Source organism: Sardina pilchardus, chromosome 23 (genome assembly GCF_963854185.1).
Source record: "Sardina pilchardus chromosome 23, fSarPil1.1, whole genome shotgun sequence".
NCBI lineage: Eukaryota > Metazoa > Chordata > Actinopteri > Clupeiformes > Clupeidae > Sardina > Sardina pilchardus.
Genome location: NC_085016.1, coordinates 13,702,091 through 13,773,448, shown reverse-complemented (window position 1 = coordinate 13,773,448; position 71,358 = coordinate 13,702,091). Strand labels below are relative to the sequence as shown.

The window sequence follows — 71,358 nt, the reverse complement described above, 5'->3', positions numbered from 1 at the left end:
TAACGGCGGAATAAGTGATCAGACATCAAGTGCAGGGTTAATTTTTCTTGGCATTTCCCCTCCCAGGCTCTGTACTTTTCTGTGTAAAATTAGGCTAAATGCAAATATGATGCATGATATTAAAACAAAATATCGTTGTTCAGTAGCCTGATAGTACCCACACTGTGTACAGCTGTTCACCTGCAGGTGCGCCTGAACATGAAGATGTGTCTGCTTAAATTACTTACTTTTATTCCACTCTATTTTACTTTTAGAGTCAGTACGGCCGTGTGTTGAATGTTTATATAGCGATCGCTTTTGGCCTCGCTGTCTTCGAGGTGAGAAACATGGAAACATGGTGGATGTGATATTAAAAACTACACTGCAGTAGGAGTCTTAAAGAGACCGACAACAACAATTTACATGAAAATAAACAAAAATAAAGCATTTTGTTTAATGAATGTAAACATATATTTTTTCAGCTCTTTGGCATTATCCCGGCTGCAGTGATCATACGCCAGCTAGTGAAGGAACAGTAGTCTGACGGACACTGAGGATAAACACTCAGAGCTCTCTCATCTTTGGCCAATCACCAGCACGAGAGAGACCACAGAACGTTCTCCAAAATATAGCCTACCATACAGCTAATGGCACACATGCAATTCAAAAATGAGTAAAAGGTCCACACACTAGCTCTCACTTGGTTTAGTTTATTAAGTAGAATTAAAGTCTGAAGAAGAGCTATGCGGCTCGAAACGTAACTTAAATTCTACTTAATAAACTAAACCAAGTGAGAGCAAGTGTGCTGCTGACCTTTTACTCATTTTTGGATCTTAACTTTTTTGGCTCCTGCACGTTTGTTTGGATGTGCACACCTTTTTTTCTCAACTAAACTGTAATTCAAGAAGAATACGCTTATCAAAAGTTCTGTGATTTTCTAAATAAATATGATAAGAATTAAACATGTACAAAGTTGTGTGATCTTATATTTTCACAGATCACCTTTTGCCATGTTCATTGTTCATGCTCATGTTTCTTCTGGGCAGCAGGTATGGGTGATTTATTGCTAATCTTGGTTTCTATGGTGCCCACAAAGACAAAAAGTGGCCCCTGATAGCAGAGAGGATATTACTTTTTCAGACACGCACATATAGTATGGAGACAGGCTGAACACACAGAGAAATGGAGGTGTTAGACAGTGCTGGTTCAGACCTCCATAGGACCCTTGGCAAAATCCTATAAGGGGCCCTCCTACCTGAACAATTTCTATACAGTCATGGCTGAAAGTGTTGCCACCCATACTACAGTTGACTAAAAAGTGGAATATAAATGTATCTTTTGAAAATTGATCTTAGTGCCTTAAGTAGTAAAATGAGGAAATATCCAACCTTTAAGGACACCAATTTTCTTTGTGAGTGACAGCGATGGAATCATGCATTATCTTTATACACGGATTATATGCAAGTTGGATACAAAGGAAGGACAACTCTGGTAAGAAATTATAAGCAAGGATTGAAATGACAAAAAAGTCACTATTGACATCTCGTATATGAAATGGCTTTATCACTTGATGTTTAGGACTTCATATGTACAAGCATAATACTATATGAAGTCAGCATAAGTCAAATCGCTCATGACATGAGAGATATGAACCTTTGATTTCAATTCTCTTAACTCAATTTTTGTTAGAAAATGTAAGATAACCTGCTATTTTCTATAGCTTAAAAATTATAATAATAACAATAATATCTAAAATCATACTGTATCATGACCTTAATATCGTGAATCGTCTCATATCGTGGATTGAGTGTATCGTTACATCCCTACGTTTAACTTTTTTTAGTCGCTCCAGTCGCCCAAGTTTTGACGCTGGTCGCTTTAGTCGCTTGTTCATTCAAAGTCAATTACTTCCGGCGATTTTGCAGCTTTGGTTGCTCTTGGCGTGAACGCAAGGTTAGATTATGTTCTCACAATCATGTCGACCATCAAATTTGTATGTAAATGTTGTGTCATAGCACATTAATGACCTTGTAATCTTGGTTAACTTTAATTTTTAGCAGTGTGCCAATGGTGAATTTGGATTCCTTGTAGGCCTACACCGTGTTCCAAAATATTATGCAAATTGAATTCAAGTGTCATAAACATTATTTTTTTGTGTGTGTATCAGGGGTCTAGATCATTCAAATCAATCTCAGACACCTGTGATAACTAGTTTGCCAGGTAAGCCCAATCAAAGGAAAACTACTTATGTTCCACATTATTAAGCAAGCCACAGGTTTCAAGCAATATGGGAAAGAAAAAGCATGAAATTCTGCACTACCTTGGACAAGGTACAGTATGAAATCATTGGATATTTCCTGAAATCGAATGCTTGATCATGGAACTGTGAAGAAATCTGTTGCTGATTCATAGCACAGGCAGATTGGTGCATAAAAAGGAAGGTTTCTGCCAAACAAATCCATAAGATTGAGAGAGCAACTGCTAAAAATGGCATTGCAAATCAGCAAACAGGCATTGAAGCTGCTGGTGCCTCTGGAGTCCCGTGAACCTCCAGGTGCAGGAGCAAGAAGTTTGCAAGTATTAACCCACTATCGGCCACTCCTAAACAATGCTCACAAGCAGAAACGGTTGCAGTGGGCTCAGGAATACACGAAGACTAATTTTCAAAGAGGTTTGAGTGGCATGCAACCCTAGATGGTCCAGATGGATGGTTGGTGAATGGCCACCATGTCCCAACAAGGCTGAGACGTTAGCAAGGAGGTGGTGGAGTCATGTTTTTAGGCCGGAATCATGGGGAGAGAGCTGGTAGGCCCCTTTAAGGCCTCTGATGGGGTGAAAATGAGAGTAGAGTTTCTGACTGACCACTTTCTTCCGTGGTACAAAAAGAAGAATCGTGCCTTCCGTACCAAAATCATCTTTATGCAAATGCTGCAAAGAATACCTCTGGGTCATTGGCTGCTATGGGCAGGAAAAGAGAATCTCATGGTGTGGCCAGCATCTTCCCCTGACCTCAACCCCTATTGAGAACCTTTGGAGCATCATCATGCAAAAGATTTACGAGGGTGGGAGGCAGTTCACATCCAAGCAGCTGCTCTGGGAGGCTGATCTAACATTCTGGCAGCTCTGGGACTCGGAGGCTATTCTGCAAAAACATTAAAGCATAAACTCTCCAAGAAATCACAAGTTCAATGGATGTATGAATTGTGTAAGTGATATCAATGAAGGGGTCCTATGATAACATGGAACTTGGCCTGTTAAGATGTTTTGGATTACAATATTTTTTTATTTAACCTATATTACCTCTGCAATGCTGCAAATTCAACAAATTACCATTTTTAGTTCTTTAACAGCTGAATAAGGCAATAATTCCAGGAAGACCCTGCAACTCAGTGCAGTTTTCGTTATTTGTATGCAGGTCAGTGAACTCAAACCCCCAAACCTATTTCAGTGACATCTAACTCAGGTCTTCAGGTAGGCTTTATGTTTGTGGTCAAATAAACACTGTATCACTTAACTTATGAACATGCAAGCTGTTCTCCAGTCATTCCTTTGTGTTCTGGACAATACTCCCCCCTTTTTTTAATTTATGAACTTGATTAACTTTCCATTCGCGGAGATGGCATGGTCATATTGGGGACAAGGTTGACCCCATTGTAATGGTAAAGACCGAGGCTTTAGCTGCCCCCATTGCCTCTGCTACAGTTACTGTGGTCACAGGGGTCTTCCTGTGCATTCACAAGAGCACCACAAAGAAGAAAACTAGTGCAAAAGTCAGTGCGACAGTTTGCATCCTCTTTCAAATGACACTGACAGTATCTCTGTGACCTTGAGAAACAGAGATGTATGTGAAAAATCACTGACACAATGAGAAAATGAGACACGAGACTGTGCCAGATTTGCATGGATACATCCCATCCACTATCAGTGGAGTTCATGCCACTCCCTGCTGCTCGTAGATATAGATACCCTAATGTCAGAACCAATCGAGCAAAACAATAGTTCATTCCCATGGCAATAACCCATTTAAATAAGATGTGGGGAAGGGTATGACAGGAGGAATATATGTTTGATTTAATTGTGACATCAGGCCTTAGGGATGCAATATGAATTTTTTCCCTGTATTCTATTTATTGATATGTGTATTTATGTGATAAATAGTGCTGTAGATGTCTGGTTCAATATGTGTTGTGGATTATGTGTCAACATGCCTGTACTGTACAACAAATTGCCTCTCAGGGACATTAAAGTTTTCTATAGGCCTATTCGGACGGGATTAGTTTTATGGGGTGACATCAGGTAAAGTAATAATTACCAGGTAATGTAGTCCCGTCCGGACGCGCCATGTCAGTAAACATAACGGAGTATGTTGGTGAAATTTACAGACACTTTTACCTTCCGTAAAACGGTCCGGAGAAATTACCTTAGGTAATATTAATCCCGTGCGAACGCGACCCTCTGTAAAGATGTCTGTAATATTTCGTCACATCCTGATTTGAAAACAATTCCACTCTGAATGAAAACATAACATGCTGTGCAGCACCTAGTAGGACGTTTGCTAGTTTAACCAACTTGTGTAGTCTTTGAAATCTGAAAATGCCGCACGCAACTGACGTAACGTATCACGTGCACGGCGACGAAGATGTGACGGCAGAACGTAAACGTATTTACTCCTCCCATGTCAAGTAAAATGACAGAGATGTCCCGTCCGAATTGGACATTTATAAGAGTTCATATGATAAACCTGCATTACTCTAGCCTGGATGCCAGACCGAAGTTTAGCCCCGCCTACATTCTTTTTCTGCAGGGAACTTCGGTCTGGCACTGCTCCGTTCAGCTGCTACTATTCGAGATACAGAGCTGTTCGGACCAATCACATTGTCAGGGCGGGCTTTACGTGATGATTGACAGATGAACAGCAGTGAATTTCACGGCTGCATGCGTCCTCGTTCGACGAGTTGGGTGTGAGACCGTGTTGGCTTAGGTTGATTTTGATCGCAACAGAAACGCTATGGCTATGAATACATAATTTGTTCATGCAGTTTAGCCTTTCGTTTATCTTAGCTATTGAAACGGAGGTTTTATCACGGATTCACACAACTATTTCTGAACACTTAGACCAACGTGGATATGTGGGAAAACTTCAGTTTCACTTTCACCAAGTTAAAACAGCATGTTTGGGTGATGTTGTTCCCGTTTGTTTAAAAATGTCTGTTTGCTCGTTGGGTTAACGACACACTTCCCCAGCTGCTCATTGCATACAGTTTGAAGGAATTATTTTTAAAAACGAGGGAGGATGTTTTCCATATAGCCTACCCTGCTACATATTTCGTTGTCTTAGATTTCGCAGATACTGACAGCCAATAACTTGTTCTGTTTGGTTTGGGCTATCCAATGAGTGCAGAGCTATCCCCCCCGCCCTGTATCAGTTGAATCACGCCCCATAATCGCAGCTGAATGGAGCAGTTTCAGACTCATATTCTGACAAGAAATGAGTATGACGTCGTCAGGCTAGCATTACTCTACATCCCCCTGTAAAATAAGTCCCGTCCGAATAGGCCTATTGACAGACTTTGCAAAGATTTTGAAAAGATTTTTGAAAGACTACAGTCTCAGACCCTCTCACATTTAAAGACAATTCATCGAGTTTCTAGTCACAGTCTAGTCACAGGCCAGTGTCAGATAAGGATTTAGCCAAGACTAGAGCCTTCAGACGCCACTGTTTCGTCTTCCATTCAGCAGCACTTCAACTAGAAAACTGAAGAAGCCGTGAGAATTTCCAAAAGTCGAACGTTCCACTTCTACTCTCTATGTCCACGGCAGATGCTGCTTTCCTACAGTAGTTACTGTTAATGCTCAACAACACACCTGTCTTACAGTAATACAGTATTTCCACAGTAGTTGACTGTGTTGTGGAAAAACAGTAGAATGCTGTTGCAAAATTGCTGTTAATTAACAGCAATTTTAATTGACCCTTGACCGCCGACACTTAAATCTGCAGACACAGAATGTTCTAGTCAAGTTCACCTGTTTTGCCTGATAAAGACCCAGTAGGGTCGAAACGTTGCATTTTTTTCATTAAACAGGAGCAATTTATCAGTGTTGCGGACATTACATTCCTTATAGTCGAGTTCACACCATGAAAGTTTAAGTGTTAAAATTTAAAGAGTAATTTACTGCAAAAAGTGTCTGGTAAACAAGTGTTGTAACCACTGACTGTATACTGTAACTGATGAGCCATTCTCTGCTGAATAAAAAGACTTGCACTGCGAGGAGAAAGTCAGAGAGAATTTTCCTTTCTTGGCACTCTCTCCTCTCGGCCAGAGTAAACTATACGTGTTGTGGTTCTTGTGTCTTACTGTCGGGAATATTTTCCTGACATGAACGCATAGCAGTATAGACTGAAAATCTTGAACAATTTCATTTAATGTTTTTTCTCTTCCTTTTTCATTTTGTTTAGTCTGTTTGCTCTTAATGCATTTGAGTCAGAGGTGGAATCTTGCGGTAAGTCACTGAACTTGAGGTGTCTAACGAGGCGTTAGAGAAACATGAGGGGACAATGACATTTTCTCTACAGAGAAGAATCGCTTTACATATTGCACCATAGGTTTCTTTGCACACAATGGAAAGCCCATTCTGATAAGGAGGAGCCAATGTGTTAAGATTAGCAATATATAGGCTTGCTTTGACTTCCTCCCAGGCTGAGTGTATCACGATGGCTGTTGTTAATGGATGTCTGAAATGTTTCTTCATTGGAAAAAACATCATAAACATAGTAAGTTTAATAGCCGAGTACTTCACAAGTATACATGTAACCAGTTTTACATAGTATTTCAACATCATCATGTCAGTTTAGAATAAACTACTAGTGTAATTAATAATTGAAATGTCTTATTTCATTTTCTGTTGTGTCTTTATAGATTCTTGGTTTTGTGACTTTTATATCAGCGATTGTGATGCAGTCCAAGGGGTCATCTGTGGATAATGGCGGGGTATATATGATTTTTCCTATTCTATTTCAGCTTTTTATAAATCTTAACTCCATAATACTCTCTTCATATCCGTTACCAGTTATCATGCTACTGAATAACATAAATAAATCCTTTGATACTTTTTAGGAATATGCCCATGGGGCCATGGCAAATCAATGGATAGGGGGTATAGGCATCTTGGTGGTGGCTAGTCTTGGTATCTATGGCGCCAGGAAAGAGAAGAAGTGGCCCTTGGTCTCAGTGAGGATGATGCATTTAAATCTGTACAACAATAATGATATAATAATTATATTTGTAAAACAATAATAGCAAAACAAGCAGAAACACATAAAACCTACAACAAACTTGCTACACTGAACATAAAACAACAAAAAAATCCTTTCCTTAGTATCTTACAGCGAGCGTAATTGGTGCTATACTGATGCTGATGGGAGGTGCAAGTTTTATCCAAATGAAAGCAATCGTGGTAAGTGCTACTATACATACAAATTATGTATTTACTATGGTAAGAGTTACGGTATTAAGTGTACACTGTTGTTTTTGTTTATTGTTATTGTATTAAGCAGATGCATATTCATTGTTGCTTGCTGTTTAATGTTGTTAGTGGCAATCATCATCATAATCATCATCATAATAAGTAAATCATATTTTAAGATTAGAATTAAATTCCAAATGACTGGAGATATAGGGCTGTATTTTGACTACTCTGAATGCATGGTGTGAAGCATATGGTTTAAGTACATGTAGGGCAAGTCCAATCTATTTTTGTTAGTTCAACGGCAGAATAAGCAATCAGAGATGAAGTGCAGGGTTAATTTTTCTCGGCATTTCCCCTCCCGGGCTCTGTACTTTTCTGTGTAAAATTACTACATTTAATTATGAGCAACAGCTAGCCTCCCTGTTTTGCCATAGCCTACCTCCATAAAAAGTATATTTCCAGTGGCATATTTTATTGCAATATTTCAATGTGGTGCAACTGTGTGCTTAAGGTGTGTTAAGATGTACAGTATGTGTATGTCTAATGTGTGCTGCAGATCTGCAAACTGTCGCTTTTCGTCAATTGGGTCATTCACATGAATCGCACAGAACCGGAGAGTTTCACAGAAATATATAGGCTTACATGTAGGAGGTTGCCATTTGTTTTGTGTACATTTCCTGTTATAAGGTAAATGTTTAAATCGCTAAAAAAATTTGTAGAACTAGGCTACTTCTTTCCGCGACATATCAACTAATTTCTAAACTTGCAGGACACATTGCCGTTACTAGTTGTAAATGGGTGGTTGCTATGGCCAAAAGCCAGTCGTTAGTTCTCTTTTTTTATGAACCTTAGCTTTGAAACATCGCTATTTTAATTGGCCTACAGTATATGCCATCCAACTAGCTAAAATCCACCACCGTCATGCGTCACATTCCAGTGTGATACGGCCAACAAATTGGATCTAGTTCATAGGTGTGCAAATAACATATGGTTAATGCACCCTCTACAGAATGCAGGACGCGCAGGGAATTCAACTAAGCAGTGGAATAAAAATTTAAAAAGTGTCATTCTTTTTATCCAATTATCCATTAATTATATATATATATATATATATATATATATATATAAACAGTTTTTTTAATATGCCTCCCGTGCCCATATTAAAATCACGACAAAAATTTAAATGGTCATTTGAAAAGCCCCTCACTCCTTACTACATAAAAACATAAGGCCTGAACATAGTCATGAACTAATTAACACATTTCAGACCTACACTGTCAAGAATGTGATTTAGAAACAGATGCATCACCTTAAATTAAATTAATTTTATTTCCGCTCTATTTTACTTTTACAGAGACAGCAGTACAGCTCACTTTACAGCAGTGTGTTTGACGCTTATATAGCGACAGCTTTTGGCCTCGCTGTCTTCGAGGTGAGAAAAATGGTGTGATATTAAATACTACACTGAAGTAGGAGTCTTAAAGAGACCAACAACAACAATTTACATGAAAATTAACAAAAATAAGGCATTTTGTTTAATGAATGTAAACATGTTTTTCAGCTCTTTGGCATTATCCTGGCTGCAGTGATCATACGTCAGCTAGTGAAGGAACAGTAGCCTGACGGACACTGAGGAGAAACAGTCAGAGCTCTCTCATCTTTGCCTAATCACCAGCAAGAGAGCAGAGACCTGGGCACAGAACATTCTCCAAAATATAGCCTACCATACAGCTAATGGCACACATGTAATTCAAGAAATAAAGAAGAATTAAGCTTATCCTAAGTTCTGATTTTTAAAATAAATATGATAAGAATTAGGCACGTACAAAGTTGTGTGATAATATATTTTAACAAATCACCTTTTGCCATGTTCAATGTTCATGCTCATGTTTCTTCAGGGCAGCAGGTATCAGGGTGATTTATTGTTAATCTTGGTTTCTATGGTGCCAACAAAGACAAAAATATAGCGGAGAGGATATTACTTTTTCAGACACACACACACACATACAGTATGGAGACAGACTGAACACACGGAGAAATGGAGGTGTTAGACAGTGCCGGTTCGGACCTCCATAGGGCCCTTGGCAAAATCCTATAAGGGGCCCTCCTACCTGAACTCTGAGGGACAAAATGTAACTATCTTATATATATTATGTGGCACTTCAGCGCTCAATACAATCATCCCACACCATTTTGGATATCTACGGAAGCACCTGTTTTTCCCCATAAAAGCTCTTCACAGCGATAAATGCCCAGTTTTAGGGTCTGGGCTGTTTGCCTTTGGTGCTTGCTGTACATATCCCTCTACAAAAAACTTTGTATAGCCTAAGTACAGTTCAGTTATAGTAGGCTACAGTGCAGTAGCTGTATTTTTTGTGTCCAAAGTACTCCATTCCTTGCATAAGAACTGTAAATATTTCCTCCAAAATGGCAAAGCTCAGTTTATGTTCATGTTATTTTTTGTAAGAATCTGGTTGTGCTAGTAGCCTACTGGCTGAGGCTGACTGTTCTTCACCTGTGTTACTGTGTACTGTATCTAGCAGGCTACTTGCCAAAAACATACTGAACTGGCTCTCCTGATTCCCCTCAATATGTTTTCAAACGTAGTCTATTTTAAACAATAATTTGAATACTTTCTATAGGCCTGATTTATGATCTATTGCCCCTGCAGCGAATCAAAGTTAAGAGCCTATACATTAGGCTACTTTCCATTTAGCATATGTTCAGTTTTAGGCTAAACCAACTAAACCTTGACTATTGTAAACATTGATTCTTTTCAAATATATCGGAAGAGTGAAATCACTGATTAGTTTCGTCGCATGTTTCTGCTGAAAAACTGCTAGTTTCATCCTGAATTGCAGGTTATCATGAGCGCATTTAAAGATGAGGTTTTTTTTTTTAAAAATGTAACCAGTCGCCCACATAAAAAACGGGACATGCAACTTTGTGAAGTACCGTGGGAAAGGCTGACCAGCAAGTCGCAGACTGTGCAGGAGATTCACTTCCCTAGGTAGACGTAGACTACTGTAGGCCAGCAACACGCGCAGGAAAGATGTGTGTGGACAAACCATGGAGTGAACACAAGTTTACCCGACTGCTGTTCCTGCTGTTCATTCTCACAAAGTTTCTTCTGTTTTACATGCCCTTAATGCTCATTTGGTTTCATGTTCATCTTCCTAATATGAGGCACTGTCGCTATTAGGGATGGGTATAATTAGGCCTAATCGACGATGTCGGAATGTGATATGCTGGTCTCAATAAATGTATAAGGGCAGCATATCATCTCAATGAACTTGTAGGCTACATCCATTGAGTCATTTTCTCAGCTCGTTGAGCATCGCATGTCCTCCATGCTAAATTCGAGTTGATGCTAGGTTGAAACTGAGCGCAATCTAAACGGAAACTCGCATTTAACTGAGAATGGCGTCAAATATTGCCCCTGCCTGGTAAAATGTTTCATTGTTGCCACACAGTGAAATTGATTTCATTGCTTCAAGACTCACACTACGCAACAAACACGTTGTGGTTTTGCATTTTCATTGCATTTTAAATTTAATACATAATTAATTTTAATATGAAAATATTAATGATTAATCGATAGTTGATCGTTAATTCTCCCGACGATCGACTAAGAAAATTTCACCGAATGCCCATCCCTAGTCGCTATAACTGTAGGCCTATAGTCTGTCACTTGCGGGGCCCTACACAACTTGCATAGTGTGTATAGGGAGAACCGGCCCTGATGTTAGACCCCTCCACACTCTCCCACCTCCTATCCAAGCCTATCCAAGAATTATATAAAAAACAGTAGTATAGCGCTGCACTCATTGGATATACCTAAATGTGCATGTTGGATACAAATGAAGGGAAGGACAACTCTGATAAGAAATTACAGTCAAGGATTGAAATGACAAAAAAAGTCACTATTGACATCTCGTATATGAAATGGCTTTATCACTTGATGTTTAGGACTTTATATGTACAAGCATAATACTACTGTATATGAAGTCAGCATAAGTCAAATCGCTCATGACATGAGAGATAGGAACCTTTGATTTCAATTCTCTTAACTCAATTTTTGTTAGAAAATGTAAGATAACCTGCTATTTTCTATAGCTTCAAAATTATAATAATAACAATAATATCTAAAATCATACTGTATCATGACCTTAATATCGTGAATCGTATCATATCGTGGATTGATTTCAATTCTGTTAACTCAATTTTTGTTAGAAAATGAAAGATAACCTGCTACTTTCTATAGCTTAAAAATGATAACAATAACAATAATATCTAAAATCATACTGTATCATGACCTTAATATCGTGAATCGTATCATATCGTGGATTGAGTGTATCGTTACATCCCTACGTTTAACTTTTTTTAGTCACTCCAGTCGCCCAAGTTTTGACACTGGTCGCTTTAGTCGCTTGTTCATTCAAAGTCAATTACTTCCGGCGATTTTGCAGCTTTGGTTGCTCTTGGCGTGAACGCAAGGTTAGATTATGTTCTCACAATCATGTCGACCATCACATTTTTATGTAAATGTTGTGTCATTGTACATTAATGACCTTGTAATCTTGGTTAACTTTAATTTTAGCAGTGTGCCAATGGTGAATTTGGATTCCTTGTACACCGTGTTCCAAATTATTATGCAAATTGGATTCAAGTGTCATAAACATTTATTTTTTTTGTGTATCAGGGGTCTAGATCATTCAAATCAATCTCAGACACCTGTGATAACTAGTTTGCCAGGTAAGCCCAATCAAAGGAAAACTACTTAAATAGGATGTTCCACATTGTTAAGCAAGCCACAGGTTTCAAGCAATATGAGAAAGAAAAAGGATCTCTGCTGCTGAAATTCTGCACTACCTTGGACAAGGTACAGTATGAAATCATTGGATATTTCCTGAAATCGAATGCTTGATCATGGAACTGTGAAGAAATCTGTTGCTGATTCATAGCACAGGCAGATTGGTGCATAAAAAGGAAGGTTTCTGCCAAACAAATCCATAAGATTGAGAGAGCAACTGCTAAAAATGCCATTGCAAATCAGCAAACAGGTATTGAAGCTGCTGGTGCCTCTGGAGTCCCGTGAACCTCCAGGTGCAGGAGCAAGAAGTTTGCAAGTATTAACCCACTATCGGCCACTCCTAAACAATGCTCACAAGCAGAAACGGTTGCAGTGGGCTCAGGAATACACGAAGACTAATTTTCAAAGAGGTTTGAGTGCCATGCAACCCTAGATGGTCCAGATGGATGGTTGGTGAATGGCCACCATGTCCCAACAAGGCTGAGACGTTAGCAAGGAGGTGGTGGAGTCATGTTTTTAGGCCGGAATCATGGGGAGAGAGCTGGTAGGCCCCTTTAAGGCCTCTGATGGGGTGAAAATGAGAGTAGAGTTTCTGACTGACCACTTTCTTCCGTGGTACAAAAAGAAGAATCGTGCCTTCCGTACCAAAATCATCTTTATGCATGACAAATGCTGCAAAGAATACCTCTGGGTCATTGGCTGCTATGGGCAGGAAAAGAAGAGAATCTCATGGTGTGGCCCCCATCTTCCCCTGACCTCAACTCTATTGAGAACCTTTGGAGCATCATCAAACAAAAGATCTACGAGGGTGGGAGGCAGTTCACATCCAAGCAGCTGCTCTGGGAGGCTGTTCTAACATTCTGGCAGCTCTGGGACTCGGAGGCTATTCTGCAAAGACATTAAAGCCAAAACTCTCCAAGAACTCACAAGTTCAATGGATGTATGAATTGTGTAAGTGATATCAATGAAGGGGTCCTATGATAACATGGAACTTGTCCTGTTAAGATGTTTTTGATTACAATAATTTATGAATTTATGATTAAAAATCGGATTCGACTGGCTTAGTTCACATTTGCACTGCGACAAACAATTGCAACGTAATTCTGAGTGATGGAAGTGATTGATTGATTGATTCAGCGCGTGCGCCAGGGCTACCAGCAAAACAAAAACCAACGTCAGACTCAAGTCATCATTTTATGGTGAAACATGGAAAACTGTAACATAAAGGGTGACAAGGTATTTGCGCCGCGGCTACGCATAATAAGTTGGAAAATATAAAAAATAAATCCACTTTCATCCATGACGACTTGGTTGTGTAGTACAACTCTACCTAATGAATCCAGGTGTGTGTAATTTATATCGGCTCTGAGCATTGCACACCAAGATCGGATGTGATCGGATGTGATCACTTGCAATATGCAATGAGAACAGTCAGTCAGAAAGATCAGGTTCTGATCGGATATGCAAGACATCCGATTTCGACTGCCAGTGTGAACTAAGCCTAACTCAGGTCTTCAGGTGGGCTTTATGTTTGTGGTCAAATAAACACTGTATCACTTAACTTATGAACATGCAAGCTGTTCTCCAGTCATTCCTTTGAGTTCTGGACAATACTCCCCCCCTTTTTTAATCTATGAACTTGATTAACTTTCCATTCGCGGAGATGGCATGGTCATATTGGGGACAAGGTTGACCCCATTGTAATGGTAAAGACCGAGGCTTTAGCTGCCCCCATTGCCTCTGCTACAGTTACTGTGGTCACAGGGGTCTTCCTGTGCATTCACAAGAGCACCACAAAGAAGAAAACTAGTGCAAAAGTCAGTGCAACAGTTTGCATCCTCTTTCAAATGACACTGACAGTATCTCTGTGACCTTGAGAAACAGAGATCTATGTGAAAAATCACTGACACAATGAGAAAATGAGACACGAGACTGTGCCAGATTTGCATGGATACATCCCATCCACTATCAGTGGAGTTCATGCCACTCCCTGCTGCTCGTAGATATAGATACCCTAATGTCAGAACCAATCGAGCAAAGCAATAATTCATGGCAATAACCCATTCTTCAACTACGGGACATTTTGAAGACTTCTTTTTCAGAAAATTCAACATCTTTCAATTACATTTTTTGTCATAGTTGAATTCCCTGCTCTATCTAGAAACATGCCCTAATAGTGGTCATGCTGATTTTACTTAAATAATATATGTTTTTGCCATTTAATTCCAAATGTTTAACTGTCATTTCCATCACACAACAAAACGTGTTTTCATGCAAAAATACCATAACATCTACTGTTCCAAATGTATTTTATTAAATATTACACACATATCTGCCCAAATACTAAATTGATTAATTTTCCAGAAATGCATGATGTATTATTTTTATATGATTATCTTGATATATACTGTGATGGTCATTTCCGCCACACACAAGTCATTTCCAAGTGTGGTGGAGATGACATAATGACAATACATAGCCAAATTTAATATTTAAAAGCATCACAATTTAAAAAAAAATGTCCATACCATATGTTATGTAATTATGTTTTCGTCTGCTATATTTGTTTAGTACTATGAAGCAAATAAACTGCGTTTTAGCGTGGGCAATGTCATTTCCACCTCAACCAAAAAGTGGTGGAAATGACAGTGACAGAAATGACATTTTGCCCCTTTTCATCTAAAATCTCATGATATCTAGCCTTTTGATGCAAGTTGTTAGACTTAGCATTAGATATACAAAAAAACACACAATATGGCCTTGAGCTTTTCCAGCTGCTTTTGACATCCATATGAAATATGAGCCGAGTGGAAATGACGCCAATAAAAATATTTTAATTTCCACTCATCTTTACCTGGATCTTTCTTCCTTGTATTAATATCTATGGAAGTTACCCTTTGTCCATCCATAAAACCCTCTGTGGCTTATCTATTACTGTAGTTAGTAGGTATAAAAATCATGATCTCAAGATTCTATTTTGTGCAGAGTGGTGGAAATGACAGTGAAACCATGGGACAGGGCTTCATCTTATGAAAAATATAAGAAAATGTGAATAAATATTGCAATATAGAATATGTATGATTGAAATAGACTGAATTTGGACTTGAATTCTACATTATTTCACAATTTGATTTAGAATTAAGAGAGGTTGAATACCCAAAGTCTGGCCTTGGGACAGGGGGAAAACAGTAAAAATGATGCATAAAAGACCTCATATTACTTAAAATAAGAATAATTGAGCTATGGTTATTTTTTTATAAGTTGCTCTTAGGGTGTAGTAAGTTTGACAAAAAGAAAAAATGTTTTTTTAGTTTTTTTTATTTCTTCCTGGGACATGAAAAGTCCCGTAGTTGAAGAATTTAAAAATAAGATGTGGGGAAGGGTATGACAGGAGGAATATATGTTTTATTTAATTGTGACATCAGGCCAGGGATGCAATATTAATTTTTTCCCTGTATTCTATTTATTGATATGTGTATTTATGTGATAAATAGTGCTGTAGATGTCTGGTTCAATATGTGTTGTGGATTATGTGTCAACATGCCTGTACAATTGCCTCTCAGGGACATTAAAGTCTAAGAGACCAAAGACAAGGTGCATGTTAGTTGGATCACAAGGACTGGGTAAGAGAATAGAGACAACAGTTACAATACAGTCTCATTTTGGCTGCATTTAGTGGGCAGAAACTACGGTGGCCGACAGGTGTGACCGACGTGCAACTTATGAAAACATGCATAGTATCCTGGATCCATGAAATAGCTGGCTTTTAAAAATAAAAAACATAATATCTATAGAAATTTAACATAGGCGTCAAATACTTATTCTCTCCTATTTTAAGGAAGAGCATTTATTTATTTACGATAAATTCTTCATTCACAAAGAAAATTGGAGTCCTTAAAGGTTGGATTTTCACTCATTTTGTTAATTAAGACATTAAGATCAACTTTCAAAAGATCATTTTACATTCCTCTTTTTAGTCAACGTTGGCATGGGCTCAACTACTTCAAATAAGTAGTTTGTCATGTAATCTGTAGTCAATAATAGATTACTTTTCAAAGTAATCTGACCCCACTCTGATTACACATCACCCATTCCAATTCTGTCAATAAATAACAGACCAAAAAGGACAAATCATAAGGGAAACTAGAAATGTGCATCTCCGGGGAGCTGCAAGAGTGGGCTTGCAAAATTCCTAACTGTGCTAACAATGCAAACTATGCTTATGTAGTGGACTGGAAATTAATGTGATCGAAATAAAGTAAAAAACATTTACATATCATATTTAGAGAAGAGAAACAGACACCCCTACAAATAAAAAGATATTATTATCTTACTCTTAGTTACGTATTGTCAATAGTCTATAAGGTAAAGTCCATTTCAATGAGATTTGATTTGTTTACTACCACACCTGTAGATGGCGCTATGCCAGTTAGTGATAGGGAAGCCCGGTTGTGACACAGAAATAAAGAAATCGTCAGAACATCTACACATAAACTTGTGTTCGGTTGTCTCTAATTCTATCACTCTATCACTTGGTAAACATGAAAATATGACATGAACTATGAAGTTAAAGTGAACTATAAAGTTTCAATGACGTGCAGAGATGGTTGTAGTGAAGTGAAACGTTTGTAGGGGAGAGCCGGGTCAATTGAAACGCGGGACGAAAGTAACACAGCGATTTCCTCGAAAACCATGCACATCTGAAATGTCATATGTTGTCAGTTTGTTCAACACACAAGACTTGCCAACCACGGGAAATCTCGTGCCATGACGTCATCGAATTCAAACGTTATCCCCGCAAACCTATTTTTGACACCGGCAAGTAAAATCTTATGTGCGGTAATTTTTTTGTGATCACAACTCGTGTTTATTGTTTCATGCAATGATCACATGACCATACGAGAGATGAATCATTACTGAAACATGTCTGAAAGTGTTAAATGTCAGCATTTTGAGGTTTAGAAGCAAAATATGTTTAAGTGTTAGTTAGCACTGTCGGGACGATTGAAACAGTTGTTTCAATCGTCCCGCAATATCAATGCAAAAAAAAAAAAAAATGTTTCAAAATAAAAGAGGAAGATCAATTGTGAATCCCTCAACAAGGCTTACAACGGGAAATAAGTAAATTAGATGGAAATGTAGTCATCAGCATGGTATAAAATGAAGAAATGTGAGTTTAATCGAAACGTGTATCTCGACATTGACGCACATGGAAAAATAAATTTTTTGACCTACTTACATTTTGAAGAATCAGGTGAAATTTTAGCCATGACAAGTACAGAAGTATGTTGTTAGGTATGTTTCATAAAAACTAGAGTGAAGTGAATGGTTTCTGTTTACAATATGCTGTTTCATTCGTCCCGCACATGTGTTTCAATTGACCCGACTGGGCGGGTCAATTGAAACAAATGACAACTTACGTTCAAAGTTAAAAAACAACGCGATCACTCAAGGTGTATATGAAATTACACTGGTAACTAAGAGAGGACACATGTGAGTTGTTGATCATATGACAAAATTATTTGTATCCCTTTCACCTGTTTTGAAAAAGACGTTAAACTGAAAAGTGTTTCAATTGACCCTGCTCTCCCCCAGTGTTTATATTTGGAGATTTCTGAATGCTAGCCACCGCGAATAACAGCTAATGTATTTGTACGGGAAAGATAACTAAACCATTGATATTAATGAGTAGAGGAGAGAAATTCTGAAGTCACTACAGTAATATGTAAGAGCATAATATAAGTGTGTTATTCGATGTGTGTTTAAGGTAAATGTAATTAGAATGTTAAGTGTAACAGGACATTTACCGTTCGTATCTGAACGAGGTTGATGGCACGTCACAGTTCTAAGATGGCAGCTCCAGTATTCTACACGTGTGCTATGTGTGATCCACCGAAATGGATTATGATCACCTAGTAGTGGTAAAAGTGTACTGTGAAGGTTATAAACCTAAATTTGAATGCATTATACATTTCTAGTTGAATGTTGGTAGCACTGTTCATTAGGTAAGTACACAGCAAATATATGAGTGTTAAAATGTCAGTGTCGGTGTTGAATGAAGAGTGTTGGTGTTATTTTAACACCACCCAGTTATAAAATAGCACTGCTAGTGTTGCATGTTACTAATTTACGTTGTCAAATCAGAGTGTTAGCAGTCCATGGTGTTAAGGCCGATTTAAGCCACACCCCTACGTAACGGTTGTGCAGGTGGACGTGATCAAGAGGAAAGAACTTTCTCCTGCGCCATTTTCTTTCGGGGAATATGCAAGACGGTAGAAGGTAAGTGTTCAATTTCACTGACTGAGTAGTCACACGCATGGTATTTGTTAATAATATAGTCTACATTAGCTTTATAATGTAATTGTAATCGTCTGTTTCGTATTAAATTCCACTTTCAGCTAGGGCAAATGACTATCTGATAACGTTAGGTAATAGCTAGCAGCTAGGTCATAGCAAAGATTTTAGCATGACTCAATACTCCCTAATAATGAACCTACTGTGTAACCGGGAATATATCGCTGGACTTTTAAAAATACAAAGTTATTAGGCTGTATTAGTTATGTCAGTGCAAGTTGCAATGTTCCGTTCCCGGTGGGCGGGAGTACCGCGTTAATGCTAAGCAAGCAGGCTAGCACTAGTTGAGTTAAAGTTAGCCACATTTGGTTGCTGCAATCGGCGATGGAGAAGCATTCATTATTGACCGGATTGGTCTGACTTGTGACCATAGGCTTGTGACATCAAACTATGCCCATATTTGTCTAAATAAATACACCATGACCTCGAAACGCATTACTTATGCGAATTGTAGAAAGACGTTGCGAATGCAGCTTAATAAACTACATCTCCCATCAACATTAGCGATTTCGCGCTATTTTGTGCACTCGCTGTCGTCGGAAACGAAAGGGGGAGATGAGGATCTTTGCTGAAGTGCTCGCGGTAAAAGCATGGCAATGTGGCTCGCAAAAAAGAATGGCAATATGGCTCGTAGCCCAGTGAAGGGAAATAGCCAAAACATTTGTGATGAACATGGACAAGTGAATGTTATCCTGCCTCAGCAGCTCGACTTGCATGCATGCTCATTTTCACTAAATACAATCTAAAGCACAATTCGAAAATAACATTTGCCCACTGACCATCAGTCAGATATTTCAAATAAATACAAATATATTTGATTAGGCTATGCTGGGTGTCATGGAAGTGAAAATGCTGATTTACTGCCTAATGCTACCACTACAAAATGTTTTAGTAGTAGCATTAGGCAGTATGGAGTCAGATCACCATGAACATATTTACATTTGCCAAATTTTGCAGGATACTTTATATACAGGCTAATTGCCTAGTACATTCAAATCTTGTTTCCTGTAATTGTTTCTTATTTCTCAGTCATCCTTAATATTTGAAACTGGTGCATTGACATGTTTAACTGTTTGCCTGACACTTGTGTATCTTATTATAGTTTTTAACAAAGAAATGCTGGTTCAAGTGGAGTGCAAGGGTGTCCTGAAATGGGTTCGAATACCAATGAAGGATGACTGCTACGATTACTTTCAGTTCATTCAAGAAGGTAGGTACATTTCTGTGTATAGGCCGCTCCTAAGTATTAGTTGCAGGGATGCAGGATTTTTTTTTTTTTTTTTTTTTTTAAACTACTGTATCAACAGCGGTTGTTGGGAAATTATATTAAGTGTTTTGGATCTCAGTTTCAGCTAAATTCAGCCTGCCAAATGAACCTGATGTGAACCTGAAGGACTCCTCAGGAGTTGATGTAGATGCTGACATTTTTGATGAGTTAGTGAGATCTGCTGCAGTATCTTTCAAAGTGTTTACTGAGGACTCTGGTAAGACATCCCCATTGGATTTTTATTCAGGGAATTTAGCAGACATTTTTGTCCAGAGTGACTTAAAATTAGTACATACATCTGTCAATAGGATTGGGACACTTTGGTTGCCAAAATATATTTTCCAATATATATTCCCCTTTCTCCCCTTAGCTGAGAAAGAGGTCTCTGAGGCTTCCTTCTGCTCAGATGAGGGATCATTCTCATCCATTGAGTCTGTGAGGTCATTCTCATCAGTTGAGTCTGTAAGTTCAGGCTCCACTGTGATCACAGAAAGCACCAAAGAACGGAGAAGGCGACTGTTAGAAGGACCACCTGACAGTAAAGCAGCAAAAGATGTAAGTTATTCTTAGGTTGTTGGTAGAATGTCAAACCATTTTCAAAATGCATAGCAAGTTTACATGCAACTTCTTTATTGCAGATGGTCTATGTAGCTCTACATCAAAAAAACAGGGGTGAAGACATATTCAAAGAGTACAATACGACCAAAGGCCTTTCTGATCAAACAAGAAGGAAACTCGTCAACATCCTGGTGGCAGATATGATTGAGAGTCATGGGTAAGTGACCAATAAAATTACAACCCCAATTCCAGAGAAGTTACGACGCTGTGTAACATTTTCATGAAAACAGAATGCTATGATTTGTAAATTATGTTAACCTTTTATTTAATCGTGAATAGTGCAAAGACCAACATATCAACTGTTGACAGAGAAAAATGTTGATTGTTTTTTTTTTTTTTTGGATTTTTATGGATTCTCTGAGTATTTTCATGATGAAAACATTATTCTTATATTGTTTCATTATTTGCCCACATCTTCACTTCTGAGAGACTCAGATGCTTTTTTAATAACTAATCATAGTGCCAGTTATCCTAATTAGTAGTTCCTCTATCATTAAAAAAAACGTTTCTTTTCTTAAAATATCCATTCTCTGTTCTCAACCTTTTACACCAGCCATGTTAAAGTTATTTGAGCTACATTTCAAACTGACACTATCTTACTATGGTGTAGGAGGATCCCACCAATCAATGAGTGCGTTTACATGGACATTAATATTCCGATATTAACCTGGTTAAGACCATATTCAGAATAAGATACTCCCATGTAAACATCATTTTCCGATTGCCTTAACCAGAATAAGGTCATTTTCGGAATAAGCATAACCGGAATGAAATAGGTGGAGTATTCCGATCATATTCTGGTTATTTAGGTGCATTCTAGACATGTAAACACCTTATTCGGAATAATAACGTTCTATTGGAATATGCACGGTATTTCGCGACAATTAAACACAGCATTATGGCAAATAACAACAAACTGTTTGACGGCCCATGGTATTTTTCTGTCGCAACAGTAAAAGAAACGAAAAAGAACTTCTGGCGGCAAACTTTTCAAAGTTATTTATAAGCGGAGCCTCAGAAAAGATGTCGAGAATGAAGAAGAAGGTAGGCTACACTTTGAAGCGAGGAAGAAATACGTTAGACGGCATAGTAGCGACATAGGCCTAGCTATGAGGCAGCATAGCTAGTGATAAAGTTACTATGGAAACATTCAGGGAAGGCACTTTAGAACTTTCATTAATCAGAGTATGCTGCGTGTCATGTAAACGGGAATATGAACGGAGTATTCTTTTAATAACTCATGTAAACACCTTATTCTGAATATTGTCAATATTCAGAATAAGGTCCATATTCGGAATATTAATGTCCATGTAAACGCACTCAATGTCCGTGTGACCTATGCCCTTGGAATAGTCACCCTTTTCCCCAATTTGAAGGATAAGGCCTCACCAACTGGATACGTGAGTATTATGTAGCAGGAATCCCTCATTTAGTTTAATTTGGTCACACATAAAGAAAAGCCTTATTTTGAGGTCCTGATCTTGCCGGTTTTCTTGTCTGACAGGAACATTACTATGATCCTCACAGTGGCCAAGGTTACTTGGCCTACAGATTGAAAACAGTTCAGCGCAATACCACAAGTAATTTCAAGAGGAGCCCCAAGTCTGCTGATCAACATGGCCCTAAGACCCAGCGTGAGACATCTACATCTGAGCAGCTGTCAGGTGATGAATGCAGAGAAGTGATGTCTGTGATGAAGCATTCAGCAGACCAGCCAGTTGTAAGGGAGAAAATGAAGGCAACCTTCAAGCACCGTCAGAGTATGCTACACGATCCAGACCAGTCTTCAGTCATCCTAGATCACTTCCCCCGATTCTTGGATACACCAGGCTTGGTAAGAAAAACAGAGACTAGCTTGATGCACCAATTATGAAATGTGTTGTGTACCTTGTTTTGACATGGTTTCTGTCTGTGTTAGATTAACCAAGACTTCACAATGCTATTTGGAGAAGACGTCTCGGGCAAGTTTATCGCGAAATGGCCAACGTTCTACAAACCTAGGATTATCACTGTCTGCGAAAGCCTTCGCCCTGGTACTCATGTGGATGACCTTCTCTCTGCTCAAGAGGAAATGAATGATTATGGTAAGTGTACATGTATTGTGTTTGCCATTGTTTTTCATATGCGCTTATGAGCTATGTCTGTATACTCATGAGATGTGGGTGTTTCTATACTAATCCACTAGGATGGGACAGTGACTTGGCAGCTATCCTCCTGCTTATTCATCTCTTGCCTCCAACCGCAAAAGGGAAAAGACATGGGAAGATCAGTGCCACTGAAGCTACTGACCATGTGGTCAAGTTCATGAAGGTACCTTCATTTATTTATTTTTTTTACATTTTGTAAATGCTGTTAGTTACTTTTTATGTGTGTGTGTGTAAACAAACATAAAATAGTGTTCCTAATTTCCCCTCTAAAACTCGTAGGTGGGGACAAGCATGGTGACATTCCTTGACAGAGTTGGATCAGCACAGCCCTTCCTCCTCTGTGTTCTATGTCATCCTCGATCAGAAGGCCATCCCCTGTATGGCGCAGACAGCTGTGGCTGCCTTCGACGAACTGTTTAAGGCCCACTTCGTCTTTGCTGTATCCTACGATGAGGCCTTGTGCAACTTCTACACCTTTATTCAGACTACTGTGTATGGGATTGATGTCGGCACTACAAAAGAGAGTCCACGGGTCAAGGAAATCCGGGCAAAAGTTGATCATACTGAGGTTTGAAAATGTTTACATGCTATGCTTGCAAGGTACAGCACAAAAGCTACTACTTTTTTTGTGTTTTTTTTCAACATTTGAAGTTTATTTGCACCCTGGACGTACATTGCGTTTGAAATGTGGCGAGAATGGGTGTTCACATATTGTGGATTCAAGAAACATTTATTGACACTACATACAGACTGTAACTTCAAGTTCTGTTGATCCTTTGGACGGTGTTGACAGTAATGTTTGTGTTCCTGATCCACTGCTGAGTGCAGTTTTCTCTTGTCAGTTACGCAGCTATTCTTGAAAAAAGATAGTAACTCTATTGTCGCTCAAGTACAAGCATCTGGAGTCTCTGAAAGTACTTTGCAATCTTTAGTTGGTTCAGTGGAGAAATTTGTAAATGATGTCTAAGCACGTAACACTGTTCTTAAATGTCTTTCATCTGAGGTAACTAAACAAACTCAAGAATAAAGAAAAATAAAGAATATATATTGTTCTACTACTACTGCAGTTTTGTCTGAAATTACAAAAAATTCTGCCATTTACCTTTTATTTCAGTTGGTGGGGTATGGGGAAATTTGACACCTGATAGTGTTAATGGTATTACACCTAGTAGTGTTAACTATTAGTAATTTTCAACACTGAGTTCTGTTGTTTTAACACTACACTGGTGTTGGTGTTGAAGAAAGAAGTGTTCTTTTTAACATTTCATTTTAACACCAACACCAGTGTAGTGTGAATACAACACCATAACGTGTTATACAGTGTTGATTTTTGACAATACAGAGTGTTAAATTAACTAAAATTGGGTGTTAAGTTCCTAACACTTTCAAAAATGTTAATTTAACACTATCGAGAGTGGATGCATATAGACACTTTACGGGTGTTAAAATTAACACTGTGGGTGTTAATTTAACACTGGCAAATTTGCTGTGTACTATACGCTAGACCGGACCCGCGTCACACAGAGCAGGTTGTTTGCGCCACGCCCCTTTTTTGGGGAAAACAAGCTCTCAGAACAAGCCTGAAACAAGCCAAAGTGAACGGGTGTTGTTCACGGTCACTGATCTATAACGAATAACTTATTATTTATAGATCATTGTTCGCGGTAGACAGACATGCCGAGAAGTTGCTGTGTGGTTGGGTGTACCAACCACAAAGATAAGAACCCCTAATATTAGGCTACACCAAAAATAAATCAGACCAACGAAAACGGAAATCTAGGCTAACACTTGGCTAACACAGGCTATCGGCTATGACAGAAATGATCATATGTTGGAATTATCTAACGAACATACTTTACATCCAAGCCTGTCAGTCAACTACACAACATTACAATTAAAATAAGAGGCCAAAAATACAGGAAAACAATTTAGTTATTTAACTGGAGATGTGATCAATGAGATAAGAGTATGTCCGGGTATGACACTGGCCACTGCTACTGCTAGCAGGCTACTCGGGAGACCGAAGGGACATGTTTTTACTTTGATTGAATTAAGCTTTTGAACGTATTTTTCACGGTCAACGACCGGCAAAGTGGTAATATATTGAGTGGTCCTATTGATTCGTTGTGTTTTCTGTTATCATTTACCCCTACGATTTCAGTACGAATTACATTTATTGACCCTAATTTGCATTGGAGTTAATGAGAGACGTTGTTTGTTTTCCCCCAAAAAGGGGCTGGAACGTTTCTCGCGAGTCAAGTTCCCGGATGTGCCGGTCTAACGTATTCAGTTATGTGAGTGTTAATTACAGTATTACCACTTGATAATGGTAATGAGATGTGGTACTATATTTGATATGGGCATGTTAAGATAGCAAAGCAATTGAAGGAATAGACATGGGACACTGTAATGAGAATGCAGTTTATTATTTTTGTACAGATTGAACATGCAAATGTAAACCTGTGGAAGAAGTTGCTTTGTTCTAGTTTTATAATTTTAGATTTGTATTACTGAATGGGTTGTTCATTGAGGAAGAATACTTAACTGTGAAAGAGAAAATGATTTAAGACACAGAAATAAAGAAATCGTCAGAACATCTACACATAAACTTGTGTTCAGTTGTCTCTAATTCTATCACTCTTATCAGTCCTCAGGCAAGCTAGTCTGGGACCGGTAATACTTACAATGTTAACCAGGTTGATCAGCTAACTTGGCTGATGATTTCTAGCAGTTATGATAAAAATGCTAACTATGCTATCTAAGCTAACAATGCTAACCAGATTGATTAGCTAACTAAAAATCCATGTGTAAAGAGTTTTAGACCATGCATGCCTTAGGCTAAACAGCTACGGCGTGACTCATACTTACACAACACATCATTTCGAGCAAAAAAACCTTTTGTTCAATGTCTGACTGCTTGTATTGACTCATGTCTGATGACAAATTTGCCTTGTTTTAATGCATCGCAGAATCGAATTGAATCGAATCGTTACCTGGTGAATCGTAATCGTAATCTAATCGAATCGTGAGGACAGTGCCAATGCACACCCCTAGTGTTGGGAGCGGTTCAGACTGAGACATCTGTCCATATCCGATACAAATGCGATATGAAACTACCTGGATGTGGTTTGGATGTACGTCTGCTTGCCTGCGTTTGTGGGTGTTTTATGTGTCTGTGTGTGTGTACATTCACTTGTGAGTGTGTGTGTGTGTGCATGTTTCTCTGTGTGTCTGTGTGTGTGTGTGTGTGTGTGGGGGGGGGGGGGGGGGGGGGGGTGGCATGCGTGCGTGCTTATGTCTGCCTGTTGCCTGTGCATGAATGTTAGTGTGTGCATACCTGTGTGTATATGTGTGTGTCTGTGCTTGTCTCTGTGTGTGTGTCTGCATATGTGTGCATGTATGTGCAATGCATAATGTACAGTCACTAAATGTACACATTAATTTATTGAATGGTCCCCCATGAATCAAATTACACAAAACTTAGCATACATTCAGAGGATGTCATAATGATCCTACACTTCAAACTTGCAGTTTTGAACCTGTCAACCAAAGATTCCTCAGATTACAATGCCTCATTTTTGCTTTTTCAGTTTTGACTAGGTGGCGCTATACATTAAATCAGTGGTTATGGGGTGGGCTGACATGGCCCCTAGGCCCTGCTCTCGAGATATTCACAGAAAACTGTGTCTGGCCATCTTCAAGCCAGTCAATCAGAAACATTACTGTAACTAGCAACAGTTGGTTTTGCAAGTATTGGTTTATAAAATATGTTTGTGAAATTTGCACAGTAAAAGCTCTGTATTTTGACTGCAATTGTCTTTGCATTCTGATTCCTCACTTCATTAGAATCATGCCTCTTCTTTGTAAGCAGCATCATTTTTTGATGGCCATGTAAACCTTTATTACTGCTAGTGTGGAATTATTCTCTAATATTCACTCATCATGACAGTAAGATAGACCATCCTCAATCTGCTGCAGTAATTCCTTGCACAACCAGTAGAAAATGCTGTGAACACCTGATTATGCATGGAAAACAATACTGCCGTATACCATGAAAAAGTTTTTTGGTATACTTTATACATTTTTGGTCATACTGCCTAGCACTAATCTCTTGTTTCTCCAATTTTCAGGATCAGCATCTTCAAAAACTACATATTGTGATAAGAATCGAGGTCTACGAGCTAACAACATTGAATAGAGGTGGATTCTTGCAACTTCCATAAAAATGGAGCAGAGACTGGACAATAATAGACTATATAGCATTGAGTAGATTGAGTCAGATTTAGAACATAATGTGGCCAAAAGCTATAGCCGAATTTTATTCTTCCTGTTCAAGAAATATCCCCATATCAGTGATTTATGCATATCTGCTCTTCCATTTAGGCCTGCCATATGAGGCTAGGAAGGGTTAATGTTTTGTGTTCAGAAAACCGAGGTAAAGGCTACATTCTCTTCCAGTTAAGTTCACTCAGTGTTAACCTACAGACGTCATTGTGGTCGTGCCCGTGTTGTCAACAGGAAGCTAGCATGCGTGGGAACACACTGAACATATTATACATTTGAGCTATCAATTTAACACAAGCAGAACTCTGACAAGTGTGAGTGCAAGCTTCAGAGTGCTTCAAGTGCTTCAAGAGCTTCAAGAGCATCAAAGCTACGCTCACATGATGTAATAATGATCCGAGGGTTCCCATGCTCCCGGGGGCATGTCCCCCCTGAGGAAACCAAAATGGGAAAATCCCCTTAAATTATGACTTCTGGTGATATTCCCCTGGAATCTTGAATCCCCCCTTGGAGATCAATAAAGTATCTTTCTACCTATATCTAGCTTTATGTTTGGATACTAATTGATACATTGAGATAAATACATTTCATACATTAGGCCTATATACAATACACAATACAGTCTATTAAGCCTAAAGAAAACCTACACAGGTTATTAAATTCAACTCATTTATAGAGGAGCAAAGCAGCCTACATGCGCAGGCTGAGAAAGGGTTACATTTTAAGGCTATCATGGATTTGTTTAACATTCATATTTTGTATAATAATATAATTATTACTCATAACTATTTTATGAGTAATAATTTGGACTACATTATTTACTGTAGCCTATGATAATATAACAGGCACCTTCAGCAACTTGATCAATTCAAGTCCTTGCTTCATAATATACATTGAGGGGAACTCCTCATATAGATATGAAAATTACAATACTTGAAAATTGTGTGCTAAATTATTAAATATTGGACAGAGAAAGAGTGCAGAGGTAAAATGATCTCAAAATACTGACTTAACTTGCACAATAATTCTCTCTTGAGCCATCGCTAAGCCTACAGTATGTGAATTGTGAAAGCCTGAAAAAAAGCGTGAAAATTGGTCATTATTTCTGAGATATTACATACTTCTTTTTATCTCTGCCCATCCTCTCCTGCAGCATTTAATCAGTAATCTTTTTAAGTTGAACTAGGGTAGCTACTATTGTATAGTACAAACTGTTAACAAATGCATTCTATTCCAGGCCATATCATTTTCTAACTTACAGTAAGTTGATCACATAAACACACAAACAAACACACACCCAAACACACACACACACACACACACAGAGAGAGAGAGAGAGACGATGGTAATAATAGCCACACAAAGACAGACCAGAAGCACCTGCAGATGTTGCACAAGGTTCCGTTTAAGTAATACAAACATATCAGCAGGACGTGTGTTCGAAGATTTGTAGGAGAGGAGCTGAGTTCACTGTGATCTAGTGTTTGTTTTTGTGTTTTGTGTATACTTAATCTCTTTATGAAAGCATCCTGGCAAAAAAGGGCCATCTTCAGCCCTAACAAAATGTAGCAAAACATATATAGGTATAGTGTATAAGTATATAGGTCTACTTCGAAGTCTGTAGCACACGATTTTGCACGTAGGCCTACTGTAAGCATAGCCTAGCCTACCTCAAAGTCTGTAGCACACAACCTTGTGTCTTTCAATCCGGAAACCGCAGCATAGCCAAGTGTCTTGTATTACAAAACCGAAAGTAGCCCAGTATTTTTCCGTGGTAGGCTATAGAAGTGACTGTGTTCTCAGACTTCTGCTCCCGCACCTGAAGATAATCTACTTGTGGAATATCCTTTGTTGTTAGACTATCCATTAAAATGGGTTCGGCTAATAAATGTTTGAAATGGCTCTTTATCGTCTTTAACGCACTGTTCGCAGTAAGTGACTTTACTATGAGGAGACCTATTTCTCTACCAACTTTCTTTCTGTCGTTTTACTGGCAATATGTCTATTGTAGGCTAATTTAAGCATTGTGTCTTTATCACTTAGCATTCGTTTGTTTATTTCTTCCCAGCTGACAGGCATTGTGTTTGTTGGACTAGCACACTTTTCCGGGATAGCAGCAGAAATGGTAAGGACTTCAGAATGAGAATCAATGGCAACACTAACTAATAGGCTAGTTTGTATAGGCCTAGGCCTATTAGGTCTCTTCTAACGGTTACATGCTGCCACTCAGACATGCCACCACTACGACATGCTTCCATTTAGACATGCCTCTATTTCGACATGCTGCTATTTAGACATGCTGCCAATCCGACACATTTTAGTACCCCCATTCCGACAATTTACAAATCCTATTTTTTTCCAAGACAATTTAACGGACCCTATGAGCCCGACGGACGCAAAGTGCGTCAAAAAACACACCCATTTTTCTCTGTACATTGCTCCGCGTTAGTCATAGCGAGATGAGACCTATATTGCATGAAAGAGCAGAACCGGGGCTTTAACGAGACTAGACAGTGTCTGTACGATCAAGTATGAAAATGAAATAAAATCATGAATTTAAATCAAAGTATAGGCCTATCATATTTACAGTCTATATTGCTCCACGCAGCCACTGCTCTCGCTTGGATTACTCCGGGACCAGGCATCGCAGGCAACAGACACGCATATCAAATGAAAGAGGAGAAACAGAGCTTTCCATTGATACCAAACACATCGATCCTTTTGTGTTATAAAAACAGACGAAGTGACAAACAAATAAGAATGTCATATAGCTTCGGCTACCGCTACTTTCGTTTGATTTAGGCTACTCGTGAAACCATGGTAAAAAATATATGGCTTGCATGTCAGATAAAAGAGGAGAGCTAGAGCTATCCACAGATGCCAAATACAACCTTCTAGGTCATAAAACAGACGAAGTGACAGGAAAATAATAACTGTAACATTAATAGCCTATTAATTACCTCATGTCGGAATGGCACGTTGTTTGAAAAAAAAAGTTAAATACCGCCACTGCGACCATGAAAAAAAAATATGTCGGAGTGGTGGGACTTTTTCCCATAAGGAGACATGCCTCCACTACGACAATTGGACGTCAATGTCGGAGTGCTGGTATGTCGGAATGAACGGCGGATACCTCTTCTAACATCACTCAATTAAATTAGGGTTTAAGAGTTTGGAGATTTTTCAGCCTTGGCCAGTATTTTGCAGACAACAAAGCCAACACCTTTATCTCTCATTTATCATCGAACGTTTCACAGAAAAATGAAGTGGGGAATTTCTGGACACTCTCCTTGTTTGGAGCAATTGTGGCAAGCATATCAATTCTTGGAGTCTATGGCGCATACAAAGAGAAGGGATGGGCCCTCATCACGGTAAATAGTCATCCCCATTTTGCTTTTAATGAGGTTCAATTTATGAGGAAAATTCTGGCAGAGAAGTATTAAAATATCAGAAGAATATGGTTAAATATTGTGTTTTAGGCTACTATGTTAGACAATAGTGTAATGCTGAATCATTATACTGCTGCTACTATAGGCTAAAAATGAATGTAGAATGTAAGTACCATCTGTTGTATTTCTTGAATATGAATATAATCATCTTCTTTTTCAACAGTTTTCTGTTCTAGTCAGTATTGGCACGGTCATTTGCCTGATTGGGGGTGTTCAGAATATTTCTGATAGGGCCCAGGTAAGAATAATTAAATTTGGAATATTACTATTTAATATTATGACATTATACATTATGGCATTATTACAGTAGCTGTTCTTTTTTTATTTTTTAAAGAAGAAAATAGATGTTAAAATGGTTTTCCAGTAGCCTGCGGTGAAAAAAAGGGAGTAAGGGAAAAGTATAGGGTTCAAAAGTGTTCAACCCCCTTGATATTCATCTTTATTTAAAAAAATAAAATAGATTGCTGGATAGTCCTGACATTCTATTAGTAAGGGGTAATGGACCACATAGTGTTTGGTTCACAGAAATAAATTCATGGTTGTGGTGGTACAATGGCCTCAATGCACAGTGGACATTCTACTATACATTCTATTTTGTAGTTAACATGGTAGTTAAGCACTACTCTAGTGCTACTTAAGATGATCAAAATCTACAGGAGAGGCATTTCTCAGAAAGAATTACCAATATGTACATTCTGTTTTATATATTATAATTCCATGTTATTCTACAACTTTCACATACAGTACTGCACACATTCATTTTGTTGAGCATGAGGCTTTGATAGCCGATCAGATCACATATACAAATGTTATCATTTCTTCAGCAGCAACACAAATATTGCATCTGTTCTTGAGCAGGTTCACTCATGCTGGGAGTTGCTTGAATTAAGAGATGAGTACAAAAAGCTGGTGTTATCAGTTATCTCAGAAAATGATCACAACTGTGGTTAAGATCGCAGACATGATAAAGGTGCTCTAAGCGCGGCTGGGTAACATCATTCTGTTGATGTTCAAACAAAACAGAGAGCTAGCTCGCTACTCCCTCCCCCTTCCTCTTGTGAAATTGAAACTCTCTTAAACGCTCATCTCGTCAGAGGTTTGCTGGAACGGTTTATGTTTTTTATAGAATAGAATAAAAAAAACTTTAACAGCCACAGCTCAGTCCGGGGGAGTAGGCTAGAGTAAGTAGAGTTGCAAATCTTCAACAGTATGGCCCAGAGGTTGGCCCAAGTTGTTTTCGTTGCCATTGGTTGAGCCTAGGCTGTCCACAGACACCGCTTTTTAGAGTATTCAGGGCACATGGCAGCCAGTGGATGGTGAGGTGATGTTTGCTGTAAGTAACAAAAAAATGTTTTAGCCTAAAAACGTGTGACATTGCTTAGAGCACCTAGAAAACCACGGCGGCATGAAATGAGACATGAAACAAGGAGCTGAGAACATGGCCAAATAAACAAAGGACCGCACAGTTGACAGGACTAAAAGAGAGGAACAGAAAGAGCATAGGGCTACAAGAGACATACAGTACAAACACTCTTATTGTTATTACTGTATATCAAAATATTTTCAAAAATGTTATAAAGAACACTTGTTTTCAGTGAAAAATGGAAACACTAACACTTGGGAAAACAGATTTGCAGGGGGATGGATACATTTAATGAGCCTCAGACAGTATTTTTATTATTATTAATCAATAGTGCAGTATCACCATGAATTGTCTCAATACACTGTACACATTTAAAAGAAAATGATAAGTACAACATGTAAATAATTATTAAAAAAAGAGCTAAATGAACAAAAATGAATAAGAAATAAAACTAGAAATGCAATTCCAAGGAATTACCAGTGCATGAAAATGCAAAAATAGATAGATAATGTAGATATGGTTACTAAGATGTAGCTAGGGTAAACATGGTGGTTGCATAGTTTACAGAGAGTTGATAGTGTGAAGGTAGACAGTAGATGAAACATTCCAGTTCTAACTTAACTAATGATTTATATTCATGTTAAAATGTTGATTAGCTAACTTAGCTAATGATTTCTGGCAGTTATGCTAAAAATGCTAATTATGCTAGCAATGCTAACTTTACTAACAATGCTAACCAGGTTGATTAGCTAACTTATCCGATGATTTCTAGCAGTAATGCTAAAAATGCTAACTATGCTAACAATGCTAAATTTGCTAACAATGCTAACCAGTTTGATTAGCTAACTTAGTTAATGATTTTTTGCAGTTATGCTAAAAATGCTAACTATGCTAACAATGCTAACCATGCTAACTAGCTAACTTGCTAGTGAGGACTTTTATTTTGAAACATTTGTTGCTAGGGTATCCATGGTGGCCACTATCAGGAAACAAGAAGTTACTGCAGTATAATCATGTTGGTTGCTATGGAAACGGTCATAAACACTTAATTTTAATGGTTGCTATGTTGGTTGCTAGGTACATGGAGGTTTCATGTAGTTGACCGGAGGCATAGTGGATGATAACTGACAGTTGGAATGGTTGAACAGTTCAATAGTTGAGTAGTTTCAATGGTTAAATGATTTAATAGTGTATTATTGCAGTGAGGACTTTTATTTTGAAACAGTTGTGGACAGAGGAAGTAGTGAAACAGGATCTGTAGTCTTAATGAGATTGTATGCTTAAAGCCTTAGACAGAAGGTGCCTCTCATATAGCGTTTACGTGTCTTCTCTCGCTCCTCGATCCTCACTGATCTACATAAAGAATGATGGAGCGGCAACAATGGGATAGTCTAGCCCTTCTTCTATCTTTCTTTATGTAGATCAGTGAGGAGCGAGGAGCGAGGGAGGACATATAAACGCTGCTTGAGAGGCACCCACAGTAAATACTTTAAAAGTTGTATGTAGATAGTCTAATTAATGTTGATAGACAGAATGTTTAATGGATGTTGATAGGCAGATTGTTTAATAGATATTGATTGACAGTTTAATGGGTGGATGAGTGAATGGTCTGAAGAAGATGAATGGATAGAAGGTTGGATGGAATGTGCCTTATATTCTTGTTAAGAGAGACACTGATACAGCTCTGTGAGAGTAGTTGATACAGGTGTAATCAATTTAACTGGCTAGTCTTAAGAGAGCCAGAGAGACAGAGTAAATAATTTAAAAGTTGAATGTAGATAGTCTAATTAATGTTGATAGACAGAGAGTTTAATGGATGTTGATAGGCAGATTGTTTAATAGATGTTGATAGACAGTTTAATGGGTGGATGAGTGAATGGTCTGAAGAAGATGAATGGATAGAAAGTTGGATGGAATGTGCCTTATATTCTTGTAGAGTGGAGAGACACAGCTCTCTACTGAGAGTGGTGGATACAGATACAGGTGTAATCAATTTAACAGGCTAGTCTTAAGATCCAGAGTGTATCCTTAAAGCCTGAGACAGAGTAGATTGTTTAAAAGTTGAATGTAGATCGTCTAATTGATGTTGATAGGCAGACTGTTTAGAATGGGTGGATGAGTGAATGGTTTGAAGAAGATGAATGGATAGAAAGTTGGATGGAATTAGGAAAACTTATGTTGATACAGGGGAACAGAAAATGTAGTCTCAAGAGAGCCAGTGTATGTAGCCTGAGAGAGAGAGAGAGCTGCTGCACCTGGACTGGCCACCTGGCGTAACATTCTAATTGCTGCCGTGATGTCATAATGAGCAATGTTAAGTCTATGGGGACATTTTTAATAGTTTTTAATTCATAGTTTAAAAAGTATAAAAGTTACAAAGTTGAAAAATATATTCCACAGGTCTCCTAAGTAAGACCTACTAGCAAAGTTTGAATCAAGTTTCTACGTTAAACGGTTCAAGCTGAATTGCGAGCGTTAGAAGAAGAAGTAAAGAAAGCAAAGTAAAGTAAAGAGGACACATGTAACCCCTCTCCTAGTTACTCTCCACTGGCTCCCTATAGTAGCCAGAATTAAATTTAAATCTCTCACTCTGGCCTATAGGACACTGACTGGATCTGCTCCCAGCTACTTCAGTTCTTTAATCACGATGTACATTCCCAACCGCCCATTGCGATCTTCTGAGGAGCGTCTGTTATGTCGACCAACCATACATGCTAGGTCAAATTGTAGATCCTATTCTTCAGTGGTTCCATGTTGGTGGAATGAGTTGCCCAGTGCTCTCCGTTCCAGCAACAGCTTTGGATCTTTTAAGAGGGGTCTTAAGGCATATTTATTTAATATGCACTTAGTCCTTTGAGTTTGTGATGTGTTATGGTTTGTATAATAGTATTGTTTTGTTATAATTTGTCTATTGATAGAATTTGAAATTTATTTTGCTATTGTCCTTAAATTTAGCCATACCATGCTTTAGTTATTATTATCATATATAATTAACTGAGTGACTTATTTGATTGCTATTCTCATTTCACTGTTTTATTTCTCATTAGGTTAGTGCTTAAAATTATTGTTCTACTGATAATATTACTATTCTCCCTAGTTTGTAATTGTTCACTGTTAATTTAATTTGTATTGTTATTTATTTGTATGTCGCTTTGGACAAAGGCGTCTGCTAAATAACCATAGCCATAGCCATAGCCATAGCCAAGAAGTGGAATAATAATAATAAGAAACCTAGGAAGAACAATATAGTGCATTTTCATGCACTATAATAAATTCAAAATATGAAACAGGTGAATGAACAAAATAAAATAACATTTAAAATAAAACAAACATTCTGTAAACATCTCACATTTCATGGCAGTTTTAAATTCAGTTCTCTCAGAAAAAATGTGGTTCTCTGATGTCTGGCATAGACATACTAAGTGTCTTCTCTCTATACACTTTGTCAAGCTATCCGGGAAATTTGAAGAATTCTTTGAAAGAGATGACGTAGACACGTTGCTTCAGCACATCCAAGAAAAGTTCAATGTAAGTAGTCATCTTATACCTATGACCTTAGTTCACCCACCTGAATGCTTGACATTAAATTATAGAAGTTAATACATTTGGAATGGTATCTGGCCACGTTTACTCATGTGATGAAAAAGTGCTATTTTTAATGCATTTACAGCTTGAGTGTTGTGGTACACGCATTGGCTACCAGGAGTGGAGTTCACAGATTCCCGAGTCCTGCATCTGTCCAACATCCTACCAGGGTACTGAAAAATGCCAGAAGACAAATGCACGAAGGTTTACCGGAAGTTCTAGGGTAATGTTTTTATGTACAGTATGTACACAGTATATGTATTGCCTTTGTTCCTTTAAACCCTGAACATAAAAATCACTTTTCTTTTATTCACAGTATTGGGGATTTTACCAGACAGAGGTTTACAGTGAGGTATGTACAGTATGAATATAAACAAACATGTCACACTTTCAAATAATTTCAAAACCTTGGTAAATCAATGTATTTGTCCCAATAAAACATTTTACAGTTTTCAAATTCAAATACTCAAAAATTCAAAGTCGAAAGCTCACATTTGTTTATTAATGTTGTTTTTAGACATGTCATTCTCTCATTGTGCGGCTCTTCAATATGATGATGGATGCCATGACTGGGATTTTCTTTGGATTGTCAATTGCGGGGGTAAGAACTTTCATTGATTTGATTATTACCTTTGGCCTGGTTGGGAAATAAGAGATTATTGTAACAGGGGCGGACAAAACCACAAAAGTACGGGTCCGATATATTTCAAATTTAAATGCAAGGCAGAGATCTACCATATCTTGGGCCTTATGCATGATACAGCTCCTATTATATGGTAATAATTACTGGTTGAGAAAATAGATGGTCCAGGTTGTCATGACACATATACAGTACTGATAATTATGTCGTTATAATTATATGACATATGGATTATGATCACATGTGAAAAAAATAGTCTAATGACATAGAACAATAATGATTTTTTTCCCTTTATAATCCTCAGCTTATTGGGGTAATCATGGCCATTAACATCACCTGCAGGATCAAGAAGCAAAGGACTACAATGCCAGTGTCCATTTACGAGTGCTCCAAGCCTCCCGCATATGAGGAGTTGTATACAATGAAATTTATGCCAGAGCAGGCCTAAGATTTTTTTTTTCCAACAGGCCTCCTTTTTGTTTCATCAGGGCAAATGCTTTTTTTCTGTTTCTATTCGTTGATAACATCTCAACCTTTGATGTCGCCAAATTTGACTGTTTTGTTTACCTGCTTGATTGCACAAATAGAAGGAGAAGAAAAATCTAATGTAGAAAATGGTTTGTTGAATTTGTAAAACATGGATGACTGCTCAGCAGTAACATGTGAAGCACATTGCAATGCCCATGTTCTTAATAAGATATATGTAGCCCATCTTAATTATGACAAATGGTAGGCTATTTTTATACTGTATATTTTGCTGCATAACAAGGCTGATTTGTTAGCTTGATATTTTGCCTAATGTTTGTCTGGCAATTTGACAACAACATGCATATGTGCACTTTCTCAAATAAGCAACTTTTACTATACAAGAGTTTCCTTGTTGTTCTTCTGAAGTTAGATTGGTGTTCTCAAAACGATGAAATGAAAGGATACACATTTGAAAGGTACCTGTTGGAGGACACTTTCATCTTTGATGATGCATATTATGATTGTTTATAAAGTAAAAATGGTATTCCTTTCTTTTGTGAACTGACGGAAAGGTTAGTTATAGAAAATGTATTTTTCTTGTGTTCTTTAAAAGGCAACATTTCAAGATTACTTTTAACTTCCATAATTCCCAATGTACAGAACTCTGAAGGTATGGACTTGTGTGATGGAAAGACTGAAACCACTCCAATCTACAGTACAAGGAAAGCACCTACGTTTCGGAGAATGTGCATATCTCATAGACAGGGCATTTCCAGTTATACACAAGGCACTTTCTGTGGTCATTTATGAAACGAAAGGGAAACTAGCAATATACTCTCAGACTTTGTACTTCTCAGACAAACAAATTGTAGAGGGGACTGAATGTTTATACATACATACAGTACACACATATATACACACACATTCAGTACATACTGTACATACATACATACATATACAGTACACACACATACATACAGTACATACATACATATAGTACACACATCTGCCTATTATGACTTAAATGTTTTGAATAGTAAGGGAGCTGTGTTGCAAGTTGCAGATTCCCACACCCCAGAAACACACCCATCCCCTATGAGGACCCAGTGAGGCCTGAGGTCATTTCATTACATCTCTCTCCTACTCATTACCTTTACTGTCCACTCTGTCCTTAGCCTGGTTACCACCAGACCAAGTTCAATCTTTAGAGATTGAACATTTGTATGGGGAGTCTGCACTGTATTTCCATTGCACAAGAGGCGTGATCATTGGGCATAGTTCAAATGACTCTATGCTTGGATAGCCCTTAAACCAATCTGGGTGCGGCTGGTGGATAAGCCAGTTTGTGATTGGTTGCAGCAAACGTGGAAAAGAAGCAGGAGAAATAAACGTGCAGGTTTCCAGCCTGAGCTGCAGGGCGATATCCAATTGCTGGCAGAACAGGCTGGGTTTACCCAGTCTACTCTGTCCAGTCAAAAAGAAAATCCCAAACAAAAATTGAAACAGTCCCTTTTAATTCAATCTCCAAAACGGCAACCTCTCTCCTGCTATCTGAAGATTGAACAAACAACAACATAAACAGTGTACTGTAATGCTCCATTCACAAATGCTGTAAACTCTACTATACAAAGAAGAAATATTATTTACACATGAAGTTGAAAAGACACATATTTAGAAGAGGTGCAAAACTAGAAATGCACTCCGAGAGCGCAGACCTCCGCCTGTATTGTTCTTCCTAGGTTGTCATACATTTGAACCTAAACTATTCAGATCGCCACCACGTGGCCATTACATGGCATTACACCACTAAGCAAAACACGTAAACGTCTCCGGAATCCCGACGGTGATACGAATCGCTACCAAAATGTAATCGTTTATTCCTTGGGCCATGTGTGACCTTACCAGAAAATTCAATCGAAATCCATCCATTACCCCGCGTTCACATTGTCTACGTCCGTCAACGGATCTCATTCACTTTGCATGGGGCAGACTCGAAATGCATTGTGGGTCCGTCCGTCCCTTCAGCTCCGTTGCCTCCGTCAAGAAAGTTGAGAAATGTTCAACTAAAAGTAAATTCATGAAAGTAAATAGTGGTGACAACAAAGACAAGCTTAGAGGACACCAAGGTCATGTCCTCTGTATTTCTTTAAGTTCCGTTTAATTTATTATGTAAAACTAGCTGACGAGACAATTATCATTATCAAGAAAGCTAATGGTCAAATGCATTAAAGATGTAATAGGGCCAACAATGAGGTCCTTACCAGTAGGCCCTACTGGAAATGTTATGCTGAAATTCAGTGGAGATGCACCATGCACCCAGAGCCATAGAAAGAGAGTTTGGTAAAGATTGGATCATTTCTTTTAATACGCATACTGGGACTCCAATGTAATCTCTGAAAAGCATGTCATGTCATGAGACGTAAATGCTGTTAACTTGAAAAACCAGTTTGTCGTTACAACTAGGAGTGTTCCGGAATCCGGAACATTCTGACTGTAATATTTCCTGCTTTCAAACAGTCAAGCTCACACCAGGATACACTTCTGTATAAGCGTTAAAATGGCTTCGACTAACAAATGTATGAAATGGATCTTCATCTTATTTAATGCACTTTTCGCAGTAAGTGACTGTTTTATTTTAGAATATACATGAATGGAGATGTGTTTCAGTTCTCATGTCAGAGCAATTGACTGTTACTGTCTTTACCAACTGTAACAGCTTTCAATCTCCATTTCTGTAGTTTGTCAATTTTAAGCACAGAGTGTGTTTATTTCTGTAGTTTGTCAATTTTAAGCACAGAGTGTGTTTAGTGTTTAGAGTTGTGTCTTTAATAATCACTGAGTTTTCATTTGGTTTCATTGCAGCTGACAGGTGCTGGGATTATTGTACTGGTGAACGTTTCAAGGATTGCGGCAATGGTAGGACTGTAGCCATGGTAGTCAACGATGTATATGTGTCCCATATTCAAATTCATGAAATGAGACATACAGTTTTCTTTTACAGCATTTTCTTATAGTATTACTGTACATGACCCTGTTCTTCCCCTTTTTGGTGTTATTCTATCTAATGGCATTGATCAGGATTAAATAGACATCGTCAACTGTCAACTGACTCAAAATGTTATACCTGATTTGATTGATTATGTAATTTTAATCACAAAATAGAATGAGAACTTAGAAATAGAATTTCTTAAAATAATTTCATATAACTTTATGTCAATGTTATGGTAGCATGTACCTGAATAATTCTCATTTCCAAAGGGAGATTATGTCAATTATGACAAAGGGAGACTATAAGTATGAAAAAAAAAAGTTTCTTTTTTTCATTTCCACAAATAAGTTAGGCTGGGTGAACTCTGCCTGACCTGCCGGTGAATTTGGATTTCGCCCGGCAGCTCAGGCTGGAAACCTGCACATCTACCCCCTGCTTCCTGTCCACAACCTTTGGGTCCAATCACAAACTAGCTTATCCAAAAGACGCACCAGATCATTGGTCTGATTGGCTGAAGGATTATCCATATGGAGTCATTTGAACGATGCCCACTGATCATGCCACTTGTGCAGAAATAAAGTGCAGACTCCCCATACTAATGTTCAATCTAAAAATATTGAGCTTAGTGAGACCACAAATAAGTGCATTTTGGGTTCTATTATCTCATTTGTGTAAGTGTTTTTGTTTGCACTTCTGTGTTACGTGCATTCTCCCATCCCCACTTCTGCCACACCCACAGTGCAGAAACTTGAAATCAAGATGGCCTTATGAAAGAGGCAAGGTTTATTTACAAACTGATCCACATCCTCCTTAGTCTGGTTTTCACCATACTAAGCTCAATCTTTTAAGATTCAACATTAGTCTGGGGAAGCTGCGCTTTGTTTCTACTGCACAAGAGGCGTGATCAATGGGCATCGTTCAAATGACTCTGTATGCAATTGCCACGAGCGGGGCTTGTTGGTAAATTAAACTTTTACCAAAGCCAGTCAGTAGAATCGCAAACACGTCCTTCTTTTGTATGAACTGTTCCTGTTTTTGTTCTGTTTTCAAAGAAAACTTGCCTTTAAAATCTTCCAAAACAGAGGAGACTGCATCGATAGGTTGAGTGTGTACACAACTGCTGTTTCTCTTAAATTTCGATAACATTTTGCTTACATTTCGTTATCGTCACATCAGCGGCCAATAGCGTGCCAGGACTATAGAGTATGGCCGTTTCTGATTGGAGCCAAAGGTTCTGGCAGTAAAGTGAGGAGATAGATCTGGCGGTTTCTAGCCTGAGCTGCCGGGTGAAATTCAAATTTCCCGGAAGTTCAGGCAGGGTTCACCCAGCCTACCAACTCCTTAATTTAGGTGGACTTTTTCATTGACCTTCTGAAGAGCATTTAAATCCAGATAGAACACAAACCAATCACCTAATCACACCCAATCACCCAATCACATAAAGAGTCACAACGTGTAGATTCATGTAGATTCATTATTCATTAGCCTTATTATTGTTATTATTATTATTATTATTATTATTATTATTATTATTTTAAATGTTATTCATATGTCATTGTATGTGACAGTGAGTTGAGCTAGTTGAATATTGAAAGTATATTATGATTATGGACACATTTTGATAATTGTACAATCATGGCTCTGTATTTCGAACACAGTGTAGCCAAAACAGTTAAGTTTTATTTTATCCCCAAATGTTTGCCAGAGAGAGGAAGTTGGGAATTTCTGGTCAGCATACCTGTTTGGGGGACTTATGACAGGGATTTCCGTCTTGGGAGCCTACGGTGCATACAGAGAGAAGAGATGGGCCCTAATTTTGGTAAATATGTTACATCAGCCCTTATATTGTTGTTGAGTTTATACGTAACCCCGTAGTAGATAAGTAAGCTCTATAAGCACAGTGTCAAAAATGTTGTAAAATGCTATCTGTACTTGTTTAAATGGTATTGTCTTTTATTTGGACAGTTTTCTGTTCTTGTGAGCATCGGCATGGTCATTTGCCTGATTGGGGCTGTCAACATCGTTAACCATAAGAACATGGTAAGAGTTGTTGAATTCAATATGTGAGTCTTTAATTGCAAGCCATTATATATATCCAAACATTGTTACTTAAATTGTTTAAGCATAATAAAGTCTCACTTCCAGTAATTTGTTACTGAATGATATATTTCCCATATATTTTCTATCCTGATGAAGTTTTCAAACTGTCTGATTATACAAATGCACATACTAAATATCTAATTTCTAAACATTCTACCAAGGTAACCAAATTTGAAGAATTCTTTGAAAACGATGACAAGAATGTTCAACTGATTAAAGAATCATACAATGTAAGAATCATCTTATAGTTATTTGCATTGCAGTATGACATCAATTGAGTATGATACTACTTAAATGTTACATTCAGGCATAGTCAATTATACAACTGGTGTTGAATTTTAGTCAGCAATGCCGTGTCAGTCTTGCAAAAGGTTGTTGATGTTTGAGCTTAACAGTCAATTAAAATATGCACCTATCTTCCATCCACCTGACAACTCTGTATTGATTGGCTGGGATTGTTTAGGCTTGGTCCAAGGCAAGCCACTATAATTATTCCCCCTTTACAGATCCAGGGCTGTGACAACATCAGAGTGTTTTTTTCAATACTAGAACTGAAGGACGCCAAACTAGATGATCACAAGGATAATGGATTTGATAAAATGTGTATGAATACTGTGGTCCTCCCAAGAAAGTATTTTTTTATTCATGTATTTACAGCTTGAGTGCTGTGGCACATACAATGGCTACCAGGACTGGAGTTCACAGATTCCCGAGTCGTGTGTCTGTCCAGAATCCTACTGGGGTACTCCAAAATGTCAGAGGGTGGCAGTGTCTCCCAAAAAATCTGGGGTGATGTTTTTATATACAGTATCTTGCACAGTATGCTTACAGTATATCATATAGGCCCAGCTCAATCCTGATCTTGAAAATAACATTGATTTTACTTTTCTTCATAGTATTCACAGAATTGGCGCAAAGAGACGTACACAGAAGTCTACAGTGAGGTATGATGAATATGAACAAATATGACACACTTGATTGATGATTGTAGGCTACACCAAAGCTTGTTAATAAATGTTTTGTTGTCACATAGTTTGAAAAGGCTGGACATTTCCAAATTCTTTAGCTAAATTCATTTGAACTCAACTTCATTAAAAAAACGGTGCATTATTCAGAGTTAGATTTACAGTAAGGCTTCCAGTGGGTCAAAGCTAACTGTTGATGAACAGGCTGAACTCAAACAAGAAACCAAAGCGCCCAAAAAAGTATTTGTTTTGACTCTGATGAAGATGTGCATCAAAACATTCATCATTTGTCATTTGCTCCTATTAAAAAGTCTTAAAGTTGCCATCTGAAGTGGTCCATTGGGTTTCGCTGATACTACAGTCCTCTTCAGTGAGCACTGATCTCCATTTGTGTACAGGTTATGGTTATGGTTATGGTTATGCTATTTAGGAGACATCTTTGTCCAAAGCGACATACAAATAAAAACAATACATTAATTCAATTTAACAGTCAATTTAAAAAATTTGGTTAGACTACAGTAGGAAGAATAGCAATAGCAATATAAACAAAAACAATCCATTCAAACAATAGCCTAATTAAAATAAACAATGAATATAGAAGAATAGCAAATAAACAATCAGGCATTCAATCAATCACATCAAGAATACAAATAATAAAACAACAATAGAAATTCAATGGGTAGAGGTCAGAGCACAAGTGACTCCTTTTTCATAACTACTGACGGCTTGAATGGATTCCTAGAACGCAGTGAGGAGTGTCATGCACAAAATTCAGTACATCAACCTGTAATTTCTAATTTAGTCTTTCATATTATTTTCAGCCATGTCTTCCTTTAATCGTTCGGTTCCTCAATATGATGATGGATGCCACCATTGGGATTCTTTTTGGATTTGCTATTGTGGCGGTAAAAACTTTCATTTCTGATTTTGGTCATTTATTTCCTGTTTTCCTGATATTTGTGTTAGGTAGAAGCTATTTACAGCTAGTAAAAGCAACAGTGGTTTTAGATTCTTTGCTAATGTTATCTTATTTGCACAAAATTGGCTATAATCAAAATTGATGTCAAAATGTAGACAGATGTAAAACATCTTAGTGATAATAATTAAATGTTTGCTAGTACCTTCTGTCCTGCTCTACCTCGTAATCACATGTTGACATAGCCTAGTAACATAAACATGACAAACATAACATGCTTTCTTTGTAATCTTCAGCTCATTGGGGTAATCATGGCTATCATCATGACCTGCAAGATCAAGAAGCAAATGACTGCAATGCCAGTGCCCACTTACGAGTGCTTCGACCCTCCTCCATATGAGGAGTTGTACACAATGAAATCTATGCCAGAGCATGTCTAACATTTTTGTTTCAACATGCTTCATATTGTTTTCTGACTTTGAAATTGAAATCATCAGGGCAAATTATTTTTCTATATACAGTATATTCATTGATAACATGCCAGTATTTGATTTAGCCAGATATATAATTTGGAAAATTGTTTGTTGACTTTGTAAAACATGTAAATTACTGCTCAACAGTGACCTGTCACTGCAATGCCCATATTCTTGATATGGTGCTGTGTGGTTATGTATCCCATCTTAATGGTGACCAATGGTGTCTTTATATATTTTGCTGCATAACAAGGCACCTGATATGTTTGATATTTTGCCTAATGATTATCTTACAATGTGGCAACAACATGCATACAGTGTGCACTGTCTTTAATATGCAATTGTTACTGTACAAGAGTTTCCTTGTTGTTCTTCAGACGTTAGATTGATGTTCTTAAAACAATCAAATGAAAGGATACACATTGGAAAGGTACCAGTTGGAGGACACCTTTATTGTTGATGGTGCATTATGATTGTGACTAGGGGCTAGAGGCACTTGGTTTTTCCACTCGCCGCCATCTTGCCAGTCAAGAAGTGAGTTGTCCAAAATCTTTCTTTTTAGTAAACTCTGTGTACACAAACAGTGTTCTCAATGCTTGAGTTCATGTGTAGAGACCCCGGTGAAACTTTAATCAAAGTTACATGTTGTGTCAAGCCCTCTTAGTTATTCAGCTTGAATCAAACTTGATGTGACTATTTGTATTAAAATAGTATAGTGCCCCTATAGCACTCCCATTCAAAAGGCCATTTGACCCATGCAACAATGACAATACGGTTAATCTTAAAAGTGTCCCTTTCAACGTAATTATGCTTTTAAAGTTTCAGATTCAGTTTGCAAGTGCGCTTTTTTTTACGCATTGAAGTTACGCACCTCTGTGTTACACGTATTCTCCCATTCGCGCTTCTGTCACACCCACAGTGTATAAGTTCGAAATCAAGGCGGGCTTATGAAAGAGGCGTGATTTATTTTTTAAAAGAACCAGATTGATACGCCGCCTCCTTAATTTAGGTTGATATGAAAACGTGGAAAGTGGACTTAGTCACTGACCTTCTGAATGCTGTCTTTAAATCCAGAAAGAACACACCAGCCTTTGATTTGAAAACGTAAGCATGGTGAACTGAACAGAGAACGGCCTATGTTGAAATTGCAGGTGGATGCCGGTTTCTGTGGTGTATATGGTGTATGTTGACTGGTGATATTTGCATAAAAAGTGAATATTCATTCAAGAAGGCTCTGCCTAGTTCTTAACAGGGCTTTGCTCTGCCTTGGCCCCTAGTGTTTGCAAAGTCAAAGACAACATATCACCGATAAAACGAGGACATCACGTCTAATGACTGTCCACTTCAGCATTGTCCACACATAACAGGCTACAAAGTGTGAACCCTGAAAAAAAGCCTGACCAGCTTCAGGTGGTTCTGGTTGACCAGCTTGTTTGACCACCAGCAAGACTAGCAAAACATACACTCAGCTGATTTACCCAGCTTACGATACGGTAATTCAGCTGGTTTTGCTTGTCTGGTGGAGCTTCCTCTGATGGTCCACCTGGTGGCACAATCAGCTACAGCACACCAGCAAAGATCAGAAGAAAACCAGCAAAGACCAGATAAAATCAACTAGAACCAACTACTAGCATAAGCTAAAGTAAAGCAACAGAGATCCTGATTGTGTTTGAACCATGAGTCTCAATGACATAAACATTTAAATTAGCTTTAGTTAAAAGGAATAAAATGACACAGGAATAGATAAGGCGAACAGCACAAATGGAATTTTCAAGTAGCACTACTAATACAATGTGTGTCTCAACTGTACCCCGCTGACCGTCTCACACATCTCTCTAGAAACATCACATTTGACAATGCAATGACCTAACATGACCCAATGTCATATGATATGACATTGAGTAAAATATGACATTAAACATTTTTGAGTCATCTTGCAAACAAACAAACAAACAAACAGGCAAACAAAAAAACAAACAAACCCCGATGAAAACATAACCTCCTCGGTGGAGGTAATAATACCAATTACGGCATATTTCAGGTATATAACAGTCACATGGGTAATTTAGGAAGGTACATGGTGAAGTTATATGGTGAAGAAAAAGAAGTTTGCAGAACATTGGATTGGAGATACCTGTCGTTCAAATTTTCCATGATCAAGACACTATTCATGTGCATATAGGAAAAATCACAACTTGGGCTTGCTGCACTATATATTTAAGGCGTCTCAACTGTACACATGTCCCAACTGTAGACCTATTCAGTCTACCCCTACTGAAATATACCAGCAATGTATACAAGAAACATGTAATTACAGCAACAGGCAACAAAGTTGCCCTATGTTGTCATATAGTGGTAACTGTTAGGATATGTTGTGTAGATTATGGTTAGACCAAGAGTAGGCAACCTGCGGCCCCCGTAGCTCCTCTCTAGTGGCTCCTTAATGTTTTCTCTAAAAAATGGGAATTATAAAATATTTCATATAGCCATTAAGCTACAAGCTGTCCCAAAACATTAACAGTTGGTGGAAATATTATACTGTACAATACAGCATGCAGAGTATGGTGAGTATGTCATACACCTGAGGTTAATAAAGATGGAGATGTTTAAACTGATACCCAGACTGTTTAGACTGAACCCAAACAAAAAAACGAAGCACCCGAATAACAAACAACAATTTGCATTGACTCTGAAGACCCGTCAAAACGTTTATAATTTGTCATTTGCTCCTACTGTATTGAAAAGTCTTAAAGTTATATGTCTGCACTGTATATGGGATTAGTCATCTGAAGTGGTCCATTGGGTTTTGTTGATAACACAGTCGTCATTCGTTAGCACTGATCTCCATTTGTGTAGAGGTTAGAGCACAAGTGATTACTTTATCATAACTATTGATGGCTTGAATGGATTCCTAGAATGTGTCATGCACAAAATCCAGCATATCGACCTTAGTTCAATTTCTAATTTAATCCTTCATCTTCAGCCATGTCTTCCTTTTGTCACGTGGCGCATCAATATGATGATGCAACCGAGGTACTTTTTATGAAAAGGATTAGTATAAGCAAGGACACTGCTCCAATTAAGTAATGGCCATGTTTTCTCATGGTTTTGTCTACCAGCTTCAGCACCTTGTTTTAGGCATTAGTGAGTGAATTACTCCCATGTTTCATGCTTCATATGTGTTTATGTCAGAATGTATAAAAGTTAAGACAGATGGTGTGTCTTCTAACATGTTTTTGGATTTTACCTGTTGTGTTTGTTCTGGTTGTCTGCCAACAGGACATTTCTGTGTGAGTGTTTTTATTTCTGGAATGTGGTTATTCGGCTTCTAAGAGAGGAAAGTGTTTCCTTGTAGTCAGTGTTAGTCATAAATCTCCAGTTATTTGATAATTTTACTTAACAAGTTGAAATAAAAGGACAGCTACCGTGTTGTATTGGTATGTTCACTTATAACACCTCTATGTATTTATTTTACCTTAATTAAAATAATGGCTTCAAACTCAGTTGACTTTTAATACGGGAGATAGCATCTGTGACATTGCTGATGCATATCTGGAATGTTCAACTGTGGTCTCTTAGTGACGCACAATGTGGTAAACTCATGTTGAAAATGAATGTGAAACCAAGCCAAACTTCTCAGACGATTAAATTGTAGATATGACTGATGCAATATGTTGTGCATGCAATACATGAATGTGATTGATGATTGTTAAAAAAAAACACTTTGTGTTACAGCTCAAGGGAATACACTGTATTAATCCATGTTTTGGAATGGTATTATGGTAATAGAATAAATTAGATTAAAAAAAAATGCATTTTATATCGTTGAGCTTTAAGCCTCCAGTATCAGTTGGACAAGGCCATATCCAAAGCCAGCCAAATGTTTTTCCATGATTAACATGCAGTGTATATCTTAGATTATCTTGTGTAGGACAGTGCAAATCATTGCAAATGCACAGACCATATACAGTAGGCTACAGAAAACCCCTAGATGAGGCATGGTTCTCCACGCCATTGAGATACAGATAGGCAGCTACTCTCACACTTTTTTAGCTCTCTCTCCCTCAGTCTTTTTGAAATGTGTTATTACTCTTTTACTCTTTTTAATATTAAATGCATGATATTAACACTCATTTAAAATGTAAGTCAATATAAAAAAAACATATATGCAGTATTCAGATACTGTGGCTAAGATAGACAACAGCAATCAAGCCTCAAGAATGTCATCCATTTTGTGGACCATTTTAGTTGCAATTCCTTTATAATTTCTATATAAAATATGCATTTACAGTAAGTCAAGCTATAAACTATGTTTCCTTTGTGGTATTATCATTGTGCTTTGATAGGCCTATTAGTGTGTGCGTGCTGTTGCTCTTGTATACTTCTACCTCCGAGGATAGTGGGGGTCCCAAGTCACTGGCACCATTATTTTGGGGGTCGCAGGCTGAAAAGTTTGGGAACCCATGGTCTATACACATCCCCTCTTATGCATCCACATTCATTTGCAAAGGAGAAGAGCTCCCTGACTGTCCAAAGTGTGTTAAGATGGCTACCAAGTGGGGGAACTCGAGGACTTGGCAAGTCAGCAAGCACACTCTAAAGGTGCAGCATTTAAGTTAGTTAAGTTAGTTGGAGTTGAAGTGCATTTAAAGAGCAAATGTCAGGTACAAATTACATGTCTACTCTCTTTCAGTGTTTTTAGAAAAGATAGTAGACATGTGTTTGTGTCTGAACCTGTGATTTCTCCTGTATTGAGTAGGATTAATTGCAACAACACATCAGTAGGGTAAAATCAACCTGTCTCACAGCAGTCTACCCCCAATGTATTGACTTATGAAATATAAAATATGACAGAAAAGCAGAAAGCCCTACAAAGTTGTAGGTCACAAATGCTCTACAACTACTATAAGTGAGATTTTAGGGACTTTGTGTCATGGCCACATATTCTAAAATCACTGTAACCTACAGTAGCTTACTAATACATTTCAGTGATTTAGCAGTTACACGCATACACCACAAATGACATTTTAGTACCAAGCGCAACATGTTTCTAATGCCTAGTGAGCTGTATCAGTGCCAAATCAAATCACTTTCAATGACAATATATTCATATTGCACATTTAAAAACAACAGTTGACTGAAGTGCTGTAAAAATAAAATAAAAATAATAGTATAAAATAATAACAATATAACAATACAAAGCAGATCCTTTTATAAATAATTTATAAATAATTATAAATTAAGCCAAAACAACAACAAAAAAAGCAGAAAAAAAACACATACAAGGAAATAATCCAAAATCAGAAGCCTTCCTGTAAATTTTGTCTAGATTTACAAGATGGCTTTCTAACAATAAACTGGTTTTGTGGCTCAGCAGCATTCTCCCTTTGCCCACATGCAGCCATATGTGTACACACCCACACTCACAATAATCTTCCCCTTCTTCTGATATAGGGCACCTTACCTGTACATTCATGCCCCATACTTGAGATCTGGAAATACCCCTCCCTTTCCTTTTCTAAATGTGAAACCTTTTTTTGATTTGTTTGAATGTCAGTTGCTCCTCTGCGTGTATCCAGGTAAGTTTAGAATGTTTTCTTTTTAACTTTTTGTTAATTCATTTGTTTCTTTCTAGTTTGATGTTTCAGCCATCCTCATTATTCATTATTGTTCTGTAATATTTTTCCATTCATTCTCATTCAACATTTCCAACATATTGAAATTACTTCCCAGGCCAACGATAGCTCCTGTGTTTCATACCGAGAGTCAACTGAACCAACGAGTTTACCTCAAACAATATCCTTCACTGTTAGTGTCAGAAATGGCTGGGGTCGGCCAGTGTCTAAAATCAAGCTTAATCTTCATCATCGTTCTTTCACTAGTGAGTGACTTGTTTAGTTCATAATTGTAAAAAAGGATTTAACACAATGTATTTCTTTTACCTTAAAGTAATGGCTTAAAATTCATTTTCATGAAACACAGGCGGATATACAGTAGCTCTACTGAATATTGCAATACCAGGTGTTCCAGGCACACATACTGTACGTATTCAATGCCCCATTGTGCTCCTGGCACAAAGCGTGACACAAGGCTCATCTCACACTCAATAAAGAGACATTTTTGCCATGCGCTGCACTTTGATTAAATCTTGCGCCCATGGGTGTGGCAATGAATGACATCTGGCGCATGATCTAAAAATCTGACCATCCGTTTCTTATCGGCAAAAAATATGGCCCTGTGTTCTCCAAATTATATGTCAGTCTAGCGTCAACAAGAATTTGAAGCTTATTCTAAGGTAAAAGAAGAATATTGTGTTACCAGTACTTAAATGAGATTCACTGAATGTTACTGTAACAAGCCAACTACAAAACCATGCCAAAACTTTTCATATGATTAGCCTACTATATCTTTATCCATCATAATGTTGATTTGGCTTCATTTTCAGCTGAGAGGTGTTTTACTAGTTATAGTTTGTCTGGTAAGTATAACACACTTTAGATCAAATACACACTGTTTTATACTCACTGTTTCTTACGGAACCCTGCAGGGGTCACTGCAATACATTCTTGGTGTATATCCAGAAAACATGTAGACTGGGTAAACCCAGCCTGATCTGCCGGCAATTGGATTTCGCCCGGCAGCGCAGGCTGGAAACCTGCACTAACATTTATCTATCTTGCTTCCCGTCCACATTTGCTGGAACCAATCACATCACAAACTAGCTCATCCACCACCCGTAGCATTGGTCTGATTGGTTGTAGGACTATCCAAATGATCCAAAGATTGAGCTTAGTCTGGTGAAAGCCAGACTAGAAAACATGCACTAATTTTTACTAAATTGTGCAGACCTTTTACTAAATAATTATAATAATATAATAATCATCATCTTTATTTATAGAGTACCTTTCTAAACAAAGTGATTCACATATTTAAAAGAATATAACAGAACAAAATGAAATTTTGTCAATTGTGCACACATTTTACTTAATTGTACAATTTATTAAATAATGCACACGTTTTGCTAAATATAGCGCACTCATTTTTCTAAATTGTGCTCTCGTCAATTTTTTAAAAATAAGCACACAATTTAGTAAAATGTGCACATGGTATATGCATGATTTACTAAATTGAGCGCACAATCTAATAAAATGACACCACAAACGTAAATGAGCACACTCAGTATACTAAAATGCACACTATCTAGTAAACTGAAACAAATGAGATTCTCTTGATACTCTTGATATACAAAAATATCTTGCAATGACACCTGGTCTCCATAGTTTATAAATCTTCAGGTTTATATCATTTGGGTGGTACAAAGTGGGGGTGGGGGAGTCGGAATCTGATGATGTCATCACTAATGTCTTTCTCTCTGTCACAGTATCTCTTATCTGGGTTCTCGTTCGAGCCATTATGGCCTATGGGGCTTCAAGGAGGATTAACAATCGCAATTTCATCTCTTGGAATCTACGGTGCAAGCAAAGAGAAAAGATCTGCCCTAACCTTGGTAAACACCAAGTCACATTCTTTCAGCACATATAATTTCAGTACAGTCAGGATATGTTAAGAACAGAACAAAGGGTGATATCATTGTTGAGCATTATTGTTTTTGTATTTGACTAAGCAGTATCCTTATTTTGACAGTTTTCTTCTCTTATCGGCTTACACATGATCTGCGTGATTGTGGCTTTCTTCCTGCTGTTTGGTGCAAGCTGGATATATATGCTTGGATTTTTCATCCCTGAGGTATACACTGTGATTGTTAGGGTTCCAAGTAGTGGAGCTGCTGGAATCCTGTTTTTTGTTGTTGTCTTTTGTCTTGCTTAAAGTGACATGGCAGCAAAACAGCCCGAAATAGAGCAAATTTGGCAGGTAGATTGGAAATTGCTACTTTATGGTACAGCTACTGTACTTGAAATATCTAAAATGAATGCATGAGTTAACGCATGACTGATGCTTTATTCATTCCTTAATACCGTTTGAATCATCAGGAATTAACATCAGTTCATAGTCTGTCTTTTGTGTCCCTATATGCATGACATCAATTAGATTATGTATTAGAAATTATTTCCAAAGTGACTTAAGCATTATATTATAAGGCCCATTTTCCCCAGAGCAACTCAGGGTTTATCGTTTTGGATAAACAACAAGACAAATTAATAAAAATTGTAAATGCACGAGATAATGGATTCTTGTAGCGGCCCTAATAATTCAAGAAGTGTTACATGCACGAATTCATGATAATTTTATGTACAGCACATTTTTGACAGAAAAATAAATCATCATGATCATGCTTAATAAATGATCATTCATTATGATGTCGGATTATCCCTTACATGTACAGTATACAGTATGTCCTGGTTTTTAGGTTAAAGATCTCCTTTAATAGGTCCTGAAGTGCAGGTGATGCTGAAATGTATGTTCTGTATGTGTGCTGCTCTGACTTGTAATGAGATGCGGCAATATGAAGTTAATATCTAACATCTCATGTTTCTCATGCCTAGCTCATGAAGATCACCATGGCTATTTCCATGGCCTGTCAGATAAAGAAGCCCCGGCGTGTGATTTCAGTGCCATTTGAGGAACACTATCGATTTCCAGCTGAAGAGTTGTCCAACCAAACGTATGTCTAAGAGTTTGGAAGAAGTTTTATTCAAGACACTAGATACGTATTTATCTGTTTATATATGAAAATTAATCTGTTTTTTTTCCTTTTCTTCTTATATTGTATAGTCTTATATATTTTTCTTATTGTATAGTCAGCATGACGTTGCACTATGTTTATATCTAAATTTCTTAGCAGACACTTTTGTCCAAAACAATGTACACTATATTTTAATCAAGGATAAAACAAAATACACCAGAGGTAGCTCAATCCTCCCTTGGGTATTCCCAAACAGAGTGTTTCATTTTCAGGCTTCCCCCAATTTCCTTACAGAGGTCGTGTTTTTTTACAGTGTACTCATGGGGAGCTAGCGGATCGTGAGGGCATGTACTGTATTTTCACTAAATGTGGCAAAAACTGTTATGGACTTGAAATCGCGTATGACCACACTAACAGTACCTTTTAGATGTTCTTTTATGTTATGCTCATCATTCTATCTGATGCTGGTCTCACATCATGAACTGCACCTGTGTTCATTTTATTGGCCTATTTAAATTGGGGACCAGGTTTGGCTCTCATTTCAGAACATCAAGCTCTGCTTGTAGTGCTCACTCCCTGCTTTGTCCTTGGTCAAGGTTCTACAGAGAGTGAACCCAGTGTCATACTCTTTACCGTTGCCATCATTATAAAATCTCATATTCCATATTTCATATCTCCCTTCTTAGACCAGTGATGCTGGGTCCTTTGGCAGATACTGATGGTGAATCAACCTACACAGTGCGTGCGATCCTCAACTCCAGACGACGGGCCGGATGTTTACAGTATCTGGTGGACTGGGAGGGATATGGCCCTGAGGAGCGATGCTGGGTCCCCCACTCTGACATCATCGACTTTGGCTGTCAGAGTCTGTTGTTGGAGTTCCATCGCAACTACCCAAATCGGCCAGCGCCTCGTCCTCAGGGTCACCCTCCTGGTTGCACCCCTTGTTGGAGTCGCACCACGGCTGGAGCCGTGCCTCCAGTTGAAGAGTTGTCATTTGAGGAGTACTCTATTTCCAGCTGATTGTTGTTCAACCAAACGTACAGTATATCTAAGTGTTTGGATGAAGTTTGATTCAATACACTCCATATTTACAACAGAAAAAGGCAAACAGACAAGGCAAATTAATAATTAATGATAATAATCTGAGCAAAAACAATAGGGCCTTGCACCTACGATGCAGCCACTGCTTCAGCGGCCGCACCTCGGTGCTCGGGCCCTAAAAAGAGTGTTGACTATGCAAATAACTCCGCTGCACAAATTGTGATGCACAATAACTTGTTTAAGTTAACTAGCACTGAACATGAGGAAATTCATGAACTCATGATGACCTGAATTCATGATGTTTTTTTTATATACAGTATATGTTATCTTATTAATGTTGTGTTCATCATTCTAAAGAGGCTTACTGTAGCAACTTCAGTGACATCATTGCCTCACTTGTCAGTCCCAATGACTCCATCACCCAGCATCGCCTACCTACTGATCACAGCCTGGTCTCTCATGATGAACTTCACCTGTTATGGTCCAAGTGACCGTAAGTCTTGTATTTTGTATTTTCTGAATTTTGCTATTAAACTTGTTTTGATATTTTGCACCCGTGTTCATCCATCCTTGAATTCTTGACATTTATCTCTGGATTTGGTTGGGGCACCTTTTCACCCCTCCCCCTCTCTCTACCCCCGTCTGACATGCTCCTGGCTTTTCTTGTCCTCTTAATATTTATCCTACAACGAAGGCAATTTTCCCCTGCAGATTTTAGAAATCCAATGAATGCCCTATAATTTTGAAATTAGCCCTGTTCTTATTGATATGGTGCAATATATCTGAAATGTAATTAAAATTACAAGGAAAATATATACCCTACTGTAAGTTTGGTTTGGACCTCAGCTCCATTGACTCTGGTGTGTGTGTGTGTGGGGGGGGGTATTTCCAACACATTTCATCCATACTGTAATTATGCCTAATGACAAAAGAGTACAAGCAAAATTTTACCAAAAAACTTCCCTACACAGTCCAGAACATTAGCTTTGTTTCATTGTTGGACCACATGGCTCCAACCCCAGTCATTTTCAAACATCTGACATGCATCAAAAGTAGACCAACACACAATATGCCCACAGATGTGACCCTGGACCACAACAGCACGTTGAAAACAGCACAAACGGATGCAGAGTGGACAGAACCCACAGAAGACAAACCTTCATGTGGTCAAGTGCTAATACAGAGAGTGCCACGGTGACAGGAGTGCTGTTCCCATGGGGCCCAATTCACACACTCAGATTTCATGAGTACATACACACATGGAAGGTCACATAGGTCATAATTTAGGTTTGTCAACAAGATACTGTGGGCCTATATTGTACATTGTGCATGCTAAGAGTCGATCCACTTACCATGTTAGCTTCCTGCTCTACTCTACGGAATCCTTAGCCTGGTTGACACCAGACACTTCTCAATACAACTCCTCTCCCCATGCTGTACATCACTTTTATGCACCATATCTTGCACACATAGACTGGCTGTGACTATCATAGAATCAAAGAAATATTTTTCACATGAATCTGCTGCCCAAAATATTTTCAAAAAAGGGTATTCCCACACAAATAAATGTACAGCTAGTTACAGCTTCACATGGTTCCAGGCCTCACTTGTGTTTCAATGGTAGCTGGTGACCTAGAGGGCCCAAATGTGGGCAAACAAACAACCTCTGTAACTCAAAGGTTTCTACAGGGTCTCTCTCAGCTTTCAAAAGAGGTCAAACATTTGATGGTGTGCCAAAGTATGGGAACAGTGTCCTTCTAAGTAGATATTGTACAATGTTTGGCAAGAAACTAAGTTTTTAGGTCCAAAACTAATAGCCTAATAATAACTAATAACTAATAACTAATAATCTAATAATACAATAAGTAACCAACTCATTGATGAGAAAAAAAGATCACATCTCTACTGCTATTTCTGTCTGACAACAGTATAGCAGAGGTTAAGTTTTCAGCTGCAAGCAATCTGGGTCATGATTAGGTTATGGTTTGAGGCGGAAGAAGAGAGACATCAGGCTACAGGAGACATCATTTAGACATCTGTGATCACTTCAGAATCTAGAGTGACAGCGCTCAGACATGGCACAGGTTAACAAGTGTTTGAAAGGACTGTTTATAGCTTTTAATTCACTGTTTCTGGTAAGTAACTATTTTGAAAAACAAATACAATAGAAGATCATCATTAGTACAAACATTTAGTCTTGGTTCTGTAATTTATATTTCAGTACAATGAGTTAAGGTCTTTATGTTGAAAGCTGGAATTTACAGTATAATTGTACTAATTCCAATTATTCTTTTTAAAAACGTATTATCACTATGCATTTCTTTGTTAATTGTATTTTGTCTATATCTTGATAGGTGGGAGGTTTTGCATTGATCATAATCATTGAAATTGCGAGAAATGCTGTAAGAAATGGTCCTTTATTGCAATAATTATATCTTACAAGTGACATCAAATTCCATCATTGGAATCTTTTTGTATTGAACACCAATTGTATTAAAAAAGTTTGTCATTTTCAAACAAGAGCTGATGGCTTTTGTCTAACTTAATCCGATTGATTTTTAACTATAGGGTATGCCATTTGAGGCTTTATTGGAATTCTATATTATTGGAGGAGTTGCGGCAGGAATTGCCCTTCTTGGAATTTGTGGTGTCAGCAAATCACAGATGTGTCTTCTGATTACGGCAAGCACTTAGGCAACATAATTGAATTCACTAATGTTTTGTGCTCATGTTTACAGTACCGTTCCAACTCATTTTCAAATTACATCATTGGCATGAGCCACAAAAAGTGATCTGTGAAATTGATCTGAGCTGTTGTTTTTTGTGGTATTTTATGTTAAATAATGTACCGGTAATGTTAAATAATAGGCTAATAATAATAATAATAATAATAATAATAATATGTTAAAATAATGTAAACAATGAAATGTACAGTATTTTCCTATCAACTATCACTGCAAAAGTTGTTGTATGAACAATATTTTTAAACAATTCTCATCAAAATTTGAACATTATATTTCTTAATAATCACCTGCCTTATTTCTTCATTTCAGTATTGTGTTCTTCTGTGTGCTGCACTGTTCTTCTGCTTATATAAAGGAACGCTGTTGGCAGTGAACAGGCCCATCATGGTAATGAAGCAGTTTCAATTTTAATGGGATTTACTGTACTATGATTCAATCCAAACACTCAGTAAGGGTTTGGGCCAACTTTTCTTTAAAAAAAAAAAAAAAAAAAAAAAATGATGCAAAACACTGACACATTTGCTGAAGAATTTAATCTTTTTTCTGTATTAAGATTTCAAACATGCAGGACATACGGGAGGACATACGGGAGGACATACGGGAGGACATACGGGAGGACATACGTGATTATTATGTCACTGTCTATGATGGAATACTTGGGGCAGAGTTTGGACTGGCTGCTGTGACGGTATGACCCCTCTTCCTTAAACCTTGCTAACATCTACAGTACCTCTATAGAAATGTATGCTCACAAGCCCTTTATCAATGGCAACTGTAATGTTTGGTTTTAGAATACTAAAAACGTCCAAACTCTTACAGGCTAGCCTAGAAACATTTGCATGTTATCCGCTTAATTTACCAATTGAAATAACAAAACATTGATGTCTTAAGACTTAATGCCTCAGCCAACAGGTCACAATAATGGAAAAGCATGTTTTCAATTACAGTATGACAGCGAGTTCCATTTTCTGTCAGATAGAGGGGAAAACACAAGCTCTAGAGAGTAACAACTTACCCATCTCCCCAAACCAGCAGTATTTGTAGCAGGTTATCTTAGCAAAGCCGGTTCTCTTCACAGAGCGACCAGACAACAAAAAGTCTTTTAACTCTTCCCAACTAAGTAGTTTATTATACACGAGAATATAGCTTTTCTGTAGATGGATTGCACATTTTTTAAATACAGCTGCTTTAAACATTATTAAATAACAACATTAAATCATAATTATTTCTCTAAGATGAACTGTGGATCATCTCATATGACCTGTTTCTCTGTGTATTCTCCAGGTCATTGGGATCATCATGGCTGCAACCCTGAGTTGTCAGATCCATAAGGAAGAGGCTAGAGGAGTCTCTACCAGTGAAGGCTTCAGCCTTACCCGCAGAGAAAGAGCAGTGTGACCACTTACAAAAAGCTTGCCTATGTTGCCTTGCCTTGCCTTTTGTTGATTTATCTTTGTGCCTAAACGAGTAATATTTTGTTAAAGACAATATTATTTTCTATTGTAATTAGGCCTAGCAGAGCAAACCAAATAAACCTTACAGAACTGTTATAGGAACATGGCAACCTTTTTGGTAATTAAGCTGGGGGGCTAAGTAGGACATTGTTTCCATTAAGCTACAGTATATGTCAAGGAAGAAAGAAGGACTGTGAGGTATAACATGTTTTCTTAGAATTATTGAAATGTAATTCATGAATGAAGGAATTAGCGGTGTGTGTGTTGGACATCTTATGCAGCATTGTTTCATAGATACAATAGTTATGGTTGTTTTTTCGACAAAGCTGGGTACAAGCAACATCTTACCAACATTTCTTAAAACAGCCAAAACTTCTTGCTATGGCGCCGCTCCGACCTCAGTAATGTTTATGTTGCCCTCCTGAGTGACCCAGCAGCGAACCAGCAGAAATGGCACAAAAACAACACATGCTGATGCTAAATGGGGTCAACCCACACAACACAAACTAGGCCAGTCTACCTAATTCATCGATATGGCTCATTGGTCTAGGGGGGTTTAATAATAGCTAGCTAGATTGAACCCTCCGTGCAACTTGCCCTGTAGTGGTAACTTGGCTGTGGGTCTATATCAGTAGTGTGGGTGAGAGTGGAGGGCTGTACTTTTTTGCACGTAGCACTGGTGCTACAGAGGTTGAACGATTTGTAGCACCAGCCGCAAAATCTGTAGCGTTGATATAAAAAGTCTAAAAGCTCTATATCACAAATAGGGCAGCTCATCACAGTTCATCAATTGTGGGTGGGATCTAGGCCCACCTTATACAACTGGATTGATACAATACGCTGGCTACATTGCGTTTGAGAAGAGCAAAAGCTCTCATTATTAAATAAGTAGTAGATAGATAATCTATATTATATTCTTTTTTTTTGTAACTTTATTTGTAGGTTTTCACAGTTCAATTATACAAACAACAACAGAAACATCCCCGATCCCACCCACCCCAGGGTACATACCTACATACACATACAATTAAAGAAAGAAAGAAACAAACAAACAAACAAACAAAAGTCTGCTACCTTAGAGGGAAAAAAAAAAAAAAAAAAAAACATTTTGGAAGACACCCTATTAGTTTGTTAGTGAGACAAACTAAACAAACTAGACAAAATAGTGCAATTGTACTGCACCCATTGCACCACCAGTCCAGCTGACACGTACGTGCCATCGAAAATCAGGAAAAGGACAGATCATCTGTGAATTCTAGAAAAGGACTCCAAGTATTATGGAATCTATTAGAACATTTACCTCTTGAGTATCTCAATTTTTCTAGGGGTAGAGAGGCAAGGACTTCTTTAACCCAGCAAATGAAAGATGGGGGGTTAGCTGACTTCCATTGTCGCAGGATAAGTCTCCTAGCCAGAAGTGACGCAAATGCGATGGCACGTGATTGGGAATAAGAGATCTGAACCTCCCCAGCTGTGACACCAAAAACCGCAGTGATAGGGTCTGGTGGGATGGGCCTGCCACACATATACGCAAAAGCCTCAAATATGTGGGTCCAAAAATTTGTTAGCGCTGGGCATGACCAGAACATATGCCCAGTGGTAGCTAAGCCATGATGACACCTCAGACAATGCGGGTCCGTGTTTGGGTAGATGGCAGCTAACCGATCCCTAGAAAAATGAAGTCTATGTAGTATCTTAAATTGTATCAGGTGATGTCTAAGGCACAGAGATGAGGTGTGGATGAAGTCTAGGCTACTTTCCCAGGTCTGCGCTGAGAGCTGGACACCAAGGTCCTGTTCCCAGGCGCATCTAGTCTTCTCTGTCGAAGGCATATTAAAATTCAAAATAATGTTGTAAATAAAAGAAATGTTGCCCTTCAGGGTTGGATCACGCCCAAGAATTTTGTCCAGCAAATCGTTGTCAGAAAGATGTGGGAATGGATAGTGTTCTCTGGCAAAGCTGCGGGCCTGTAGATATCTAAAAAAGTGAGCCTGGGGTAGTGTAAAATCCTTACGCAAAGTCTCAAAAGAAATAAAGGTGTTGCTCACAAATAAATTGTTAAAAAACACTATGCCACTATCATACCATAGGCGAAAAACTGAATCCGATTTTGCAGCAGGAAAAATATCATTGTGGATCAAGGGCATAAAACCACTTGTATGGGTTAGCCGGAAGTGTTTCCTGAATTGGCGCCATATTCTGAGTGAGTGTTTTGTGACAGGATTAGAAGGGGAGTAGTTTGATTTTTTGTATAGAGAGATGCAAAGGGTGGGTAACGGTGTAGTAGAGGGACATGTTTCAACTTCCATGGCAACCCACGTAGGGCATTGCCCTGTTCTAAATGATGTTATCCAATAGGGTAATTTGGAGATATTGGCCGCCCAGTAATAAAACAAGAAGTTGGGAAGTGCAAGTCCTCCAGCTGATTTTGGCATCTCTAAAATAGCCCTTCTTGCTCTAGGAACAGATTTGTGCCAAATAAATGATGAAATATGTGAATTTAGGTCTTTAAAAAAGGAAATAGGAAGAAACAATGGTAGCATTTGAAATACATATAAAAATTGAGGGAGGACTGTCATTTTAATAGTATTGACACGACCTGCTAGGGAGATGGGCAAGGTAGACCACCGCTTCAAATTGACTTTCATCTTCTCAATTAGCTTTTTAAGGTTGGCCTCATACAAATTCTTATAGGAGCGTGTGACCACAATACCAAGGTAGGTAAAGGATTCTCTATCCAGTCTGAATGGACAAGCATTATAATTGAGATTCTGTGCCAAACTGTTAATGGGAAATAGAACACTTTTGGAGAAATTCAACTTGTAGCCAGATATCCTTTTAACATCGTTCAGGAGATGAGTGATATAAGGTAAGGATGCTGTGGGGTTTGAAAGATACAAAAGAAGGTCATCAGCGTAAAGTGAGACCTTATGAGTGAAGCCCCCCCTAACAATGCCAGGAACTCTGTCGTCAGCTCTGAGAGCTATGGCCAGAGGTTCAATCGCTAAATTAAACAAAAAAGGTGACAGACAGCAACCCTGCCTCACCCCACGCTGGAGGGTGAAGAAATTTGAATTTATAAAATTAGTGCGCACGGCTGCCTGCGGGGTACTGTAAATTATGTTCATCCATGTGAGAAATGTTGGGCCAAAACCGAATCTACTAAGCACCTCAAAGAGGTATGACCACTCAATGCGGTCAAAAGCCTTCTCAGCATCTAGGGAGAGTAAAACCTCAGGTGTATCAGAGGAATGATTAGAATGAAGTATGCTGAGAAGACGCCGCATATTGAAAAAGGATTGCCTTCCAGGTATGAAACCTGTTTGATCAGGAGAAATGAGATCAGAAATAGCAGTTTCCAGTCTGCGTGCTAGAATTTTTGTGAGAACTTTGTAGTCATAGCAAAGGAGGCTTATTGGGCGATACCCACTACATTCCAGGGGGTCCTTGTCCTTCTTTAATAAGACTGTTATTACAGCCTGATTCATTGTGTCCGGCATTCTCTTCGTGGATAAAATGTCTGTATATAGAGAACTTAATATAGGTGCCAATTTATTTGAAAAAGCTTTATAAAATTCAATAGATATCCCATCGGGGCCCGCTGCTTTACCGCTTTGTAAAGAGCTGATGGCTTGTGTGATTTCCTGGCATGTTATAGGGGCATCAATAAGTGTTTGTGCTTCTGTACTAATCTGTGGAATGTCAAGTTTATCCAGGAATTTTTGGATCTCCCCAGAATTAGCATTAGCCTCTGATGTATAGATGTCTGCATAAAAATCTTTAAATTGGTCATTGATAGTCTGTGGGTGGGTGGTGGTTTGACCTGGTGCAATACGGATTTCAGGGATGGCGGTCTTAGCAGTTTTCTGACGTAATTGATGAGCGAGGAGTCTGCCTGCTTTGTCACTGTGTTCATAGTATGTTTGCTTTGATTTAAAAAGGAGTTGTTCTGTGTCTCTAATGGATAAGCAGTCATACTCTGATTGCAGTAGCAGTCGCTCTTTGTGCAGATTAGAATCAGAAGGATCAGAAGCAGCCCTACAGTCCAGGTCTTTTATCTGTTTAGATAATTTAGTAAGTTGTGAATTACGCATAGATCGCAAGTTGGCTGAGTAGGAGATGATTTGTCCTCTTATATACGCTTTAAACGCCTCCCAAATGATGCTATAGGACACATCAGGTGTTGTATTGGTCTCAAAAAAGTAGTCTATTTGACTATTAATGAAATTAGTGAAATCTTTGTCATTTAATAGCAGTGGGTCAAAGCGCCACGTTCTATGTTTAGTGCTACCATTAGGCATATGGAGGTCTAACTGTAGAGGGCAGTGGTCTGATATAATAATACTGTGATATTTGGAATTGCTGACAAAAGACAGAGACCTATCATCAACAAGAAAATAATCTATTCTTGAATATGACCTATGTACTGGAGAATAAAAAGAATACTGCCTGGCTGTTGGGTTGCAGCTTCTCCAGGGGTCCTGTAGCTTATAATGATTTAGGAATGACAGAAGCACCTCCCCAGACTTGGAGACATTGGTTTGGGTCCCGACCCTGGACCTATCCAAAACCGGATCAAGAACGCAATTGAAATCACCTCCCAATACTAGATGATGTGAATTGATATCTGGTAACTTGGCTATAAGTCGTGAGAAAAACTGTGGATTGTCCCAGTTTGGACCATATACGTTGGCTAGGACGATGGGAGTACCAAACAATTTCCCAGAGACTATAATGTAGCGTCCATTTGTGTCAGAGATAACTTGGGATGGGACAAAGGGTGTCCCCCTTTTAATCAAAATTGCCACCCCTCTGGCTCTGGCCCCATAGTTAGAGCAGAATATATGATCAACCCAGCCCCTTTCTAATCTAGAACGTTCAGTAGCCAGAAGATGTGTCTCCTGTAAGAAAACTATATCCGGGCCTAAAGATTTTAAATGTGTGAAAACACGGGTACGCTTAATTGGATGGTTCATCCCCTTAATATTCCAGCTGATGAGACGTGTGGCGCAGGGTGCACAGCTACTTTGTGGAGTCATACAATATTTGAAGTGAACACTTGGGTGATCCAATAGTAAACCGTCCCAATGATGAGCAGACAGAAAACATACATTCAAGAAAACATAAAATACACTGTATAAAAGAAAAAAAACAGGTGATTATGTACCCAATACCCCTATGCCGACCTCCCCCTAAACTGGAGATCGCATTAACAACCCCTAAAGAGAGGTAATAGCACATGGCTTTACAGGTAGCCTAACTGCTAAACTATGCAGCCTGCAGGGAATAGGAAATGATAATAAACAGAGGTATCTTTCAGACTAGATATCACATACGTTTTTTCATTTTTTCATTTTGTTTTGTTAACAAGAATGGCAAGCTGTCCTATCAGACCATTAACCAGATAGCCAAATAACATCAAATGAAATTATGCAAATCAGTGAGGAGAGCAATTAGACTATTAATAAAATAATAATAATAATAAAAAAAAATATTGCCTAGACAGTCTCACACAATGACTATTGCGGCTTTGGCAGTCTTTTTTTTGGCAATGTAATTAGCTTGGCCTACATTAAGGTCAAGCATATTGTAAAACAATAAGTAGAGAAACTCTCAAATCCTCATTGACAACTATTGTCATATTGATAGGCTAGTCATTGTTGGCTGATTAGCTTTAGATACACATAATGATTGAATGTAAAACAACGAGGGAAAGAAACATCACCTTTACAGTCTCCAAGAATGACAAGTGCAAACACGACAGTCAGTCCTCTTGATGGTGGAGAATGTTCTGAGAAACGTACGCACGGGCAGCCTCAGGATCAGTGAAAAACGATTCGGCCCCCTCAAATGTAATGCGGAGCCGTGCTGGGAAAAGAATTCCAAACTTAACTCCTGGGACATCCTTTAGCATCTGTCTGACGCCGTTAAACGCTGCTCGTGCCTTGGCCACCCGCGCAGTGAAATCCGGGTAGACAGAGATGGTCATGTCGGCAACTTGAATCTTCTGTTTGGACCTTGCAAGACGTAGAATATCGTTGCAGTCCTTGTAATAATGAAGGCGCGCTATGACCGCCCTGGCTGGTCCCCCTTCTCGTGGAACTGGCTGTAGTGATCGGTGCGATCTGTCGACCAGAGGTGCCTTTTCCAGATTGAATGCATCTTTGAGCAAAGTTGAAATCGCTGATGTGGAACAACTGCCAGGTGATTCAGGTATTCCAACGATCCTTACATTATTTCTCCGTGACCTCCCTTCTAAATCCTCACATTTGTTTTGAAGAGTATCAGCCAGCTCTGTCAATCGCTTCACATCTCGTTGCAGTGTAGTAACATCGTCACTACAGGTGGACAAACTGTGTTCTGCGCCAGTTAGCGTGCTACGTAGCTTGGCTAATTCTGAGCTCGTAGTGTTTTTGAATTCCTCCAAACCTGATTTTAGAGCCAGAACTTCCGATTTGAAAAATCCCAGTTCGCTTTCGAGTACAGATCGGACCTCCGTTTTCATTGCACCAACCAGGTCTTCGCGTAGTTCACGTTTAAATCCTTCAAAATCGAAAGGCATAGCTGAAGAGCCTTCAGCCGTTTCGCATGAGGTCTGACTAGCTGAAGAAGGCTTCGACGCAGATATGGTCGTTTGTCTTGTTTTGCCGGGTTTACCCGACATCTTGCACGTCTAACAGTTACACAGAGCAAAGGTGTACTTAGTTGACTTGCTGTTTAAAGAGGATACCTCTGAAAATAATAGTTTAACCGTAGTTTCCTGCAGAGCTACACCGACACACGTCTTACTCCATGCTTGCTCAGCAGCGCCCCCCCTCTATATTATATTCTAATAAGATTTTATTCATGTTTATTTCATATTTCTGAGTGTTTAGCTTAGAGTATATTCAACATTATTGTCATTGCAGTGAAATACCAGTAATGAAATGCAGTTTTACATATAACCAGTCAGTGGTGCAAATGAGTAGGACATGTCAAAAAGTGCAGCCATGACGTCAGTCATGAATATGCCACATACATAGAACTCTGAAGTTCACCTACAAAAAGGATCCAAAGCTGCCATCTTTGCCCATATAAGTAGATCTGGGAGTTAATTGAAGCTAACTGCCTATGGCAAGTTGCATTGTAAGTTAGCTCTGGGGTAGCGAAGATCAAAGTGTGCCATCTTCACCTACCGAAGATCACAGTATGCACTTGAAGGCAGAGGACAAAACTTTGTAGCGCAAAACGTCTGCATTTCCAATTTCTTCGTCCCCGTGAGAGTTTAACAGGTGCGATAATTCAAAATCCCCATGTTATTTTCCCATGAAAAAGAGATACCGGATCTCCTTATTTGGGCAAAGATGGTGGCTTTTTTGTAGGCGAACTTCAGACGTCTATAAGACACCACATGCCTCAGGACAGTCGCAAAACAGGTAGGAGGCGGCTACATGAAACCTTAAGGGGTCCCCAGGCCCCAGCATGGGAACCAACTCACTTACAAATGTTAAATCCACAGGTAACCTTGAAGTGCGGCCATACATTAAAGAGACCCTATGCAACTTTCTGCAGGAGACGATCGCTCCTTGTTTACATCTGGAAGTCTGAGACGAAGAACAACGCTTGCAATTTATATATTTAAATATAGCCTATAAATGTATAAATATACACGCTAAAGCTGTCGGGGAAGCTCTGCAGAGAAAATGCAAGCATAAAACGAGCAAAAACGAAAAACGAAACCGAAACCAGAGATGAAATCGCCAATCCTGCATAGTTCCTCTTTAAAAAGGGTGAGCCCTGTGGTCTTGTGAACAGTGCAGTTGAGGGAAAGGTGAGATTGTTGAGTAGCTGAGGCCACTTGGCCTTTGACCTGGCTGGTAGGGCTCTAATCATACTTCTCAGGGTGCAGTTCATCCTCTCTGCCTGACCATTCCCATGTGATACGGAGTGGTGTGAGATTTCTCCACCCTGGCTAACAATAGCAGCTCTTCGATTAATGAGCCCTCAAAATTACCCCCCTGATCAGAGTGAATGCAGGCAGGAAAACCATACACACAAAATAAATTATTCCATAGAATAATTGTTTCCATTGCTACCGCCCCCTGTCAACAAAGAACCTAACCCTGCTGATAGCTAAGAGCAGGCTAAGGATTCTCTGGATTGCAGACTACCTGACAGAGCGGCCACAGTTTGTCAGACTGAAGGACTGCCTCTCCAACACTGTAATCAGCAGCACAGGTGCTCCACAGGGAACGGTGCTCTCTCCAGTCCTGTTCACCCTTTACACGTCTGACTTCTGCTACAACACGGAGTCATGCCACATGCAGAAGTTTTCAGACGACACTGCAATTGTGGGATGTATCAGGGATGGGCAGGAGGAGGAATACAGGAGCCTGGTGGAGGACTTTGTGCAATGGTGCAGACTCAACCACCTACAACTCAACACGACCAAGACCAAGGAGATGGTGGTAGATTTCAGGAGGTCTAAGCCTGCTCTGCTGCCAGTCACCATTGAGGAGGTCAATGTGGAGGTGGTGAACACATACAAGTACCTGGGCGTACATCTGGACAATAAACTGGACTGGTCAGTCAACACTGAAGCAATATACAAGAAAGGGCAGAGCAGGCTGTACTTCCTGAGGAGGCTGCGCTCCTTCAATGTCTGCAGCAAGCTCCTCTGGATGTTTTACCAGTCTGTTGTTGCCAGCGTCCTCTTCTATGCTGTGGCATGCTGGGGAGGAAGCACTAGGAAGAGGGATGCTGGGCGACTAGACAGGCTGGTAAGGAAGGCTGGCTCTATTGTGGGAGCTGATCTGGAGTGCATCACTTCAGTATCAGACAAAAGGACCCTGAACAAGCTACACAGCATCCTGGACAATGACTGTCATCCACTCTACAGCACTATCATACAGCAGAAGAGCTTGATCAGCTGGAGACTACGCTCCATGACATGCACAACAGACAGACTGAGAAAGTCATTTGTACCCAGGGCCATACAACTGTACAATGCTTCACTGAAGGGAAAAGGAGAGTTGGACTTCTATGCATAGTTTATCTGCACCTCCACCCTCTTATACACTTACATGGCATGGCTTACATGTCTACCCTCATGTCTAACTCTTATATTATTACTATGTTAAGTTTATTTTAATTGTCCATATATTTATACTAGTACTGTTATTATTATTACTATGCCTACATTTTGTACTGTACATATTTATTACTGGTCACTAGAATTTAATCTTGCACTGTTGCACTGTTGGACTTATTTGCACTACCAACTTGACACACACCTCAGACTGGATCACAGTACCAATCCTCAGTACATTCATGCATACCTTATCTATAGTATTCTACTGCTCCTTTAGTCATGTTGATTTGTTGATTTGCTTTTTAATTTTCCTGTTTACATTGTTTACATTGTACTGTATGTTGTGTGTGGTGTCTTAAGCTGCTGGGACCTTGAATTTCCCCTTGGGGATCAATAAAGTATCTATCTATCTATCTATCTATCGATTCTAACCACTCATAGACATACTGTAGCAGCCTTTAACTGCTGAACATGAGAGATAGCCCTACGATTTGCACCATCCTCCCAGTGACGAGAGGACTGCAACACAGTTGAAACCTCTTCGCAAGAGACCCAGCCTCCCATATTCTAAACGAGATGCCTGCCCGTCTCTTGCCTGCCGATTCTCTGCCTCATCCTGAACGACACGTATTGGCCGCAAGACACACGCCGTCAGACATGGTGGTTGCCCACTGTTCTCTTGCCTGCAGGTTGTCAGCCTCATCCTGAACGAGATGTGTGACCTCAACATACATGCCGTCAAGCCATGGAGGCCGCCCACTGTTTTCTTGCCTCAGAAAGCTCAGAAGACAGGCGAAACATGTCTTGGACTGAGTCCACCTGCAGGCTCTCTGCTTCTTTAAGCAGTTCAGCATAAAAAGTTCTGGTCAGGCAATGCATAATCCTGGGCCTGTAAATGGCTCTCTCTTAAGAGCATCCGCCACCACATTCTCAGGGCCTGGAACAGGATGTCGAAATCAAAAGGAGGCAACCTAGCCACCCAAAGCTGCTCGCACGCATTCCAGCTTTAGCTTTGTCAAGATATACTTAAGGGGATCCACACAGTGAACCTGTGACCCCACAACCAGTGACTAAATTTATCACAGATAGCCCACTTCATGGCGAAGAACTGAACCCTATGAGCAGGATACTGAGACTGAGCATGATTCAAGTACTGTAATTATTGTCAAAAGCAATGGGCCGAGCTTTGTCCTCACTGGGCTGCACCTGAGACAGGACAGCTCTGAGAGCACCAGATGTATCAACAGACAACAGGAAAGGCTTTGTGAAGTCTGGATGAGCCAAAGGCACACTACTCACCAGATTTAACTCCACTCTCTAACTCACCTACACCTGCAACCACGCTAATAGGCTGCAGTGAGTGAAAAAACATTAACCTTGTGCTCTTACCACAGTTAATTCATTTTTTTTGTACGTATCTGTCAGATATTGTAACATAAGAGAATGTAAGTTATGGTAATATAGATATTTGCAATTAAAACAGCCAACGTCACAATTCTGATAGTGTATTTTGATATATGTTTTGAGGCACAGTATATGGTGAAAGTAGTAGGCTACATGTAGGCCTACTTATATTTCAACCATCCAATGCCCAAAATGACATCTATATGCATGTGTCAACCGTCAAATGTATGCAATGTGTATCAAGATATATTTAAAAAAAAAATACTTTGGCTAACTTGTAGCCATGTTTCAACCCGAAAGACAGAGAGAAGGAAAGAAAGACTATATCTTGATGTGTAATAAATGTACAGTGGAATTTAGATTAAAACAGCAGTTTCAAACATCTGCTTGAACTTTCTGTGGTTGTGCATCAGTTAACTTCCACACGGGGGCAGTAGACTACCTTCCTAAATCTGCGGCTGACACCTCTGTGACTCTTGCAATCAATTAATACACTTCCTGGACAAATTAATAATAATAATAAAAAAATAAAAAGTGAAAGCAAAGCATTAGGTAAAAAGATAGACTTCGTTCTTGTTCAAATGGGACTTCCTTATGGTTAGAAAAGGCTATAGAGTCTACAGTAGGCTGTAGACCTTTAATCCCACACCATCACAGCAGACAATATTGCCTAGAGATGTTGAAAATTATTGAAATGTATCACTTTGACTCGCCTGTCTCTAATGTAGCAGGAAAGGCCTGAAGCAACACACTACAAGACTCAAACAACACCCTTCACCTAAGGTGACCAAGAACACATTCGAGTGAACTCTCAGGATATGTTTGGTCACATCATGCATGGGACTACAACACCCGTGAAATAAAAAATAATAGTAACATATATGGAACCAATCAGATTTTCTTGGTTTTAGTGACAAACTGACCCTGTAGCCTACTCCAGAGTGGAACGCAGCGATGGAGAGGCGACGTCACGCGTTGGCGCGCCCCTCCTGTGCGTGGACGCGCCAGACTACTCAACTCGCTCTCAGCGGTGGAAATGGGGCTCCTGCCGTAGCCCGCAAGGTCCAGGTCAAGGGAAGTAATGAGGAAGCGACAGCCTACCTGCATTAGGCAGTTCTCTGTATAGATGGACATCACTGACTGCAAAGCCAGATCGCGAGAAGAGAGCTTTACGGTAAGCGGCGAGTCGCTCTGATTGCTATCACACTGCAAGATTCGTGTCTTGAAGGGAGAAGCAGCATCTGGCCAGTTGAGAAACGTGATGGCCTGGCACACGGCTCCAGTGTTTGAGATGGAATCAGATGCAAAGGGAATCGGCCGTGCATGTTTAAGGGCATTAATCTATGTGCAGAGGCAGCCTGTCTCTGATATGAATATCATCAAAATTCTGTGTCCTCCGTTATCTCTTCGTTGATGTGTCGAACAGGGAGAGCCATTGGCTATCTAGGTGCACTCCCGGTGTCTATGGATGTCTATTCGCATGTGCAATACGAATGAAATGCATTCTGTGCAACATTGAATGATTCACTCAGTGACAGCCTGCTGCGTATCTGTCAGATATTTCTGGCTGCATCCTGAGTAAACTAGGTGTAGACCTCAGGATCGTATATCCTGTGGTCTAATCAACGTCCACTTATCCATCGGAGAGGTGTTCAGCTTAATTCAGCGTGGGCCATCTGGTTCAGGATATGGTAACGGACCGTAAAACCATCTCCCCGACATTTCGCAAGACTGTTCCGTAGTCTTCGCTCTCATAAAATGGCATTTAGATTCACCTACTTTTGAAACGGACTTACTGCACACGAATGGTTGTACGCATCTGATGAATTCTCATCATAGTGTAAAATTATTTCCCCAGAGCCCAGGTTGTCAAATTCGACTGTTTGGAAATCATAACCGGTTTTGACACCTTGTAGCTATGGTCTAATGGTTTGAGACAAGCTGTCACCTGCTGACTTAAGTGATTCACACAATTGCATGTCCATTACGACAATCTAAATAAGAGAAATAGGTCCAATCATAGTGCTGGGCTATTTTACGAATCAATGTGGGGCATTTCTGTGCTTCCTGAACATCAAGATAAGGTATTGGTAAGTGCATGCATCATCATGATATGCGCATGCATGTTGATGCAAATACACACTCATGTTAATGAGGCCACACACATGCATAGTCTGCTGACTGACCGCTCTCTCTCTCTCTCTCTCTCTCTCTCTCTCTCTCTCTCTCTCTCTCTCGCTGTCTCTCTCTCTGGCTATCACTCGCTTTCTGTTGCTCTCTGGTCTCTGCCTGTTTCTCATGAAGTGCACACATTCATAAATATTCATGAGTATTCAGTTGTACACACATGCTAATACCTTCATACACCTCCACATATAGACATTCACCATCTTATTTATACACATTGCATTTTCCAATACCAAAAGCTTAATGCAGATATGCTTTAGAGTTTAATATTAGCTGTAGATCATATTTTGATCATCATGGCAGCAACTGTTTTTGGGAAAGACCCCTTAGGCATGCTTTAGTGTTTCTGTTTGCATTGACAAGATACCATTGGTTTACATCAGTTTATAGAATCCCTGTAGTCTACAATATCTTCATCAGCAATGCAATGTTTGTTACCTAGGTCGGTTAGGATGAGGTCTTTATACCTCTGTTTGGGAGTGAGGAAAAAAAGGATGCAGGATAAAGTCATTTTAAGTGGAATCTCAACGTCTCTGTGTGTTTGCATATATGTGTGTGTGTGTGTGTGTGTGTGTGTGTGTGTGTGTGTCTGTTCTGTGGTCACTCTGTCAAAGACAGTCGTATGACTCTCATAAGGTTCATTCATTGTTCTACATTTTTTCAGCAAGCCATCCTTGTTTGACTGGGCCTTTTGCAATTCTCTCTCTCTCCCTCTCTCTCCCTTTCTATGCCTCTCTCTCTCTCTCTCTCTCTCTCTCATATACACACAGATACACACACAGAGACAGTTACACTGCTTATTCCCGTCAACGCTTCTGCCTGTTTTCCCTTGTGTTCTTCAGAATCATGGGAGAATACTTTCACAAGTCTGTGACACACATAATGGATGTAGGCATTTTGTTGTATAAAGATGAGCTGAAAAATTGTCTCTGTG

The 71,358-nt window shown here is 38.8% G+C and overlaps 4 protein-coding genes across 6 annotated transcripts; all 4 read left to right on the top strand.

Moving 5' to 3' along the window:
• The first annotated feature begins 12,988 nt into the window (after positions 1 to 12,988).
• On the top strand, positions 12,989 to 20,659 carry LOC134071746 (uncharacterized). Its single transcript, XM_062528585.1, has 5 exons — positions 12,989 to 13,067; positions 19,716 to 19,823; positions 19,960 to 20,097; positions 20,251 to 20,435; positions 20,519 to 20,659. Exons 1-5 carry the CDS (start codon positions 12,989 to 12,991, stop codon positions 20,657 to 20,659), a joined length of 651 nt encoding a protein of 216 aa, XP_062384569.1.
• Positions 20,660 to 28,680: 8,021 nt separating this feature from the next.
• LOC134070887 (tetraspanin-8-like) lies at positions 28,681 to 36,835 on the top strand. The gene is made up of 9 exons (XM_062527390.1): positions 28,681 to 28,860; positions 28,998 to 29,054; positions 30,187 to 30,300; positions 30,542 to 30,616; positions 35,192 to 35,269; positions 35,412 to 35,549; positions 35,643 to 35,678; positions 35,844 to 35,927; positions 36,271 to 36,835. The coding sequence occupies exons 1-9, from the start codon at positions 28,801 to 28,803 to the stop codon at positions 36,412 to 36,414; spliced, it is 786 nt and encodes a 261-aa protein (XP_062383374.1). The 5' UTR covers positions 28,681 to 28,800; the 3' UTR covers positions 36,415 to 36,835.
• A 2,074-nt stretch (positions 36,836 to 38,909) lies between these two features.
• LOC134070888 (tetraspanin-8-like) lies at positions 38,910 to 44,460 on the top strand. The gene is made up of 9 exons (XM_062527391.1): positions 38,910 to 39,051; positions 39,297 to 39,350; positions 41,129 to 41,242; positions 41,389 to 41,463; positions 41,685 to 41,753; positions 42,181 to 42,312; positions 42,420 to 42,467; positions 43,310 to 43,393; positions 43,701 to 44,460. Exons 1-9 carry the CDS (start codon positions 38,992 to 38,994, stop codon positions 43,842 to 43,844), a joined length of 780 nt encoding a protein of 259 aa, XP_062383375.1. The 5' UTR covers positions 38,910 to 38,991; the 3' UTR covers positions 43,845 to 44,460.
• A 4,860-nt stretch (positions 44,461 to 49,320) lies between these two features.
• On the top strand, positions 49,321 to 54,116 carry LOC134070886 (uncharacterized). Of its 3 annotated transcripts, XM_062527387.1 has the most exons (7): positions 49,321 to 49,456; positions 49,611 to 49,758; positions 50,323 to 50,355; positions 51,259 to 51,384; positions 51,522 to 51,623; positions 52,382 to 52,500; positions 53,208 to 54,116. In XM_062527387.1, the coding sequence occupies exons 1-7, from the start codon at positions 49,428 to 49,430 to the stop codon at positions 53,542 to 53,544; spliced, it is 894 nt and encodes a 297-aa protein (XP_062383371.1). In that variant the 5' UTR covers positions 49,321 to 49,427; the 3' UTR covers positions 53,545 to 54,116. The 3 variants fall into 3 exon arrangements, with proteins under 3 accessions (XP_062383371.1, XP_062383372.1, XP_062383373.1); XM_062527388.1 differs by lacking the exon at positions 50,323 to 50,355; XM_062527389.1 differs by lacking the exon at positions 51,522 to 51,623.
• The last annotated feature ends 17,242 nt before the right edge of the window (positions 54,117 to 71,358 follow it).

What these genes read in the sequence shown, in the direction of transcription:
- LOC134071746 (XM_062528585.1), top strand. Translation starts at nt 12,989, where the DNA reads ATGGTGTGGCCCCCATCTTCCCCTGACCTCAACTCTATTGAGAACCTT. An exon ending in CAAACAAAAGATCTACGAGG is followed by an intron (nt 13,068 to 19,715) that starts GTGGGAGGCAGT and finishes ATCTTATTATAG; the next exon opens with TTTTTAACAAAGAAATGCTG. An exon ending in CTTTCAGTTCATTCAAGAAG is followed by an intron (nt 19,824 to 19,959) that starts GTAGGTACATTT and finishes TTTGGATCTCAG; the next exon opens with TTTCAGCTAAATTCAGCCTG.
- LOC134070887 (XM_062527390.1), top strand. Translation starts at nt 28,801, where the DNA reads ATGGGTTCGGCTAATAAATGTTTGAAATGGCTCTTTATCGTCTTTAAC. An exon ending in TCTTTAACGCACTGTTCGCA is followed by an intron (nt 28,861 to 28,997) that starts GTAAGTGACTTT and finishes ATTTCTTCCCAG; the next exon opens with CTGACAGGCATTGTGTTTGT. An exon ending in GGTTTACCGGAAGTTCTAGG is followed by an intron (nt 35,550 to 35,642) that starts GTAATGTTTTTA and finishes TTTTATTCACAG; the next exon opens with TATTGGGGATTTTACCAGAC.
- LOC134070888 (XM_062527391.1), top strand. Translation starts at nt 38,992, where the DNA reads ATGGCTTCGACTAACAAATGTATGAAATGGATCTTCATCTTATTTAAT. An exon ending in AGAGATGGGCCCTAATTTTG is followed by an intron (nt 41,243 to 41,388) that starts GTAAATATGTTA and finishes TTATTTGGACAG; the next exon opens with TTTTCTGTTCTTGTGAGCAT. An exon ending in ACACAGAAGTCTACAGTGAG is followed by an intron (nt 42,468 to 43,309) that starts GTATGATGAATA and finishes TATTATTTTCAG; the next exon opens with CCATGTCTTCCTTTAATCGT.
- LOC134070886 (XM_062527387.1), top strand. Translation starts at nt 49,428, where the DNA reads ATGTCAGTTGCTCCTCTGCGTGTATCCAG. An exon ending in TACTAGTTATAGTTTGTCTG is followed by an intron (nt 50,356 to 51,258) that starts GTAAGTATAACA and finishes TCTCTGTCACAG; the next exon opens with TATCTCTTATCTGGGTTCTC. An exon ending in AAAGATCTGCCCTAACCTTG is followed by an intron (nt 51,385 to 51,521) that starts GTAAACACCAAG and finishes TTATTTTGACAG; the next exon opens with TTTTCTTCTCTTATCGGCTT.